Genomic DNA, 69,401 nt, shown 5'->3' on the forward strand with positions numbered 1-69,401 from the left:
TAACTAAATTGGCCGTGTGCGGTGATGGCGGGTTTAATGACGCATTCATATCCACGCAGTGTAACCTAAAGAAGAAAAAGACAACAACCTTTATTATGGATATTAGTCGCGAAAGCCTACTACTGTTAAACTGTAATGATCCATTTTTCGATTTAAAGCTTTCGTGACTGCAGAGATTCATCTTCTTGGTTCTTTCGGTAAAGTCGCGTAGAAGGGAAATAATAAAATAATAAAAATAAAACAAAATAATTCTCACGACGTTTCGGCCACAACGCAAGCAGCCGTCCTCAGGCGAAGAACAGGTCTGTCAGAGAATTGTATTTTGTCTGTCGGGGAGACATTCAGACGCTGTCTCCCCGACAGACCTGTTCTTCACCTGAGGACGGCTGCTTGCGTTGTGGCTGAAACGTCGTGAGAATTATTTTATCATGTTTTATTTTTTATTATTGTATTACTTCCCTTCTACGTGACTTTACCGAAAGAATCAAGAAGCTGTAATGATCCATGTCAGTAATAAGAATAATCGATGATCGATGATTATTTTCTGCCGATGCTGCCGTGGTCGTCGACAAATCTTGTTTCAAAAACGGGGCCCATGCTGCCACGTGCGCATCGCGTTCTCATTGGCTGCGCGCGGAGGTGTCACGTGGTCGTCAATGGGGGGGAGGGGGGGGAGGGGGGGGAGGGGGGGACCTCCCTAGCCCCCACCCCTCACCCCCTTCCAGCTTCCCACCAAAGGATTTGTCCAACATGGGTGGTGCTGTTCGTAGGTCGCGTGGAACTACGCACGGTGGCAATACACCGGACACTTTTGCAGCCTTCGACCCCTTGACAGGTGAACCGCCGCGGAGTCGTCTTGTGCAACGAGAAAGGGACGTTGCCCGGAACGTCGCCTCTTATAGAACAGCTGTTATTGGCCCAGTCGCGTCGGAAGTGGTTTTTTTGTTGTACAATCGTCAAAATTAAGTCAAACGCGTCGTCTTCTAAGTTGACTCGCTATCGTATTTTACAACGACAAAAGAGTTGAACGTGTGTGTGCGTGCGTTTCACCGGCTGTAGTTCGCAACGATGTCTGGACAGGCTTCATCCAGCAGTAGATTGACCATGTCCGCCGCTGATGCCGATGGGAGGAGTTGTTTACGCGGCTCGCTTGTCGTGGTGGTAACGCGAAACGTCGGTCATGTAAATAGTGACGGTAATTCTGTTTAACTTCTCCCAGCCGCAGCAATAGTTGTGCTTAATGGGTCACGATTGCGAAGTAAGAGACGGGAGCGACAGGCAGAGGTCCCAAACGGGTTTTGATTCCTTACCTGTACCCGGCCGCACCATGGTCGCAAATCGGTACCCGTACCCGTACCCGGCCAGGTACGGGTTCCCGCTCCCTACCCGTACCCTACCCGAAATGAGTGACAAACGGTGACTCACCAGTGACTCACGGCCTACCCGTACCCGTACCCGGCCGCACCATGGTCGCAAATGCGTACCCGTACCCGTACCCGGCCAGGTACGGGTTCCCGTTCCCTACCCGTACCCTACCCGAAATGAGTGACAAACGGTGACTCACCAGTGACTCACGGCCTACCCGTACCGTACCCGGCCGCACCAGGGTCGCAAACGGCTACCCGTACCCGGCCAGGTACGGGTAGCCGGGTATCGGGTAGGGTACGGGTATCGGGTACCTGGTTGCGACCTCTGGCGACAGGGAAGAATACGGGAAGAGTTTTAATCGCTTGAATTATACCTCTCTTCGATTGCACTTACAATTGTATATGAAGGCTGGATACATATATACGGTACTGCTGATGAATACAAATACATCGGTGGGATAGGGAAGACGCGCGCATTTGTATTCAGATATTGCGTCGAGTCTTGGGGAAGAACACCTGGCTCAGACAACGAAACTCCATGGACATGTTTTGTTTGCATCAAGTCTTGATTTGTAAAACGTACATCGACCACCCACCCCTTCCGTCAGATGGCCAAACGAACAATTGACAGAGTGGCAGTCACAAGTCACCGGGAATTGCCCCAACGATGGCATCCGTGGAGAGATGGAGCGATGATTTGAAAGCATCTTCGCTGCGTGCAAGCTGCTGTTTGCTTCGGGGCTGGCAATCTGGTTTGGGTGGATGAAGCACCTTTCTTTCATCCAGTAGTAGACTGATCACGACTGATGCCATCACAGCTACAGTCATCTGTGTATGATTAGGAATGCTGCTACTGCAGGAGAGATTCGAGATTGTAATCGATTGTGGACGTTTAATCGGCACTCGCAAGGTATCTGTTGCGCCTGTTGGCGACTTCTGTAATTCGGGGAAAGTTAAAATGCACTTTGGTTCGAAACCCACGCATCGGCCTTTGTTCGTCTTAGTTGCTGAACAGAATCACTTTGTTATGTTTTAACGCGGAACATGAAGTGCACACGAATGTTGTTGTCATATCCTCCAACCGGGTGAGAACGTCTCGATCGGTATGAGGCCGGCTTCGTGTCATACTCCCTGGCCAGGTCACTACAAAACGCTCACCGACTCACCCACACACTCACCTCATTCACCCACACACTCACCTCACTCGCCTCACTCACCCACACACTCGCCTCCTCACTCACACACTCGCCTCCTCACTCACACACTCACCTCACTCACCCACACACTCACCCACACACTCACCTCACTCACACTCACCTCATTCACCCACTCACCCAAACACTCAACTCACTTACCCACACACCTCACTCGCCTCCTCACCCACACACTCACCCACACACTCCCCTCACTCACCCACACACTCACCTCACTCACACTCACCTCATTCACCCACTCACCCAAACACTCACCTCACTCACCCACACACTCACCTCACTCACCTCACTCGCCCACTCATCCACACACTTACCTCACTCACCCATTGCAATGCAGGTAACAACAAAACACTCACCGGCTCACCCACACACTAACTTCATTCACTCACTCACCCACACTCACCTCACTCACCTCACTCACCTCACTCACACACAGCAGGTAACAACAAGACACTCACCTCACTCACTCACTGCAGGTAACAACAAGACACTCACCTCACTCACCCACTGCAGGTAACAACAAGACACTCACCTCACTCACTCACTGCAGGTAACAACAAGACACTCACCTCACTCACTCACTACAGGTAACAACAAGACACTCACCTCACTCACCCACTCACTGCAGGTAACAACAAGACACTCACCTCACTCACTCACTGCAGGTAACAACAAGACACTCACCTCACTCACTCACTGCAGGTAACAACAAGACACTCACCTCACTCACTCACTGCAGGTGACAACAAGACACTCACCTCACTCACTCACTCACTGCAGGTAACAACAAGACACTCACCTCACTCACTCACTCACTGCAGGTAACAACAAGACACTCACCTCACTCACTCACTCACTGCAGGTAACAACAAGACACTCACCTCACTCACTCACTGCAGGTAACCACAAGACACTCACCTCACTCACTCACTCGCTGCAGGTAACAACAAGACACTCACCTCACTCACTCACTGCAGGTAACCACAAGACACTCACCTCACTCACTCACTCGCTGCAGGTAACAACAAGACACTCACCTCACTCACTCACTGCAGGTAACAACAAGACACTCACCTCACTCACTCACTCACTGCAGGTAACAACAAGACACTCACCTCACTCACTCACTGCAGGTAACCACAAGACACTCACCTCACTCACTCACTGCAAGTAACAACAAGACACTCACCTCACTCACTCACTCACTGCAGGTAACAACAAGACACTCACCTCACTCACTCACTCACTGCAGGTAACAACAAGACACTCACCTCACTCACTCACTGCAGGTAACAACAAGACACTCACCTCACTCACTCACTGCAGGTAACAACAAGACACTCACCTCACTCACTCACTCACTGCAGGTAACAACAAGACACTCACCTCACTCACTCACTGCAGGTAACCACAAGACACTCACCTCACTCACTCACTGCAGGTAACAACAAGACACTCACCTCACTCACTCACTCACTGCAGGTAACAACAAGACACTCACCTCACTCACTCACTGCAGGTAACAACAAGACACTCACCTCACTCACTTACTGCAGGTAACAACAAGACACCTCACTCACTCACTCACTGCAGGTAACAACAAGACACTCACCTCACTCACTCACTGCAGGTAACAACAAGACACTCACCTCACTCACTCACTGCAGGTAACAACAAGACACTCACCTCACTCACTCACTGCAGGTAACAACAAGACACCTCACTCACTCACTCACTACACGTAACAACAAGACACTCACCACACTCACTCACTCACTGCAGGTAACAACAAGACACTCACCTCACTCACTCACTGCAGGTAACAACAAGACACTCACCTCACTCACTCACTGCAGGTAACAACAAGACACTCACCTCACTCACTCACTGCAGGTAACAACAAGACACTCACCTCACTCACTCACTGCAGGTGACAACAAGACACTCACCTCACTCACTCACTGCAGGTAACAACAAGACACTCACCTCACTCACTCACTGCAGGTGACAACAAGACACTCACCTCACTCACTCACTCACTGCAGGTAACAACAAGACACTCACCTCACTCACTCACTGCAGGTAACAACAAGAAACTCACCTCACTCACTCACTCACTGCAGCTAACAACAAGACACTCACCTCACTCACTCACTCACTGCAGGTAACAACAAGACACTCACCTCACTCACTCACTCACTGCAGGTAACAACAAGACACTCACCTCACTCACTCACTCACTGCAGGTAACAACAAGACACTCACCTCACTCACTCACCGCACTGCAGGTAACAACAAGACACTCACCTCACTCACTCACTGCAGGTAACAACAAGACACTCACCACACTCACTCACTCACTGCAGGTAACAACAAGACACTCACCTCACTCACTCACTCACTGCAGGTAACAACAAGACACTCACCTCACTCACTCACTCACTGCAGGTAACAACAAGACACTCACCTCACTCACTCACTGCAGGTAACAACAAGACACTCACCTCACTCACTCACTGCAGGTAACAACAAGACACTCACCTCACTCACTCACTGCAGGTAAACAACAAGACACTCACCTCACTCACTCACTGCAGGTAACAACAAGACACTCACCTCACTCACTCACTGCAGGTAACAACAAGACACTCACCACACTCACACACTCACTGCAGGTAACAACAAGACACTCACCTCACTCACTCACTGCAGGTAACAACAAGACACTCACCTCACTCACTCACTGCAGGTGACAACAAGACACTCACCACACTCACTCACTCACTGCAGGTAACAACAAGACACTCACCTCACTCACACACTCACTGCAGGTAACAACAAGACACTCACCTCACTCACTCACTGCAGGTAACAACAAGACACTCACCTCACTCACTCACTGCAGGTAACAACAAGACACTCACCACACTCACTCACTCACTGCAGGTAACAACAAGACACTCACTCACTCACTGCAGGTAACAACAAGACACTCACCTCACTCACTCACTGCAGGTAACAACAAGACACTCACCAAACTCACTCACTGCAGGTAACAACAAGACACTCACCTCACTCACTCACTGCAGGTAACAACAAGACACTCACCTCACTCACTCACTGCAGGTAACAACAAGACACTCACCTCACTCACTCACTGCAGGTAACAACAAGACACTCACCTCACTCACACACTCACTGCAGGTAACAACAAGACACTCACCTCACTCACTCACTCACTGCAGGTAACAACAAGACACTCACCTCACTCACTCACTGCAGGTAACAACAAGACACTCACCACACTCACACACTCACTGCAGGTAACAACAAGACACTCACCTCACTCACTCACTGCAGGTAACAACAAGACACTCACCTCACTCACTCACTCACTGCAGGTAACAACAAGACACTCACCACACTCACTCACTGCAGGTAACAACAAGACACTCACCTCACTCACTCACTGCAGGTAACAACAAGGACACTCACCTCACTCACTCACTCACTGCAGGTAACAACAAGACACTCACCTCACTCACTCACTGCAGGTAACAACAAGACACTCACCTCACTCACTCACTGCAGGTAACAACAAGACACTCACCTCACTCACTCACTCACTGCAGGTAACAACAAGACACTCACCTCACTCACTCACTGCAGGTAACAACAAGACACTCACCTCACTCACTCACTCACTGCAGGTAACAACAAGACACTCACCTCACTCACTCACTCACTGCAGGTAACAACAAGACACTCACCTCACTCACTCACTGCAGGTAACAACAAGACACTCACCTCACTCACTCACTCACTGCAGGTAACAACAAGACACTCACCTCACTCACTCACTGCAGGTAACAACAAGACACTCACCTCACTCACTCACTGCAGGTAACAACAAGACACTCACCTCACTCACTCACTGCAGGTAACAACAAGACACTCACCTCACTCACTCACTGCAGGTAACAACAAGAAACTCACCTCACTCACACAAATTGCTCACCCATCCACAACTCTATTACAACCTCTTAACAGTGCAGATGTTATTTATTTTCTAACTGTTCCATGCATTGGCGATTTTGCCATTATTAATTACGATAACTTGGCCGGGCGTTCTACCTTAAGTTAGTCCTTAAATGTTGGTTACTTTATTTTAATTCTAGATTTGAAGCTTTCGTGACTGCAAGGATTCATACTCTTAGGTTTTTTTCGGTAAAGTCACGTAGGTACTTTAATAAATAATACTTTATTTTAATGGCCACATCATTTGCCTGTTCTAGTTACGTGAAGTTGAACATTCCAACTACACGTGCTTTAAATGTGATTTATTATTGGACCAATTTCTATTCATATTACCGTATGCCTCAGAGAATGAAACGCACTAACACCTGTGTCTGAATACGTGGGGGTGGGTGGGTAGCAATGCGCTTTGTATCTGAACCATACGGTATTCCCGTAGCGCGATGACGTCACCTACATCAATAAGAACACCGCCGCAACCGTGTTGGCGTGATGACGTCATCGCGCAAATTCTGCACTCCCGACCGGAGCATCGCTCACTTCGCGCGATGACGTCACGCAAACTGCAGTGCACGAGTTCCGCATGAAAGTGCATGACGTCACCATCCCCCCAGCCCCCCCCCTATCGACGCGATGACGTCACTCCCATCTGACTTCTGAACTGCAATGGAGAAGCCTCACAAGGCTAAATATATGCAACGTTTCGGGCAATGGTCCATATAGATATGAAAATGAAAAGCTCTTATTGACGAATCTATCGAGTGTTCTTGTGCACCACTGTCAACGCTGCATCACAAATAACCGGGGAAAAAGCAAATGCAACTTTCAACGTCTGCACAATATTAAAAAAAACATTTTAAGCCATATTCTTGATTCTTTCGGCAAAGTCACGTAGAAGGGAAATAATAAAATAATAAAAATGAAACAATAAAATTCTCACGACGTTTCGATTGCAACACAAGCAATCATCATCAGGTGTGAAAACCACAGCAAGAATTTTTTAAAAAAAGTGGCGAAACGTGGTGAGAATTTTATTGTTTCATTTTTATCATTTTATTATTTCCCTTCTACGTTGACTTTACCGAAAGAACCAAGAATATGAATCCCCACAGTCACGAAAGCTTTAATTCGAAACATTTTAATCCATCGACCTTTTTGACCTTGGAGACCATCAGTGTCCAACAGCATTTAAGCAACACATCTATCGAGCGATAAATATGATTATTGAATTTTTACCCTTTTATCTGGCAACAAAACTGACACCTTTTTTTACAAGGAGTCATGTTTGCATTGACCATAATACCTGCGGTTGGAACACAAACAAAAAACACAACTCTGATAATGTATGCATTGTCAGGTGTCAGTTTTGTTGCCAGATAAAAGGATAAAAAACCATTATCATATTTTGCTACAGGAAAAGGATCTATCGAGCGTATTCTTAGGTTTTTTCGGTAAAGTCACGTAGGTAAATATTTAAAATTAATAAAAGTAAAATAAAATACAAATAAAAATCACGACGTTTCGGAGGCAACACAAGACGGAAGCTTGTGTTGCCTCCGAAACGTCGTGATTTTTATTTTACTTTTATTTATTTAATTTTTTACCTACGTGACTTTACCGAAAAAACCTAAGAATATGAATCCTTGCAGTCACGAAAGCTTCAAATCTAGAATCTATCGAGCGGTTTCAACATGCTGGGTCTCATCAGAGCGTCGGGCTTGCCAAAGACGCTGCGTGTTGGTGTATTCGCTGGAACACCTCATCTCGACGATGCAGCCCCTTTCTAAAGCAACAAAAAATTAACCCGTAAAAACAAAGTTTTTTACTATAAATCCTTTATATGCGTGGCGGCTAGAGTCCTCTCGTCCTCTGGCTTGAGATGGCTGCCACCTATGGGTCAGATGATTGCATGCCAGCATTAAGCAATTAGTAATTAAATATAATATTTTTGTCCTAAAAAGTGTAAAATTTTGGAAAAAAATTTTCACGAACATTAATTGTCACGCACAACGAGTCTGTGTGGAAAATGTCAGCTCGATTGGATCACGGGAAGTGGGTTAAAAAACGACCGAATAATTTGCACGGTCGTAAGCAAGCAAGCAAGCGCGCAAGTGAACTTAATATAAAGGATTTAAAAAAGCAATTTAATGTGCCAATAGCGCATTCAATAAAGTAGACATCATTGCACATATTCTCGGTTCTTTCGGTAAAGTCACGTAGAAGGGAAATAATAAAATAATAAAAATAAAACAACATTCTCACGACTTTTGATTGCAACACAAGCAATCATCATCAGGTGGTTTTCACACCTACCGAAAGAACCAAGAAGATGAATCCCTGCAGTCACGAAAGCTTTAAATCGAAAAAAATAATAATTGCACTTAAAAAATCTGCTATTGCTAAAATTATGTAAAGTTATGTGTCCACACATAAACATTTCTAGTCCATCGGCCTATTGGCTTTTCAGACCAATACAGTAATCTGTTCTGTTGCTTATATTCTCTGCAACGATGCTATACAATTATTGTGTTATGTATTACACTAAATAGACTTATCAGAATATGTATACTGGATGAAATCCGATCAGCTATCAAGCTATTTTTTTCATAGATGCCCCGCAGACACATTTGGCTAGTATTGTTACAAACGAGCCTGACTGCTGAAGGGACACCGTATGTCGAAACCGGCCCAGAGTTTTGCTTGTAGTTAACAAAATAAACCCAGATTTGAAGCTTTCGTGACTGCAAGGATTCATATTCTTAGGTGACTTTACCGAAAAAACCTAAGAATATAAAAATAAACCCAATCATGCTGCTGCTGCTGATGGCATTTGGCAATATTTATTTACACACTTCTAGATTTGAAGCTTTCGTGACTGCAAGGATTTCTATTCTTAGGTAAAGTCACGTAGGTAAAAAATAAAAATTCATAAAAGTACAATTTTAATTTTTACCTACGTGACTTTACCGAAAAAACCTAAGAATATTTACGCGTGTGGGGCAGAGAAATATTGCAAGGAAGCGGTTACTACGACTTAATTTTATATATAAACACAATTTAATTTTCTTTTGTTTCCACAACGGCTTTTAATGATCATCGTTACGCTTTTTGAACAATAGAGATAGGGGGGGTGGGGGAATAGGGGGAGGGGGTTTAGGGGGGAAGTTGGGGGGCGGGGCCACTTGACGCATGCGCAGTGCGCGCCGTCTTGTCGCCATGATGGAGTGGATCCCGTGAGAGAGGAGAAACGGCGAGATTTTTAGCGGCGCCCGGCGCAGTTTCAACTCCCTCGCGTCTCTCGCTCTCGCTCGGCGAAGCGGAGCAGTTTGATCATATAATTTGTTTTCGTTCCCCTCTTTCCCCTCATCCCCTACCCCCACCATCATCACTCACAATCACCAACAAAACCAATCCCGCCTTCCCCCCCCTATCCAACACACCCCCAGACCCCCCCGGTTTTAATTGACATTTGGGACGGAAGAGACGCTTTAAACATGACTTCCAATTTGGGGAAACCGGGTTCCACCAAAAAGGATACGAAAATGAGAATACGCGCCTTTCCCGTGAGTTTACATCGTTGTTTTTCGTCGGAAGTTTTGACAATCCCCCCCCCCCCCCCCCCCGGCGTTGGGCCTAGTTTGACAAGCGAGCCTCGGTCTTGCCTGAGACTCCTGCCGGGAACCCTCCTTTGGGTTCGGCGTACTTGGCCGGGCGACCCCGATGCTTTGGCCTGTACCCCGTGAATGGCCTTCGGTGTATTTTAGACCTGCTGACGCTAACACAACAGTCGGTAATGTTTATCGAGATCCGTTTTTGTTGTTTTATGAACGATTTAATGACCGTTTAATCGGTCTGATTGCGATAGGGGTTTGTTTTTTGGTAATAGGAATATGCACATAGCATTGCACGGTTGTATAATGTATTATGTGCATAGTAGAGCATGTTATTGTTATATAAAGATGGTACACAATCTAATATTCTAATCATTTAGTGATCTTCAGCTTCCATAGCGAGGGTAATTGTACATTTAACTGTGCTCTTCGTGGCGGTTATCTACAACAGTACAGTGTCCAGTACATATAATCAACTGCATAAGAACATAGCAATGTACACCAATACGTGATCGTAGTCGTACGATACAAGACGTTACTGTACACAGTAGTAGTGATCATAATTGTACATGTGACATGACTAATCAGTGTTAAAACGATGCAATTGAGATAGTGTGTATTGTACTGTGCTTATGTCACCGCAGTATACTTTATAGCTACGTGGGGCAGTACGTGTTTTCAAGACAGTATATATAACATTGTATAATGAATATGATATAAACATTTATTATGAAATGTACATTTCGGGTCTAGATAAATAACAATTGCTATATTTCCACATGACAAGACACGTGTAATGTCTTATTGTTAATTAAATTCAATTTCGATAGTAATTTCACAACACACATTTGCAGCGTTAAGATATTATTATGCAGTATATTAATAATCGTACACACGTGTGTATTAATAGTTGAGACATTTACACGGGAAAGGGCGTGTGCAATTATTGTTTAATCATGTTTAATTGTCTTGTCATCGTTTGGCAGATGCACGTGGCATTACATCGTGTAGAATACCAAGTGATTTCGTACAACGCATATTTAACGGTCGTTAATTGTGCTAATGGTTGTGACAATGCACCTACGTTCCTACTGTACATTACGCACTATACAGTCGTGTATAAGTGCACGGTGGTTGTTGATGTGTGTGTGTGCACACATGCACGCTGTACGATACGTGTTTATGCGTTGACGGAATACAATGCTCGCATGTTTGTAGCGTCTACCTGGGAGCCTTGACCGGTAGTCATTCACGATACGTTACCCACGCAGGCATTGCAGTTGCCATCTCTTTGATACTTAAACCTGAAACGCGTTTGCACAAGTGGACGGGTGGCGTCTCCCTTGCAAGAAGGGGGGGGGGTGGGGGACCCTTTCAGCTTGTTGCTTGAGACCAGGGGTGGGGAACGTCCGGCCCACGGGCCGTATATGGCCCGTGAAATCATTTGGGTCTGGCCCTGCCAAGGCAACCGCAGGCGGGACTCGAAATTCAATAAATCTAGGTGCAAACCTGGAAAAGCAGTTGCGAGTAGCAGCAACATCATCAATACCAGCTAACATCATCACACGCCTTACCAATGAGAAGCAGGTTCCAGCCCATGACATTAGGGGTGAGTTAATTCAATGTTTGACCAAATATATAACAGGCTAATGTTTAAGCTGATCATTTTGTATGGCCCGCGAATGATGTTATAAATATTCAAATGGCCCTTGGCCGGAAAAAAAGGTTTCCCACCCCTTGCTTTAGATCAAGAGACGACCCCGTTCTGTTGTGGAAGGATGAGGAGGAGGAGGCGACGGCGGTGCACGATATCAAAACACAGCAGTAACACAATGGGTCTTCGGCTCACCACTGCAGCGGAGATGTGTTAACCCCCCCGTGACCATTCGTCGAGATGAAAAGTGCACAAAACCAGAGCGCACCACCACCTCCTTCTCCCTATCGCCACTGCGCACCTGGTATTACCGTAGTCATCACCAGCCATCTTTGCGGCAGATATATAAAAAAAACCGAGGTGACGGTGTCCCGTTTCTGAACGGCAAAGTCTGTGTCAAGCGTTCTCGCGAGAGCCCACGACGTTTCCTTTGCTGCGTTTTGCTGAAGTCGAAGTCTGGCTCGGGGGTTTGTGCTCGTTGTCATGTCGTCCTGTGTGTGTGTGCGTCTGCATATTTTGTCAGAATGTGTATACCGCAGGAATCGGATGAGCTATGAAGCTCTGTTTCACAGATGTCCTGTGTGTGTGTGACTGTGAGAGAGAGTGTACGGGGAGCGGTAGTGTAGCGTTTTTTGCGCTGCTTGACGAACCCGGCGACACGAGTTTCCGCTCACGGCTACCACCAATACCAGTGACGATTATCTGAACCGGTGTTGGGCCTCCCCTAGGTCGACTCGGCATCAAACGAGTACTGGGTGCGTTGTGTAATCATCGCTGCTAGGGAGACAACGGCGGTCGGGCCTGGTGCGCCGTGCCGGCCTTAATAGGTGCTCGCTAAAAGCACTTTCCCCAACAGCTCTGTTAGGGCTACACGTGATTTCTTTGTATGGATGTGTTCTCAACGTGTGTGCATCTACGTACCCCACATCTCTGATTAGCACGGCTGGATACATCAAGTACAACATGGCTCTACATACGTGGTCATGTTATCATGAAGTGACTTGTAGGAGAAGCCTTTGTTAGTAGCACTGTGATCGGTGCACGTTTGTGGCTGGGCGATTTTTTTTCAAAGCAAAGACTGGAGTTGGATTCCCTGCTGCCTGTGCCCGGTTAATATTTGTGGGCAATTTCACCAACAGCGCCTGTTGTTGAACGTTAACGTGTATATCGTGACATCGTGACATGAGTAATGGTGATCGGACTGTGTAAGTTAGTGACGAGTCATAATGTGATAGATATCAGTAAAAACAACAACTGCAAGTTGTTTTACGGGAGTTGTATGGTGACTTGAGAGAAAGTGAGAGAGTGTGTTAAACAGCAGGTTTTTTTCCAGAGAGAACTAACCACGAAGTAGTTTGGGTCTCGTGGGTGTTTAATATGCAGTGTCAAGTCATTAGAAAGCAGTTGTGCGCGCTTCAATCTGGCGTGTGTTTAAAAGTATGTGTAAACATAGTTTTGTAGCTCAGACAAGTCCGCACGTGCTGAACCACACTGAACCACTGCTTATGTTTAAATGTGTGGAGTTTTGAGCACAGAAAAGCAGTTTGCAAACTCCTAAAGCACGTCATAATCTAATGGATTAGCGTGGCACCACGAGACTCATTTCATGTAATTTATGTCCTGAAGGGCTCCGTCTAAAGTAATTTTATTAAAGGAAATTGTTCGTATGCAAATGTGTGTTTTGAAGTTCATGAGCATCCCATAAGGGTCTTCAATTTATTACAGATTTAGGACAATAAGCTGTAGTCATACCAAGTCTGGCAAGTGTTGCTGTTGGTATTGCAGATCATTTTCGTTCTATAAGTTTCACGTATGCTTGTGTTGCTGCAATATTAAGCTCAGCAGATCTATCGGCGTGCTTACATTTGCAAGCACAACGTGCAGGCACATGCACGATGTTCTCAGTAAGAGAAAGGGAAACGCGTACTGCAAGTAGAAACTCATGTCAGAAAAATAGGAAAAACACGTGAACTGGGTCAGGGGCCACCAGCAGATGAGCATACCCCCTCCCCCCACATTGCTCACTTGAATCGAGACACATTGACACTACAGATAATCTACACTGAGCGTCAAGCCATTTACTCTCACTTTGAGTGATTTGTGTGTGAGAAGAGAAAATCTACGAATATGAGATCACATAGTCACAATGCAGCTTTGTTGGTAAAACCACCTGACCTTGAGTTGTGGATTAACATTCGAGTTAAGATTAAATTAACCCCATCTTTTACTTGCCTTAAGACGCACAATGATGCAGTATGTCGCATGTTAAAGAGGAGCTACGAGAGGAGTGACAGAATTAAGATGCATGAAGTGACGCTAAAAGACTCATGGAGTGGCAATTAGAGTGTGCACGGGCGTGGGATGATCGTATTTGCACAGTGCTCGAGGCAGTGACAATATGGGGAATGCCTCCATCTGGCTGTGGATGGAAAATGACTGAGAGAGCGTGATAATTGAAGATTATCATTTTCTGTTGTGCCATTGGTCTGCTGCCCATCTTGGGGTTGGAGTGACCCTGCCTACACTCCACTTATATAAACACAATTCCATGCAGCAAGAGCACCTGTTTCGTCTAGCGGCAATGTCAATTGTGTCACCTCGTATTTATGAATGTGGTTTTCACGGTCATTCTTAAACGCCACTTTTCTGGCCTCCCTTTCGACGATTCACCGGTGGTTTTTTGTTACGTTCAAATGTAAAGTTAACGTCCTTTGTTACATTGGGGTCACTGCATAATTCCTTGTGACCTGATATGGCTACTTCGGCTCTATTCTCATCCAGGGCACACTGGCTTTATGCCACTGGATTTCCATTCACTTCTGCATGTGCCACAAACTAACCACTCGGCTGGGTGATGCTGTGCTCACAATCAACTCGGTCAAAAGTGTTACAGTTTAAATTCTTAGTCAAAGGTTGACTCGGCAACTCATCTTCCCGGCGTCAGTAAAATAAGTAGGTCCATTTTGTGGGAAGACAAAAATAACTAAAAAGATTAAACTATTTTTTATTTTACCAAGTTAGGCCCCTCTGAGCTATGTAGCTCTTTTTCATAAGCGACCTGGCCACAAATGATAAGCTCAACGAAGTGGCTTATCACATGGACATTTACAGCAGCCACATTCTCTAAACGCACGTTGATTCTAAACGTGGATTGAAAATCCAGAGGTCCTGGAGAAAAACCCACGCGACCACGGGGAGGACACGCAAACTCAAAATCTACAGGCGTCATGGTTGGGATCGAACCCACAACCTCCTGTATACCAGGCGAGGTAGTTAACATCTTGATACCATGGCGCTGTAGGCCAAAATGATTGTCATATGCTTCCACAATAGGAATCTGTAATTTCCGTCAATAGCTCAGGGCGACACGGATGAGTGCCCCCCCCCCCCTGTTACCTCTGCTGCGTAAGTTGTTACGAACGAAGAGACAATTAGAATTATTTCTATGTGTAGCCTCACTGAGTCTGAAGAGTGTTTTTCAAGAGTGTCCTGCGGTAGGACGTTTGAACAAGCGCCTTTTGAGTGCTTTCTACGTGGCATTAAATAAAACCAACACCTGCAAGGCAATCCACGTAACTTATTTGTAGCTCAGTTGGTACAGAATTGGACTCTCACTAATTTGAGATATTTAAACAGGGTCATACTTAACACCTCATCGTCACTATTACCATCGTATTTATGGTCATCATTCGTACAGGGATTGGAAATGAGCACTACTTGGTGGGGTTGCATTACTAAGTGCAAGAAAGTGAACTGCACTGTTGAGCAGAAACTGGGCAGTGCCATATAAATATATGTACGTTGAACTTCTTTTGCACAGTACGTAGCCAACCGTGCTATTCTGTGGTGCGGGGGAAAGACAACAAACTAAACACAAAAATCAGTTAATAAAGAAATGAGTTTTTAATCTAGATTTAAAAGTGCATAGCTCCAGTGACTTTCAAATAATGGAAGGGAGAGCATTCCAGACGGCCACAGAAGCGCATCTGAAAGCACGTGACACAGTGATCGTCTTTAAATGTCGAGTTTTACCAGTGGTTTAACACATTCCTGCGGAGGGAGCTGGTAGGAACGTTGGGTTGCTCGGTCAATGGCCAGGGTCAACGGCGGCGTGGTGTATTTCGCAAATATGGCTGACTGTGAGGGCGGGCACAAGCTGGCGTGAGTAGGTTAAACATTGAGTTTTATAAGGGCACCACGGAGTGACCAGCCCCTCCCCACCCACCCCCCACCCAGCCCCACCCTCCCCACCCTGCCCCTCCCCACCCTCCCCTCCCCACCCAGCCCCACCCTCCCCCACCCTCCCCACCCAGCCCTTTCCCACCCTCCCCTCCCCACCCAGCCCCACCCTCCCCACCCAGCCCCTCTCCACCCTCCGCTCCCCACCCAGCCCCATCCTTCCCACCCAGCCCCTCCCCACCCTCCGCTCCCCACCCACCCAGCCCCTCCCTCCCCACCCAGCCCCTCCCTGCACGACGGACGGACACAATAATCCCCTGTGGGCTGGTGGAACCAGTGGGTTCCTACCAATAATATAGTCGGTGCATCTGAGCACTGCTATGTCGGTGTGGACGGTGGCTCATGCTGTGATGGTCACGTGTGTGAATTGCCTACCTGCGGGGCTAGGAGGAGAAGAACTGTATATTAGGCAGTGCTGCAATTAGGGTGTTGGCCTGTTGATGTTTATTACAAAAGTGTTTCCCACTTGCTCCTCTGGTTCTTTTACACGCTTCAGAATACTTTATACATTGGAGGTGGCTCAGAGGACTAATACCAGGACAGAGCACCCACCTGGCACCTGTAGAAACCTGGGTTTGAATCTAGGCTTCATCAACCCGTGATTGAACAGAATTCTAAAAGTGGACAATCGATTGGTATCTGCTGCACGACAAAAAGCTACGTAATATGTAGATTTTCTCTCTGTACATTTTATTCCCCTTGTGAGAAATGGAAGATTTAAATGTCATTGGCATGCAATTATCACTCTTTTTGAGCGCTCGTAAAAAAAACTTTGTCCCTGTTGTGAATATCGAGGCCATTTGGGGTGATTTATAAAAAAACTAAATCTGTGATGCCGTTTTTCATGGGGTGTTTTTTCCGACACGATGGTTGCTCTGCTTGCTGTCCCAAGAGTTAGTTCCCAGTGGACATTTCTTCATCTCTTTGAAATTAGGACAATCGCTCATTGCCAATGTAATTGGGAGAGGTGGCTCTAGAAAAAGTTGATTTGAGTAGGTTTTGAAACACAGCTGATATTTTTTATTCCTTTTACCACATGCATATGAGTCTGGTACTGACTTTAATTGGCTGCCCTGAGCCTGTGGTGGAAAGTCCACATTACTATGGCAGGGTCCAGTCTCGTTTGCTGATCAAAGGACACTTCAACATGTGGATATTGGCCATGCAGTCTGTTCTCCTATAACGAGGTAGCAGTTGCTTTCCTGAAGAACACTGCGTTATGAAAACATTGCGTTATAATGAATAATATGTAATATAGGTTAAAGCACAGTCCGCGAAAACGCGTGAGATGCGTACACTGGCCGAACAAAGATTGATGTGCGTGGGTAGCGTCTATAAGCATCCAGCAGCATCCCGCCTTGTGCACAGCTATGCCGAGGCAGCCGTACAACCGCTTATTCCTATTCGCACGACGTAGTTCCGTTCACTCAATCGCGTTATATCCAATTGGCATCCGCGTTATAAAAAATGTTCATCGCGTTATAGCCATTTCGCATCATGAAAACACGCGTTATAGGAGAACAGGCTCTAATTATTTTCTGCTTTCTATTTTTAACTCGCGTTCATTGTTGTGATCTGACTGTATCATGTCTGCAAATAGTGTGATGCCGACAAGTTGTATTTTATAAAGTGTCACAAGGCTTCAGGATCTCAAGCCGCTGTGCAGGAGTGGGGAGAATGAGCTGTGAGAAAAGCCGAATGAAAGGCTGGGTAGGGAGATTTGTGATACGGATGAAGGAAGTCAGGGCTGTGATGTGATGCTGTCAGAATGGTAAGAGAAGTGCGTTGGCACAGAGAGCACAGCATAGCTGGAGAATAGAGAATAGGGTCTTGAACTCGGACTTGGGTAAAGGTAAAGTCAGCAGTTTTTGACAGCAGGGGCGAGCCATTGCAAACTTTTACGAGCTGCTGCGGAGGAAAAGTAGTGACGTCCGACAGAGTAGAGGTTTACCCGTGGTGTTGACAGGAAGCCAAAGTTACTGTAGCAGAGGGTTATGGACAGGGGGTTGGGGGTAGAGGGAAATGAAGAGAGTGCCAGGCTTGGTGTTCCTATTTAGGCACATGCCTATGATATGTGTACGTACATATATTCTTAGGTTTTTTCGGTAAAGTCACGTAGGTAAAAAATGTAAATTAATGAAAGTAAAAATAAAATAAAAATCACGACGTTTCGGAGGCAACACAAGCTTCCGTCTTCAGGTGGAACCGTCACAGCACGGTAGCTGTATCTCTCACTTGTGATACAGCTATCGTGCTGTGACGGTTCCACCTGTACGTACATATGTTGAACTTCTATCGCACCGTACGTAGCCAAACGTGCTCAGTGGAGGTGTGGGTGATTTTTGTACAGGCCTTTGTCAATCCATTGTTAATGGGCTCCATCACACAGGGTTAGTTTCCCCATTTTAAAATTTGTGGTCGAATGCTTTATTCTGGTTGTTATTGGTTCCAAAGTTTGATGTGAAATTTTATATTGGTTTCTAGTTTGTTGTTTGAATGCAGTGATTTGTGTCTGCAAGGGTTTATTGATCACTTATGTTTGTGAATGTCTCAAACCTGCGAGCTTGCAGGGTGGTCAGGTTGCAGATAGTACAGTAGTAAGTGGGTTAGCGATGCGATCTGATCAGATCTTGTATAAGTGTTAGCCCTTCGTAATGCGTGGTGATATTTCTCCAGGTTCTCTGGGTGTTTTTTTATGTCACGCTTTTTATTAACTCTGTTGTTGTATCCTCAAATCTTGTAACTCAATGTTTACCCACTTCCCAATGTGGTATCGACTGCAAACTTGGTATACTTATGTCATACTGATGACAATACTTTATTCTATCATTCAAAATTAAAAAATATATATTTTTAAACATTTTTTTTATTTGTTATGTTTCGGCTTGGGTCTAAGTGTCCACGCTCAATTGACGTTGGCTGTAAATCATCACGCTCCCTTACGTTATGGCAAGCTTCAGGGCCACTTCCTGGAAACGTGGAGTTCTTCCATTACTAGTATGGTACATTTCATTAATGTGTGTTTAAAAAATACTAATTCATATTATTTCTACATGCAAAGCACTTGATAAGGATCTGGCCACACAACCCTGTGCGGGAAATGTTTTTACTTGACAGATAAGTTACGTAAGTTCAGGAAATGTAGGGATCTTTTTAAACTGATCCATGAATAATTCCTTTGGGGTTATTCGGCATCGACTTGGTCAGATATACCTTTGTATTTTGACACTGCCATATAAAAGCAAATTGCATGGTGAACATTATTGAACTGACAGTTGTGGAAAATGCACTGATGGTGCCAGGACTGGCACTGGAAAAACCAGTGCCCCTGATGAGCCTCGTGGAATTTAGAGAGACGCTGGCAAAGGCAACGTGCAGCACGTGTAGGCATCTGTCAGCTGTGTGTGTGTGTGTACGGACGTGGGGAGCGGTAGTGTAGCGATTGGCGCACTGCGCAAAGAACCCAGCCACCCGAGTTCGACTTCGGCTGACGCACCTCCGATTAGCATGGTTGGTTACGTGCGGTGCGAAAGAAGTTCTATATGCATAAGTTACACCAACGCCAGGTATGATTCTAGATTTGAAGCTTTCGTGACTGCAAGTATTCATATTCTTAGGTTTTTTCGGTAAAGTCACGTAGGTAAAAAAATTAAAATTAATAAAAGTAAAATAAAAATAAAATAAAAATCACGACGTTTCGGAGGCAACACGGAAGCTTGTGTTGCCTCCGGAACGTCGTGATTTTTATTTTATTTTGTATTACTTTTTTTAATTTTAATGTTTTACCTACGTGACTTTACCAAAAAAACCTAAGAATATGAATACCAGGTATGATAATGATCTAAAGCAGTCCTGGGCCACCCCTAGGTCGATTTAGCTTCAAAATCAATACCTGGTATGGTGTGTAAAAACATCACAACTGGGGAGACAAAGGCGGCCGGCGTGGTGCTGGCCACTCCACCCCCCTCATGTACCGTACCAGACTTTATAGGATTCTTGCTAAACAGCACCTCGCCCCTAAAGTCTGTTAAGGTTATACGGGGGATCTTTCTTCGTCTTGTACGAACGTGACTCGAACGGCAGACCCTCACTGCACGTGTACCTGGCATCTTAGCCTCCGGGTGAGATAAGAAAAGAAAGATCAAGCGACGATGTGAAGTTTTATCGCGCGGAGACGATAGTGTAATGCATTGCTATTACCTTGTGCACTTGAGGTGAGCCCTGCACACTGCGTTTGGGTTTCTGAGTTAATGCGATTGTTTTATGTTTTTAATGGACGTCTATTAAATGAGGATCATTTTACTCACGAGTCAAGGAAGCCAGTACGTTATTAAAGCAACTAGAAGAAGAAAAAACACCAGGCCTTCGAATGAAAGTGCATCCAAAGGATTAAGTCAGTTCATAGGCTAAAGATAATGTATCAGTATTCTTGAGTCTTTCCGTAAAGTCACGTAGAAGGGAAATAATAAAATAATACAAATACATTTTATAATGCAAATATATTTTATTATTTTATCTTCTACGTGACTTTACCGAAAGAACCAAGAATATGAATCCCTGCAGTCACGAAAGCTTTAAATCAAAATATAATGTATGCACGTAATATTGGATATGATTTGTACAAATAAGGTATTTGCACGGTTGTCTAAGTACGGTATGAAAGAATTTCAACATGCATTATATTATACTAATGGGGGAATAAGGCACGGTAGCAAGATGTGAACTACCTCGCCTGGCATAACAGGAGGTCGTGGGTTCAATCCCAACCCTGACGCCTGTATACAGGTAGTCCTCTACTTATGATGGAGATCCGTTACGACGACCCCATCGTAAGTCGAAAATATCGTAAGTCGAAGATGGCCTAGCCTACCCAGGAGTCTTAAAGAATGGAGATTATATAAACTATATAGTGTGTGTATTTATTAATTACAATACTGTATTGCACAGTAAAATGTAAAGGAAAAAAAAGGTAAATTCTGAGCCTACCTATATGAACTGCAATTTAACAGAAAGTTTTTTCAGGAAACAATCCTATCTGCTATAAAAACTTTTAGCATGCATTGAACGTATCGTATCGTGGTAACCTTAAAATGTAATCGCTAAAGCTACGTATCACACATGCATTGAACGTATCGTAACGTATCATATTGTACTGTACTCACCAAGATTCTGTCCGTCGTCTGCATACTTGAACGATGTTCGGTTGTTGATGGCAATTTTGTCGTATCGCCATCGTAAGATCGAAATATCGCAGGTCGGACCATCGTAACTCGGGGACTACCTGTGTTTGGAGTTTGCATGTTCTCCCCGTGGTCATGTGGATTTTTCTCCGGGTCCTCTAGCTTTTCTTCCACATTTTTAAACATGCATTTTAGAGTTTGTGGCTGATCAAATTTCCACGTGATATCTCACTTCGTTGAGCGATCATTTGTGGCCAGGTCGCCTATGAAAAAAGAGGTGTACAGTAAAAGCTTGGATTGCGAGTAACTTGGTGTTGCGAGTGTTTTGCAAGACGAGCAAAAAATATAAATAAATATTAATTTGATAAACGAGCGAGGTCTTGCAATACGAGTAGTACGTGTACACGCTTTGTCTGCCGAGCGTCACGTGATCACAACTGATACACGAGTGCTTTGGGTTACAAACACGTTTCCGGAACGAATTATGCTCGCAATCCAAGGTTTTACTGCATAGCTCAGTGGGCCTTTCCTGGTAAAATAAAAAAATATTTTTTAGGTCATTGAAATAAAGATAATGCAAACTCTATAAAAAACATGTTTTAATGTAATGCGTGTGACCCAGGAAGAGGGAAGTTTGTGATGGGTGGGACACATGTGCGAGATTGAGGAGGGCAGGTTGCAGAGGCAGGTGGCATTGGAGTGGCACTCAGAGCTCAGCGACCTAGGGTGGGGGGGGGGGGTACCTTGAGGCCAAACGGTGGTGAAAATGAGCTTCTAAGAGTGGTCCTTCCGGCACACTTGTGAACAGCGTAACATGAGGAAGACCTCAATCCGGACGGTATTGGTGATGGGACTGTGAGAGCTAGCCTCGGAGGTTGGGTGTCTTACTGTCCAACAGCTGCAGGATCTAGCAGAAGGAAGGAAGCGATGGCAAGGCGTTTTGGTATCGGTGTCTTTGACCGTGATGACCCCATTGACCTCTGGCCTTTATTTACATTGGACGGTGGTACGGTTATGTTACAATGTTGGCTTTGAGACGCTGCCTGACTTGTACCACATAACTGCCGGGTAAGAGCATTCAAGGGACAAAATTGAAAATGCCACATTCCCGTGATGGGGCCAGTCCTGCTCACAGCACATTGTGTTCACCTCGAAGAGATGGTTTTCCCTGACACACGAGTTTGGATGTTACGTCACAACTAGTCGGATCAAGTGCTTTGAGTGTAGACCTATTAGGGCTTGCAATACACGCAAGAAAGTGGTGTGGCCAGCACCATGCTCTCTGTCATCTTTGTTTCCCCACCATTGATATCGGCCCACTCACACTAGATAATCATTTGAGGCAAAATTGTCTTACAGGAGGCCCACTCCTCCTCTGTGTGGCCTGGGATTGAACCCAGGTTGCTGGGGGTTGTAGTGTCGTGTGTGAACCACTGTAACACAGCATTTTTTTTTGTGCACATGAGTACATGTGCTGAAAAATATACAAATCCCAGTTTATTCTTACGGACCTTTAGGGGCAGTAGCTGTTGGTTGACTACCTAAGGGTACTTTAGTGTTTCAATCTTAATTTTGGAGCTTTCATGACTGCAGGAATTACTCCTTGGTTCTTTCGGTAAAGTCACGTATAAAGATGGTTAGAATTTTTGTTGCTATTTCATTTATACCTGATGATGATTGCTTGTGTTCCAATCGAAACGTCGTATGCTATTATTGAATTTATTATTTTATCTTTATACGTGACTTTACTGAAAGAACCAAGAGTAATTTAGTGTTGGTCGTGCTGTCATACGAGTGCTCAAATGGCAATTGACAGGTTCTGAGTTTCTACTACGGGTTGAGGTTGATTCGGCTAATTGCCATTCAGGTTTAATAACGTGAGAATCAGTTTGTGGAAATGTAACTGTTTGGGACTGGCCCTTGCAGTAGAAATGTGGAATTTCCACTACTGGCTTCCAACTGCCAACAGACATAAGCTTGTCCGCATGCTTGTTTGAGCTGTGAGCCACTTTAACTGTAACATTTCACAAAGTGTTTATGCCATCAGCAATTCTTGCCACTCACATTTGTCCCACGTTGCCGACAAACGTTCAAGCATAATTTCAGGCTGAGCAAACCCAGGGGAGGCATCCAGTCGGCACAAAATACCAATTCTCAATGATGTGTGCATATTTCGATTTAAAGCTTTCGTGACTGCAGGGATTCATCTTCTTGGTTCTTTCGGTAAAGTCACGTAGAAGGGAAGTAATAAAATAATAAAAATAAAACATAATAAAATAATTCTCACGACGTTTCGGCCAGACGCTGTCTCTCCGACAAACCTGGTCTTCACCTGAGGACGGCTGCTTGCGTTGTGGCCGAAACGTCGTGAGATTTATTTTATTATGTTTTATTTTTATTATTTTATTACTTCCCTTCTACGTGACTTTACCGAAAGAACCAAAAAGATGCGTGCATAGCTTGGAATCGAACCCACGTTTGCATCGGTTTTAAGGCAAGATTATACAAAACGACAAATAACTACCCCATTGCTCTAAATACGAATACCTTGAACAGCCATGCACACACACATACGTGTTTGCAGGCAAGAACAGACACAGGAAGTCGTGTGGGGGAAGCCACGACGGAAACGGACAAAGCCTGCGTCTGGCAGTAAAACGAATATTTCGCCTGGTATATAGGAGGTCGTGGGTTCGATCCCAACCCTGCGATGCATTTGGAGTTTGCATGTCTCTCTCCCCATGGTGGTCACGTGGATTTTTTCCGTGTCCTCGGTTTTTCCCTCCATGTTTAGAATCAACATGCGTTGAGCGTGTTTTGGCTGCTATAAATTATCACGTTATGATAAGCCACTTTGTTGAGCTATCATTTGTGGCCAGATCACTCCAGAACAAGAGCTATATAGCTCTGTGGGCCTTACCTTGTAAACAAAACAAAAAACCCCTCTGTTTCATTCAGTGATGTGCACAACTTATGTGGCCATTCCAGCTTTGTTTTATCATTCAAAAAATTGCAGTTGGCATTGCCATGCTTTCCTTTGGCTTCAGTGAGTGACATTATTTCAGAATGTGCTCGATACAAAAAGGAGATCCTAAATATGTTGTGTCACGTTTGGCTTCGCCTTCATGGAAAGTCTTCGGAAGCAAACGATATTGTTGGGCTATGTTGAAAAGCAGAAATGTTAAACTACATTTTCATGAGCCTATGTTGAAAAAAGGAAAAGGTTTACATGAAAAATGTAAACCCTCAATTTTGGAGTGTCTAACATTTATTTGTCGTGATTTTTCTGATTATGAGCACAGTTTTGACTGCTGTGTTTTTTAATATCAGCTTTTCTCACCCAAGAATTTGTATCATTCATGACTGGGTGTGTAAGATAACAAAGCATTGTGCAAAAATAGCCACCTTTTTATCTCTGTGCATTTTATCTCCGGGATTCCTTTGGTAGTATTCATGGGTGTTCGTTTGCTGTTTAAAATCTTTTGTACCTCTATTTTTTCATCTTTATCTCTTTTTTCATCTTTGGATTTGTTTGTATAATGTTGTGATGGGTACCCCCTTGAGTGGGGGATGATATTACATTTCAAATAAACCTCTTTAAACCTTTAAACTTTCTCAAACAGCTGAGAGGTGTCGCAATAACATTCCGAGTGATGTTTGCCGGTACTCTCATATTACAGTTTTGCCTTCGTATTCAAACCACGTCCAAGCCCAAGCGATGCTGCGGTCGGAGGACTTGTGACCGATATTATTATTCGAATGTCACGATTTCATATCTCGGTTGGTTGCTGACTGGACCCTCCAAATGAAGCTCTCTGGAAGACTTGCTCCTCTTGCCATAGAGAAGTGGAATTTCCACCACTGGCTCAGGATTTCTCATGAGAGCAGAGGGGACCTTTAAACAACTTCTCTGATACTATGAGACCTCATTTACCAGTGGCAAAATATAGTAATACGTTTTTACCCTTTCAACGTTTTGTACCAGTTGAAAGGGTAAACACCTATTACTATATTTTGCCACTGGTAAATGAGGTCTCATAGTGTAAATGCTTACCCCCGAGCTCCCAATACTCTGATAGTGCACTGTTTTTGAGTTGTGCGCCTTTTGGCATCATCTGGTCCAACACCAATGGAGACTAGGCTCTAAAAAAAGCTGTCTCGGGTGTGGACCAATCAACTTCAAGGACAGTGCATATTATTATCATTATCAGAGTTGTTTCTTTTTGTTTGCATTTTGACTGCTTGTGTTGTGGTTATTGCAAACATGATGCCTTGTATAAAGGTGTCAGTTTTGTACCAGTTGAAAGGGTAAAAACCTATTACTATAACTTCTCTGATAGTCTCGGTTTGACATTTTCTTAGTTTTATTTGCTTGAATAGTGCAGGTTTGATTCAAATGTGTTTTTTAGAGATCGATAGGATATGTACATCTGTTAAAAATGTATTTCCGTAAAAAAAAGAGCATTTGGGACTCTTGCGAATGAGATGATATTCAGCGTACGCACGTGCCCCAGTAGGAGCGTTTTTAGTTAGTGCTCTGCCATGGATCAGAAATGGAACCAAAGCGGAAAAGTGTCACAAGAAGCCTTTTGAAAGGTGCACGCTGGGAACTACAGTACATTGAGAGAGAGAGAGAGAAATAAAGAGGAACCATCAGTGATTGGAGACCAGTCACATGTCTGCTCCAGTCTACCAACAACCCCAAAAATATTCGCTCAAAAACGAAGCGCAGAGCGTGAGAGTTCAATTCCTTGTCATTTAATCGGTATTTCTTTTTGTCACATACCTAGAATGTTTCAATTATAGGCAAGTATTGTTAGGTTTTTTCCGGTAAAGTCATGTAGGTAAAAACATTAAAAAGTAAAATAAAATGAAAATTAAATAAAAATCACGACGTTTCGGAGGCAACACAAGCTTCCGTCTTCAGGTGGTACCGTCACAGCCACGACGGCTGTATCAAGTAAATGAGAGATTGTAGGAGCTACCACTCCGTTTATATAATGGTTGAAGATGGTGGTGGGGCAAGGGCCGCATACTTTTATTAATATGGTAAGGTGAGGCTTAAGACTAAGAATAGACTGCATAATAATGGTTGAGCCCACCGAGTTGTAGCACAGGCTGAGCCTTTGTTATGAATCATTGCAGTCACGAAAGCTTCAAATCTAGAAGTGTACGTATGTTCAACTTTGTTCAACCAAGCGTGCTAATCGGAGGTGCGAAACTTGCTTGTGCGTGTACGTGGTGGCACGCTCCTCCAGATGACGATGGACGAAAAGTACGTGGCGAACATCTGGAACCTGCTCAAGAACGCCATCCAGGAGATCCAGAAGAAGAACAACAGCGGTCTGAGCTTCGAGGAGCTGTACCGCAACGCGTACACGATGGTGCTGCACAAGCACGGCGAAAAGCTCTACACGGGCCTGCGCGAGGTCGTCACGGAACACCTCATCAATAAGGCACGAGGCCCCGCATGGCGTCCATCAGCAATAACGCCTCCCTCCCTCCCTCACTCCTTTTTTTTTCTTTTTTTTCTTTTTATTTTTTTAAACGATCAGACGAGAAAGATGCTCAGTCTTTCGGCACTTTACTTCGTTCATCATGTCGTTTGTTTGTATTCTTTTTTTTACTTATGTGCTCCCTTTTTTTTAATCAAAGATATAACGCGGGCTTCCCGTGTAACATTAGTCCCATTGTGTGTTACTGTGTTCATAGACACCAACAAGAAACACAAATCACCCCCAAAAACCCATCACCAGATCCCCTGCTACTGCGCTTCCAGCACCATAGCGGCGAAGGCACCTGCCTGACCTCCCTCCCTCCCTCCCTCCCTCCCTGCCTCCCTCCCTCCCTCCCTCCCTCCCTCCCTCCCTCCCTCCCTCCCTCCCTCCCTCCCTCCCTCCCTCCCTCCCTCCCTCCCTCCCTCCCTCCCTCCCTCCCTCCCTCCCTCTTGTCTTTCGCAATTGATGGTTGGGACACACAGGCTTTTAACTTTGGGTGCCATAGCGGCGAGATGTTAACTCCCTCACCTGGTATACAGGAGGTCATGGGTTCGATCCCGACCCCGATACCTGTATATTTGGAGTTTGCACGTTCTCTCTCCCCATGGTCCTGTTGAATTTTCTCCGGGTCCTCCATTTTTTTCCCTCCGCATTCATAATCAGCATCACGTGTGGAGGGTATTTGGCCGCTATAAATGTCGACGTGACGATAAGCCACTTTGTTGAGCTATCAATTGTGAATGCCAAGTCGCCGCTGAACAAGAGCTATATAGCTCTGTGGGCCTTACGCGGTGAAATAAAAATTGTTTCTTATTTATAGTTTTAGACTTGGAATGAATGATTCACTCCTCCCATCCCCCCCTGGTCAAGCGATTTAATGTATTATTACGATTCAGAGGTCACGGTTTAATTCTAGAATGGTATCTTTTTAATGCTTTCCGAATCAGGTTGCATTGTGTTGGTCCTCTTTGTCTGTCTGTATGTATGTCACAGGGAAGATGGCAGGGGAATTATAGCTCTTGGAATGATGATTCAATCTGAATGTAATGTTAGTAGGAAGTTGTTTTTCTGTTAGGAGAATACTTTGTTATAACCGGCTAAACCAATTTAAAGGGCTACCCAAAACTTTTAGTTACAAGCCAGAACAAAAATGACTTATATGCGTATATATAAATGCATTTTGTCCTGACACCTACCCATTTGTTTCCTTACTGCTAATTAATTAGCACGTTGAATAAAAATGCATGTTGGAAAGTGATGGTTTGCACAAACCATCATGCAAACTCCGGTTATACTTGCAGCGGCTTTTGGCTGGCCATCGAACAAAGACGGTCAACGCATTGCGCGCTTTTTCAGATGTGCTAAGGCGGCCATCTGGAACACTTTTCTTTCCTGTATTAGGAAGCCACTGGAGCCATGCTGGTTTAAATCATGTAGATTAAAAGCCTAATTTCTTTAGAACTGCTTTTTGCGTTTAGTTGTCCTTCCATCGCACCTCCGACGTTCACGGTTGCCTACGTGCGGTGCGAAAGTTCAAGTTTATTTATTAGGTATATCCCTGTGAGCCATTCGGCTCTTGAATCGGGTGCAACCGCAACAAACAAAAAAGATGAACAAATAACCGGAGAAAAAGAAATGCAACTTTCAACGTCTGCACAATATTTAAAAACACATTTTAATCCATATTCTTGGTTCTTTCGGCAAAGTCACGTAGAAGGGAAAACATAAAATAATGAAAATAAAACAATACAATTCTCACGACGTTTCCATTGCAACACAAGCAATCATCATCAGGTGTGAAAACCACAGCAAGAAAATTTGAAAAAAGCGGTTTTCACACCTGATGACGATTGCTTGTGTTGCAATCGAAACGTCGTGAGAATTTTATTGTTTTGTATTTTTAGTATTCTATTGTTTCCCTTCTACGTGACTTTACCGAAAGAACCAAGACTATACATGCTATCTAGTTGCTGACACCTGCCATAGAAATTTGGAGTTTCCTACCGCTGGCTCAGGGCTGCTGGATTGTAACGAGGAGACTTGAAATAACAGTGGAATGTCTCAGGCCCGGCTGGGTAAAGGTTTTTAATCATCTCAGCGTTGTCTTTTTACACTGCCATCAAATGCCGATGGCTGTCGGCACCTGTTTGTTTGCTTCCATAATTTCTCCTGCAATTTGTGTCGGGTCGTGTTGCATTTTTTTAATCGTTAATATTCCGCAGAATCCCCGAGCAGGTATAAAAATCGATCGGACGAGGATTGCAGTATGGATGTTTAATATCGCGTTGCAAATGGCGCACTAATTCGCTCCTCCGCCGTTTAGAGACGTGCCCCCAGTGGCTTTTCTTTGACCCTGAATCCAACTTCCTCCTGATGGTTTTGGGCACTTGCATTTGTGAACTTGACCCGTGTATCTTCACCCAGATAATACATTCCAGCCGATTTGCTATAGAATTTAAAGGGTTTTTTTTGCTTCTTTCATTTACCGTTTTGACAGATAATCGTAGCAAATTAGCAGCGGTTGTCCAAGGCAACCGGTTTTTTGATTTATAAACTTTTATGAAGAATATTTGGAGGTGACAAGTTGGCTAACGCTGGTCCTGGCTTGTAATCAAGGTTTCAGCCACTTGTGATTAAATTGGGTTCTCAAGTTCAAGTTCATTTATTTGGTATAGCCCTGTGAGCCATTCGGCTCTTGAATCGGGTGCAACTGCAACAGACAAAAAACTAAAACATGAACAAGAAAACATCTTAAAGTGACTATGTGCAAACATAAAATCCAAGATAAAACAGCTAAATATTGCAGAAAAAGCACCGTACACCAACGCTCTGTGCAAAAATCCCAGTGTGATGCAAGTCAAACAACAACAACAACCACAAGACAACTTAGATTAAGGCCATCAGTCTAACTCCGTACTACAACAAACAAACATGGCCAAACCAAAAAACTTTTCGAAATCACCAAAATAAAGCCATGAAAGCAATGAAACACTAACCCATTCCTGCGGAGGGAGCTGGTAGGAATTTTGGGTTGCTTGGTCAGTGGCCAGGGTCAACGGTGGCGTGGTGTATTCCGCAAATATGCCTGACTGTGAGGGCGGGCACAAGCCGGCGTGAGTAGGTTGAACGGTGAGTTTTATAAGGGCACCACGGAGTGACCAGCCCCTCCCCACCCAGCCCCTCCCCACATTCCCCACCCAGCCCCTCTCCACCCTCCTTACCCAGCCCCTCCCCACCCTCCCCTCTCCAGCCAGCCCCACCCCTCCCATTTTTGGATGCACGACGGACGGACGGACACAATAATCCTCTGTGGGCTGATGTAACCAGGTGGTTCCTACCAATATTAACAGTTTTGTCGCTTTATTTGACATTCCAGCTCTCTTTTCAATCAAGACAACAGTTTGATTGCCGCGTGACAAACAGCTCGTTAGCAGGGCATTTGTGAAGGTGCATAGGAGGTATTTGAAAGCACCTTGGAAGTTTATATTTTTCAACGGTTTTACTTAACTTGAAAGCTGTGTCGTGGCCAAATCTTGTAATCAAAAGTTAGTCTACTTCCTGTTGTTGTCCAATCAATTCAAAAATTTGCACACGTACTCAGATCCAGTGACAATGCATGCCTGTATTAAAATCGCCATCAATTCATCAATTGCCTCCTTTCAAGCATATTCATTTTATATTTTGTGTAGGTGAAAAACGCAGCGGTCTCTAAACTGTGGAATCGGCTCGCACAAAAAGCAGTCGCCGCGTGTCTCTTGTGATCAAGATGTCGTCCACTTGCCGTTGTCCAATCGAGTTATTGACTTTTTAGTGCACTTTTAAATGTTTAAAAAAACTTTTTTTAAAGGAGTTTTTTACGTAATATTCCACAGGCTAACGTCTTAACATGGGAGCGTTGTCACTCTGCCTTTTGTGAGAGTTCCAATTGTACGCGACCTCATTTCGTGACGGAACATTTTGGGGGCATGCGTTGTACACAGCCAGCGGCGGCGAATACATCCGTGCACTGAATTATCGTGACGGCAAGTTTTGGCACAAAGCCGAGGCTTTGCGACTGCAGAAAAACTTCTCGCGGTCATCGGCCAGAAATTCCCCCCACGGTGGCGATTGGCTGAAGTAGTCGGCAAAGCTCTGCACTGTCATTTCACACCGCTGTGTGTATATCCTCCCCCATCCCCAACCCTGAGCCCTGGAAATTGCTAATTCGCACGCATTCCTTGTACACTTTAATGCTGTGGGTTCGAAGGCCAGATTGGAAATAGAGCTGTGTGTTTGTTTAGATTGTTGTCCTTCCCTGCCACTGCACCTCCGATTACATACCTGTCAACCCCTGATCAGTGCCGACCTTATTACAGACCAATTCAAACCTTACTGGTCACCCCGTGCCCCTTTTAAGTCTCAACGTTCATCCTGCAAAGTCCCATCACAAGGGAGAAACACAAACAAATAGACACTTTTTTTTACATTTTTTTGCCTGTATTGAAACGGCTGTGTGCCATATGGCCCTGAACTCAATTTCCTTGTACAAGAATCTGGGTAAACTGTATGAGTTGACAGGTATGCGATTAGTAAGGTGCGAAAGAAGTTCAACATACAAACATACAGAGACTCGCACAGAGCCCCACAGACTCGCAGAGACACCTGTAGATTGTTGTCCTTCCCCCGCACCTCCGATTATCACGGTTGCCTACGTACGATGCGAAAGAAGTTCAACATACGTATATGCGTATATAAACTCGCGCAGAGCCACCATAGTTTGTTGTGCTTCCCAAGCAGAACTGTCTATTTAGTTCCCCCTGCCCTTGATGGTGTCCGTGCCTGCTTGAGCTTTTTTTGCGATGATGAGTGGGATTTAAGATTCATGGTGACTACGGTCTTTTTGCAGGAGACAAAAAACACCTGTCCTTTTTAAATTAAAGGCTAATGTGCCTCAACTTGTTGTCACGAATATCATGAAAGGCAAGAATCGTACTCTGTCTTTCAATGATGTCTCATTTTTAAATCCTTTATATTAAGTTCGCTTGCTTGCTTAGGACCGTGCAAATCTTTCGGTCGTTTTTTATAACCCACTTCCCGTGATCCAATCGAGCTGACATTTTGCACACAGACTCGTTGTGCGTGACAATTAATGTTCGTGAAATTTTTTTCTCCAAAATTTTACACTTTTTAGGACAAAAATATATTTAATTACCAATTGCTTAATGGTGCAATGCAATCATCTGACCCATAGGTGGCAGCCATCTCAAGCCAGAGGACGAGAGGACTCTAGCCGCCACGCATATAAAGGATTTATAGTGAAAAACTTTGTTTTTACGGGTTATACTTATTCTCTTTCATGCCAGAGGCACTGAGATTTTGGGGATGTCTGTAGGTGTAAATGATTATCATGGTTGGCTGCATATGGTGTGGCAAGTTCAGCATACTATGTTGGGAGTCGTAGTGAATTAGTTAATTTACTGCTGTGTAACCGAGTTCGATTCCTGGCCATGGCCAATATTACTTGCACTTATCTGAACCGATTAAATTCGATTTAAAGCTTTCGTGACTGCAGGGATTCATCTTCTTGGTTCTTTCGGTAAAGTCACGTAGAAGGGAAGTAATAAAATAATAAAAAAAACATAATAAAACAATTCTCACGACGTTTCGGCCACAACGCAAGCAGCCGTCCTCAGGTGAAAACCAGGTCTGTCGAGGCGACAGCGTCTAAATGAAACAGCACACGTGCTTGGAGCATGTATATAAGCTGGTTTGGAAGGCGGGAAAAAGGGCGCCTTGACAAAAGAATATGCATATCAAGAGGAATTTAGCATATTTATGGGAAATGCAGGTATGTGATTAGTACTACTCATGCCCGTGCATTATGCAGAATTAGCAGCCGGTTCCGGGCCTCCCCTTGGTTAACGGAGCCTCAACTGAGTACTTGGTGTGGTGTACAAACATCAGTACATTGGAGGCAAAGGCGGCCAGGTGTGATGCTGGTCACTCAACCTCTTCGCGCACCCCATTTAACCGCTGCTCGCCAACGGCGTTTGAAAGATGAACGTGGGTGGTCTTTGCCTCTCTCTCTCTTGGCGAGCAGGTGCGGACAGATGTGCTCAATTCACTGAACAACAACTTCCTGCAGACGCTAAACCAGGCGTGGAACGACCACCAGACTTCTATGGTGATGATCCGGGACATCCTCATGTACATGGTGCGTTGGCGTGCTCACACGCTCACGCGCTCACGCTCACGCTCGCGCGCAGTCACTTGCTCCCCCGTATCCGCGCAACACGCAAATTCACGTTGCCTTGTTCAACGAAGTTAGGGTGCCACGGTGGCTAGGATATGTTAACACCTAGCCTGGTGTGCAGGAGGTCGTCGGTTCGATTCCGACCCTGACGCCTGCTGTATATTTGGAGTTTGCATGTCTCTCTCCCTGTGGTCGTGTGGATTTTAGCCCGGGCCCTCCAATTTTTTCACCTTCACATTTAGAATCAAAATGTGTGGTCGGGTGGATTTTTCTGCAGGTCCTCTGGTTTTTCCCTCATTTATAAACACTCGTTTAGAGTTTGTGGCTGCTGCTCTAAATTTCCTCGCGATAAGCCATTTCGTTGAGCTATCATTTGTGGCCAGGTCGCTTCTGAAAAAGAGCTACATATCTCAGTGGGCCTTGCCTGATAAAAATAAAAACAGTTACGTTTTTAGCTTACATGTTCGTGCACGCTCACACACGTTGGAAAGCTCGCACGCGCTTACACAAAGACGCACGCACACACACACACGCTCGCACACTTGCTGGTATGTTCACACACACATGCCGGCACGTTTGCCCCGCACTCGCACACACCGGAGGCTCACGCGCGTGTACGCGCGGCGCTGCGCAGGACCGTGTCTACGTGCTGCAGAACAACGTGGAGAACGTCTACAACCTGGGCCTCATCATTTTCCGCGACCAGGTGGTGCGCTACGGCAACATCCGAGACCACCTACGGCAAACGCTGCTCGACATGATCGCGCGTGAACGCCGCGGGGAAGTCGTCGACAGGTGGGGGCGGCGGTGACGGTCGCGACGCCCTCGTCCGAGCCCAGGGGTCAGAGAGGGAGGAGGCGAGGCAGGAGATGTAATTGCTTCAGATTGAACAAGACAATGTCAAAGGGTTTTTAATTGGTGTAAAGGTTCAACCAGTCAATGTCTGTTTGAAAAGCACGGGCCAAATAAATATGACCATCAGAACTAGCAGGCTTATTGCAAATTGTATTTTTGTAATTAGTAATATGTATTTCCTATTTTTAAGTTTTCTTTTTGTAATAACTGCCATTAGTAAGCTCGTCATACTGAAAAACATGGTTAACCCTGTACCTCGGTTGATGGCCATTGCTTGAAAGCTTTGCTCATTCTTTCACCGAGTTGACGGTAATGTGTTTTTTTGTTGGGGTCTCATTGTTCCTGTACATTGTCACTGGCAACAAAGACAACTTTCAAACAAAAAAAAGAGAGGGAGGAGAAGAGGGAGGTTTGAGAGGCTTGGGAGGGAGGAGAGAGAGTGAGGAGTGAGAGGGAAGGGGAGGGAGGAGAGAGGGGAGAGAGGGGAGAGAGCAGGAGGAGGAGGAATGTTGGGCCGGTGCAAGCGTGTGGGTGCTTACGGAAAGGCTCTGATCAATAAAGACACAGCCAGCAAAGCTCGTGTGAAATACGCGATAAAAACTCACATCGTTGATCAACGTGGAAATCCTGAGAAGGGTGGGTAAACACCGTTAAAGACTGCAAGTTGCGCGTCGATAATCTGCTCATGCTACAGTCGGGCTCGCGGAGCGATCAAAATGACACAGACGAAACAAAAAAACCAGCAGGGATACAAACAAGATGATACTAAAAAAAGGCAAATAGAATCAATTGTTGAGCGGAATCGTGTGACGGTGGTTCGTTGGAATTGCGACGGTGCACGGGCTGTCTGTAGGAGTGTTGTGAGTGGTTGTGCGGTCGGGGGGAGGGGGCGGTCCGGCAGCGCGTTCACCAATGGTTATTACCGAAGTAAACGGTTCAAATCCAACGGCCGCCCTGGTTAATACTGCCGGTGTATTAACCATTAACAAAAAAATGTAACTTCGTCTGCTTCGTGGTGGACGTTACAGATCCCACGACGTCATTCGCAAAAGTGGGCCATTGTGTGCCAGCGTCATCATGGTCCACATTTTCCAAAGTTAATAAAATAAATTGCCTGCAAATGATTCAACTGGGGATTGTATATGGGTAAGTATACCCCCACTGCCTCCTGGCAGACCTGCAGAGCTTGGGCAATTGTTGGCACCTGTGTTTGTGGCTGCCTTCCAGCTTGTATGTGATTTTCTGTCCCCAGACAACTGAATGTGTCCGCCCCCCTACCCCATAGCACGTTAACAACCTTAGGGATGTCCTGCTGTATTCCGCACGTGGTGATGGATGTTATGTGTGTGTGTCTCCGTGTGTGTGCCTGCCCGTGCGTGTGTCTCCCCGTGCGTGTGTCTCCCCGTGTGTCTGCCCGTGCGTGTGTCTTCGTGTGCGTCTCCCCGTGTGCGTCTGCCCGTGTGCGTCTCCCCGTGTGCGTGTCTCTGTGCGTGTCTCTGTGCGTGTCTCTGTGCGTGTCTCTGTGCGTGTCTCTCCGCGTGTCTCCGTGCGTGTCTCCGTGCGTGTCTCCGTGCGTGTCTCTGTGCGTGTCTCCGTGCGTGTCTCCGTGCGTGTCTCCGTGCGTGTCTCCGTGCGTGTCTCCGTGCGTGTCTCCGTGCGTGTCTCCGTGCGTGTCTCTGTGCGTGTCTCTGTGCGTGTCTCCGTGCGTGTCTCCGTGCGTGTCTCCGTGCGTGTCTCCGTGCGTGTCTCCGTGCGTGTCTCTGTGCGTGTCTCTGTGCGTGTCTCTGTGCGTGTCTCCCCGTGTGCGTCACCCCGTGTGCGTCTCCGTGACGCATCGGCAGGGGAGCGATCCGGAACGCGTGCCAGATGCTGCTCATGCTCGGCATCGAGAGCCGCACCGTGTACGAGGAGGACTTCGAGATCCCCTTCCTGCGGATGTCGGCAGAGTTCTTCCAGGTCAGCTTCGACTCTTACCTCTTGCGGCAATGTCATTTGATAAAAAAAGAGAAAAGTTTGTAATGTGCAACGTGGCCAATTTTAAGTTAATTCAATTGCATGTTCCCCCCCACCCTGCGGGACCCTCCGATCAGCATGTTTGGCGACGTGCGGAGCGAAAGAAGTTTAATATACATGCATACAAAGTAACATCGGCCCGCCGCTGGGAGGCTTTATGTCCGCTTGCAGGCTGTTGCTGCGTTCGTTGAGCTTGCACCCACACAGGGACAGCTGTCGCTGGGGGTCCCCTCCAGCAGGGCATCTAAAGCTGGACCGCGTGGGCTGGGGGGGGCACGGTATCATTATTAAGCGGTGATAATTACTATTTAGAACTACTATTTTTTTGACTGGGTAAGACCCTTTGAGCTATGTAGCTCTTTTTCAGCAGCGACCTGGCCACAAATGATAGCCCAGCGAAGTGGCTCATCGCTTGGAAATTTCCTGCAGCAGCTACATAATCTAAACGCGTGATGTTGATTCTAAATGTGGAGGGAGAACCTGGAGAAAAATCCACGCGACCACGGGGAGACAGAAACACACCAACTCCAAATATACAGCAGGCGTCACGGGGTCGGGATCGAACCCGCGACCTCCTGTATACCCATGGCGAGGTAGTCACCGTCTCACCACCGTGGCGCTTGCCGCAACGCCGTTTCTCCCTCCGCCCGCAGATGGAAAGCCAGAAGTTCCTGGCCGAGAACAGCGCGTCGGTCTACATCAAGAAGGTGGAGGCGCGCATCACGGAGGAGACGGAACGTGCCGTGCACTACCTGGACAAGTCGACCGAGGAGCCGATTGTGCACGTTGTGGAGGAGGAGCTCATCTCCAAGCACATGAAGACCATCGTGGAGATGGAGAACTCGGGCCTCGTGCACATGCTGAAGAACGGCAAGACCGAAGGTGAGCTCAGCGGAGGGTGGTGGAGTGGGGGTAGGGCGCCACGGTGGCTAGGAGATGTCAACTACCTCGCCTGGTATGCAGGAGGTCGTTGGTTTCATTCCGACCCTGACAATACCTGCTGTATATTTGGAGTTTGCGTGTCTCTCTCTCATCATCATCACGGTGGCTAGGAGATGTCAACTACCTCGCCTGGTATGCAGGAGGTCGTGGGTTTGATCCAGACCCTGACGCCTGCTGCTGCATATTCGAAGTTTGCGTGTCTCTCTCTCTCTCTCATCATCATCATTACAGTGGCTAGGAGATGTTAACTACCTCGCCTGGTATGCAGGAGGTCGTTGGTTTCATTCCGACCCTGAAGCCTGCTGCTGTATATTTGGAGTTTGCAGTGTCTCTCCCCGCCCGCCGCCCCGTGATGGCGTGGATTTTCTCTGGGTGTTATTTTGTACAATAATAATCTCACACACTCTTATTTATACATTTACACTCATACGTATACAGTAATAGGGTTGTTGTTGTGTTTTTTACATTAATCTTAATTCGTTTTTTAGCTAACTGGACTAGGGATCGCCCCCGTATCAGTCTGTCTAGCTGAGGTAGGTTTTACCGGATAAACGAGGAGACGTAGGTGGACAAAGTTAACAAATCAAGGCTTTGGGGCGTACATTGCTACGCTCGTTAACTTGTCAGCTTGTGTGAGTCATTAGGGTGTGTGTTTGTCGCTTACGGGTATGATTTATCGAACTCATCTTTGGTGTGGTGGTTGCATCATTTGAGACGCAGCTTTGTAAACAATTCCGTTGTAATTGCAGTAGTAGAATTGCAGGTACACTGGTGGGAATTGCACATGCCGAGTGAGCATTTTGGTTGCACCTCAGTCACTTCTTTTAAGTGACCTCTTGTCAGTTTACAGTAAAGCGCAGCGTAAATCGCTCTCCTGCGGAGGTGTAGGGATATACACAAAGTTACCTATGAATTGTACTCGCACTTGCAGTGTTGCAAGGGGAGATTCAATTGTCCACGGCCAAAATACAAATATCCCCCGTACAGCCTTTAGCAGGCTGTTGGGGTTGTTAACGAGCAGCGCCTATGAAGACCGGCACAGCACACAAGGGTGGGCGGTGGTCAACACCACGGCCGGTCGCCTTTGTCTCCCCAGTGCTGATGGTTTTTTTTAACACACCACACCAGGTGGTCTTTGTTCAGGCTGAGTCGACCTCGGGGGAGTTTCATATATTCCAGGGGATGGATGACCAACAACCTCGACCAGAAGCCTTTGTCTCCCCACTACTCATTTGATGCTGAGTCTACCTTGGCGAGGCCCAGGACTGGTTCAGATGATCGCCAGCGGTGTTGCCCGTGAGCGGTAATCGGACTCAGGTGGCCTGGTTTCGTAGTGCAATGTGCCAAACGCTACACCACCGCTCCCCACGCTGACCAACCAGCACCCAACCGGCATTCGCCATTAAGTAGCGGTGATGTCACCACGGGCGCTTGTACCAGGCTAGGTGCACTTCAAGGCCACGTGAAGTGTCGGAAGGCCCCCTTGCAGGTCACGGGAAAGACCCGCGTGCCATGGGGTTGACTGACTGAGATGACTGGCAATGCACACGTACCGAGAGCGTCCGCCTGCCGACGCATCTTTATTCAGTGCTCGCTAACGGCGCCTCCTCTGTGGACTCCTAAGGCTGAGCGCGCTGGCGTGGGTGGGTGTATGTTTGTGTTCTCTCTCGTCCCCGCAGACTTGGCGTGTATGTACAAGCTGTTTGGTCGCGTGCCCAATGGTCTGAAGACCATGTGCGAGTGCATGAGCGGCTACTTACGTGAGCAAGGCAAGGCGCTCGTCACGGAAGAGGGGGAGGGCAAGAATCCCGTCGACTACATCCAGGTACGTGCGTGTGTGTGTTGAACTTGTTTCGCACCGTACGTAGCCAACCGTGCTAATCGGACGTGCAGGGAAGGACAGCAAACTATATATGTCTCTGTGCGAGTCTGTGTCTCTGTGTGAGTCTATTGGTCTCTGCGAGTCTGTGTTATGTATGTTGAACTTCTTTCGCACCGTACTCTAATCGGAGGTGCGTTAGAAGGACAACAAACTAAACACAAAAAGCAGTTCTAAAAAAATTTAGTTTTTAAATCAGATTTAAAAGCGCACATCTCCCTCCAGTGGCGCGCGAACAGATGGGAAACGCCTGTAAATCCAGTGCAATCCAATGCTTTGGAGGCAAGGGGGTTGGTAGATGTCGTGGGTTAGATGTCGACACGTATCGGGGATTGTCATTTCGATTGTCATTTTGAGTGCCCTTTTTGGTGATAGGTCACTCTTGCAAGTCGGACAATCCTGGTCTGTTAACTTAATGTGACCAGCATATGGGACTTGCAGTGAGTGGATTGGTGAATCTAACTGTGTCGGCCAGAGTCCTGCCACTTTGAAATGGCCCCAAACGATGTTTATTCATAACTGCAATTGTACATCAGAAAGGTAATTTGTATCCAACGCTGCTAGCATCTTGGCAGCATTATAGTAATAGGGTTTTTCCCCTTTTTTCTGGCAACAAAACTGAAACCTTTTACAAGGAATTATGTGTGCATTAACCACAATGCTTGTGGTCAAAATGCAAAAAAACACACTCTGATAATATATGCATTGTCCTTGAAACTGATTGGTCCACACCAAAGAAATCCCTCCCTGGTGTGGACCAATCCGTTTCAAGGACAATGCATATATTATCATATTGTTTTTTTTTGCATTTGACCACAAGTATTGTGGTTAATGCAGTTTTGTTGCCAGAAAAAAGGGGAAAACCGCTATTATTATATTTTGGTACTGGCAAAGGAGGTCTTATGATGTTGGCAGCATTAATTGGCCAATAGAAGGGAATATTTTCACCACGGAAACACTTTCCAACCGTAGCATGTGCAGTCGTGTCTATGACTGCAAGGACGTCTTGCAGTCACAAATGTTTATTTGGTCCTTTAGTCTTTAATGTTTAAAGGAGGATGTTTGTGTGTTGTGGTTAGCACGCTGCGCTGTGAAGCCCCTCGACCCGAATTCAATTCCCGCTCACGGCCAACACCAGTGGTGATTATCTTAACTGGTCCTGAGCCTCTGCCAGGTCGACTCGGTCTCAAATGAGTACCTCGTGCAATATGTAAACATCGCCACTGGGGAGACCAAGGCGGCCAGGCGTGGTGCTGGCTGCTCACCCGCTCGCATGCCGTGCCAGCCTTGGTAGGAGCTCATATTCTTAGGTTTTTTTGGTAAAGTCACGTAAGTCAAAAATTTAAATTAATAAAAGTAAAAAAAATACAGCAAACGCACCTTTACATCAGCCGCACCTTAACAACTCTTGGAACCTCCCTTTTCAACCAGTCTACACAACAAAGGCTCATTCCTTGCAGCGTGCTTCAGCCGCTCCGAACCTCACAATGGCTCCTCCCACCCTCAACCAGTATATATACAAGGAGTGTTTTCTTGGAATTTCTCTTACTTGATGCAGCAGTCATGCTGTGACGGTTCCACCTGAAGACGGAAGCTTGTGTTGCCTCCGAAACGTCGTGATTTTTATTTTATTTTACTTTTATTAATTTTAATTAAGAATTTTTACCTACGTGACTTTACAGAAAAAACCTAAGAATATGAATCCTTGCAGTCACGAAAGCTTCAAATCTAGAATTGGTAGGAGCTACTCGCTAGTAACACTTGCACCAACAGTCTGTGAATCTGTGTCTGTGATTCTCACTTCCCGTAGGGTCTTCTGGACCTCAAAGACCGCTTCGATCACTTCCTCCAGCAGTCATTTGGCAATGACCGCCTGTTCAAGCAGACCATCTCGAGCGACTTCGAGTATTTCCTGAACCTCAACCCGCGCTCGCCAGAATACCTCTCCCTGTTCATCGACGACAAACTCAAGAAGGGAGTGAAGGGGGTAAGAACGAGCAACACACTCGCGCTTGCTCGCTCACTTGCCAACAACGGCCGCCATTCACTGCTGGTGGTGACATCACCACAGCGCTTGTGCCAAGCTAGGTGCACTTTGAGGCAGAGGTCGCAAACGGGTTTTGATTCCTTACCCGTACCCGTACCCGGCCGCACCAGGGTCGAAAACGGGTACCCGTACCCTACTCGGTACCCGGCCGGGTATCGGGTAGGGTTCGGGTATGGGTACCCGATTGCGACCTCTGGGATGAAGCAATGTTGCAGGCGCGGGTGGGTTGATTCTAGGAACTTGAATTGTGAGAAGAGACAAGACGTTGGGAAATGAGTGACAAACGGTGACTCACCAGTGACTCACGGCCTACCCGTACCTGACCGCACCAGGGTCGCAAACGGGTACTCGTACCCGTACCCGGCCGGGTACGGGTAGCCGGGTATCGGGTAGGGTACGGGTATCGGGTACCCGGTTGCGAACTCTGCTTTGAGGTCAAGTGAAGCGTTGGAATGCTCGCTGACAGGATGTCACGGAACAGAGCCAGGTATTATGGGTTGAGATAACTGTCGGGTAACACCACCTGTGCTACCTGCTGTGCAAACTTAACGCGCACGCAATGTGGTGTACACAAATGCACAGGCTCTCGTACAGACATCAACGCTCGCAAACACACACGCATTCGCACGCTACCACATAATCGTACACATTCTCACGTGTACATACACACACACTACAGGGCTCTTCAAAAATATGTTAACACTTCTAAGAATTTGCAACAATACCACGATAAATGTGCCTCCGGGCTCTGGAGACCACCAGACACGTGTTGACAATAATGGCGAACGAGTGGAGGAGACACCGACTTTTTGAAGCTATTAACATACATTTGTTATCATGTTACGGAGTATTATCCATTCTTTTTCCATTAAAAATGATCAAATAAGTGCTAACATTTTTTGTAGCACCCTGTGTTATACACTTAATCGCACGTACAGTGATTCATGCACGGAAACACAGACGGGCATTCACGTATTCGCGCTCTGATATGATGTGTGATAGGTAGCAGTGACACAGTGGTACCCGCGCTCCTAGCCACCGCTTACATCGGTGACTTGGTATCAGAACCCGTCCCGGGCCCTCCCCTCAGTCTTAAATGAGCACCTGATGCGGTGTGCACACCATCAGCATTGTGTACTGGCTGCAATCACCCCCCTCGTTCGCTTTGCCACGGTGGCGAGATGTTAGCTATCTCACCCTGTATACAAGAGGTCGTGGGTTCGGTCCCGACCCTGACGCCTGTATATTTGGAGTTTGCATGATCTCCCCGTGGTCCCGTCGATTTTTTTCCCTTTTCTTTCGGTTTTTCCCTGCACATTTAGAATCGACGTGCGTTTTAGAGTGTTTGGCTGCTATATATTTCCACGTGATAAGCCGCTTCGTTGAGCCAGGTCGCTCAGTGGTCCTTAACTGGTAAAATATAAATAGTTTTTGGTTCTTTGAAACAGAGATAATGCAAACTCTATTAAAAACCAATATATAATGTAATGTGTGTTACCCAGGAAGAGAGGAGGTTTTGTGATGGGTGGGACACGTGTGCGAGATTGTTGAGGGCAGGTTGCGGTTGCAGAGGCAGATGGCATTGGAGTGGCATAGCTCAGTGGGCCTTACCTAGTAGAATAATAAGTATAACCCGTAAAAACAAAGTTTTTCACTATAAATCCTTTATATGCGTGGCGGCTAGAGTCCTCTCGTCCTCTGGCTTGAGATGGCTGCCACATATGGGTCAGATGATTGCATGGCAGCATTAAGCAATTGGTAATTAAATATAATATTTTTGTCCTAAAAAGTGTAAAATTTTGGAAAAAAATTTTCACGAACATTAATTGTCTCGCATAACGAGTCTGTGTGCAAAATGTCAGCTCGATTGGATCACGGGAAGTGGGTTAAAAAACGACCGAAAGATTTGCACGGTCCTAAGCAGTTTTGTTTTTAGTTTAGTTAATAGGCGGGGGGAGGGGGATCTTTGTCTTGTGTGTGTTTGCGTGTGTGTGCTCGCGTTCACAGCTGTCAGAGCAGGAGGTGGAGGCGATTCTGGACAAGGCGATGATCCTCTTCCGCTTCCTGCAAGAGAAGGACGTGTTTGAGCGCTACTACAAGCAGCACCTTGCACGCCGACTGCTCACCAACAAGAGCGTGTCGGACGACTCGGAGAAAAACATGATCTCCAAGCTCAAGGTGAACGCGACCTTCCGATCCCCGTGGCCACGTCTCCCCCGCGCACCCCTTGCAGGCCTCTCTATGTATGTGTGCGTGTATGTTGAACTTCTTTGGCGCCGTACGTAGCCAGCCGTGTTAATGGGACGTGTGGGGGGAGGACAAACGCATTGGGCGTTTGTCCTAGTCCAAGTTTGCGAGAGTTTTGTACGCCGACAGATCGGCAGGGTTGGCTCCGTACGGCGCGAAAGACGTTCAGCATAGATAAAGTATCCCGTGAAAACCCACACACAAGGGATAATACATAAATGATGGACTAAAAAAAACCTCTTTATCAAAATCCTTAACATGAATTAGAAAGGCAAACCACCACCCTGTGCTGTATGTGTGTATGTTGAACTTTTTTCACACCGTACATAGGCAGCTGTGCCAATCGGAGGTGCGGGGGAAGGACGACAAACTAAACACAGCAAGCAATTTTCAAGACGTTAGTTTTCGATTGAAAAGCGCGTAGCTCCCAGTCGCTTCCTAATACCCGAATGACGAGCGCTCTAGACGGCCACAGAAGTACGTCTGAAAGAGCCCGAAGCGGTGACCGTCTTTGTTCGATGGCTAGCCAGGGTGGAGCGAGTCCACAATAGGAAGGAGACATCGTACGACGATTGTCAGGCTTGACCACTGGGTGGGAAATTGTAGTTGCTGCTCTGCATCTACATCAGCCGTACAAATGAAGAAGACGGAGTCCCGACAAAAGACATTTTTACACGCTTTTTATTTAACTCGCTTCATCTGTTGTATCCTCAAAAAATAAATCTTGTAACTCAATTTTTACACACTTCCCAATGTGCTATCGACTGCAAACTTCGTGTAGCTATGTCATACTGATGACAATACTATATTCTATCATAAAAAAATCCAAAACATATATTTTTTAAACATTTTACACGCTTTTATTTAACTTACTGTATGTGTTGTCGTATCCAAAAATCTTGTAACTGAATTTCAACCGTATTCCCAATGTCGTATCGACTGCAAACTTGGTATAGGTGTGTAATACTGATGACAATAATATATTCTATCATTGGAAATTAAAAATAAATATTTTTAAACAATCTTTTTAACGGCTTAATTATCCACGCTCAACTCACGTTGGCTGTAGATCACCACGGTCCCTTACGTCACGGCAAGCCTCGGGGAGCTAAGCCCAGGGGCGGGGGGTGTGGAGGGAGGGGCTATGGGGCGATAGGGGAAGGGGGCAGGGGCAGCTCGGGCAGTACATTTCATTAAAGCGTGTTTTTTAAAAAAGTATTTTAAAATATTTCTTTGAGCCAGCTCTTGGATTGACCAGATGCCACGGGCGCTGAGCTTGGCACTGCTACGATCCTGGGATTTGAATCCAGACATCCCATCTGTGTAATTAACCGGGTTCTCAAGTGTAGTGAGTTGATGGTCTCGGCACTGTCGCCGATGACTGCACAAAAAAAAATGAATTTCAATTCACTTGGTGAACGCGCTCTGGCTCTGACAATTCAGTGCCTGTTTGGATGCCGTGCGACAAACTTTGCTCTGTGGCATTACGTGTTACTCTGTTGTAGCACGCTAAACAACTCGGGATGAGGTTCTCTGGGCTCTAGGCTAGTTTTGAAATGGGATTGGCGACGGTGCCTTCCTACTGGACATCTGTGGGAAAAAAAAAGCTTTACAACTCATCGGATTCGTCCAGTAATAAATATTCTGACTCTTCTTCCCCTCGCCCTGTCGCTCCAACCAACCCCCCCCCGCCCCCCCACGTCATTTTCGCAGACGGAATGCGGCTGCCAGTTCACGTCCAAGCTGGAGGGCATGTTCAAGGACATGAGCATCTCCAACACCACCATGGAGGAATTCCGGACTCACTTGCACACCACGGGGGTACGGCATGCAGCGCGGGAGCAGGAGCCCGTGACTTCTCCTCGCTCGTCGGTGACGTAGACGACATTCGGTGACAACCGTTGGGTAGAAACGGCCTCTGGGTAGAAATGCACGGCCAGTGAGAGCTTCCCTCCCTCCGTTGTCTTTTGACAATGGGATCGAACGTTTAATCTCGCGGCGGCGAGATGTTAACTACCTCGCCTAGTATACAGGAGGTTGTGGGTTCGATCCTGACCCTGATGCCTGCTGTATATTTGGAGTTTGCGTGTCTCTCTCATCATCATCACGGTGGTGAGGAGATGTTAACTACCTCGCCTGGTATACAGGAGGTCGTGGGTTCGATCCTGACCCTGATGCCTGCTGTATATTTGGAGTTTGCATGTCTCTCTCATCATCATCACGATGACGAGGAGATGTTAACTACCTCGCGTGGTATACAGGAGGTCGTGGGTTCGATCCTGACCCTGATGCCTGCTGTATATTTGGAGTTTGCATGTCTCTCTCTCTCATCATCATCACGGTGGCTAGGAGATGTTAACTACCTCGCCTGGTATACAGGAGGTTGTGGGTTCGATCCTGACCCTGATGCCTGCTGTATATTTGGAGTTTGCGTGTCTCTCTCTCATCATTATCACGGTGGCTAGGAGATGTTAACTACCTCGCCTGGTATACAGGAGGTTGTGGGTTCGGTCCTGACCCTGATGCCTGCTGTATATTTGGAGTTTGCGTGTCTCTCTCATCATCATCACGGTGGCGAGGAGATGTTAACTACCTCGCCTGGTATACAGGAGGTTGTGGGTTCGATCCTGACCCTGATGCCTGCTGTATATTTGGAGTTTGCGCGTCTCTCTCTCTTATCATCATCACGGTGGCTAGGAGATGTTAACTACCTCGCCTGGTATACAGGAGGTCGTGGGTTCGATCCTGACCCTGATGTCTGCTGTATATTTGGAGTTTGCATGTCTCTCTCTCTCATCATCATCACGGTGGCTAGGAGATGTTAACTACCTCGCCTGGTATACATGAGGTCGTGGGTTCGATCCTGACCCTGATGCCTGCTGTATTTTTGGAGTTTTCATGTCTCCCTCTCTGTGGTTGCTTGGATTTTTCTCCAGGTCCTCCGGTTTTCCCCTCCACATTTAGAATGAACATGCATTTAGAGTATTTGGTTGCTATACATTTCCACGTGATAAGCCACTTCCTTGAGGTATCATTTGTGGCCAGGTCACTCCTGAAAAAGCGTTTTATAGCTGAAATGGGCCTTACCTGGTAACATAAAACTAGTTTATAGTTTTGTTTTCACGAGACTGAGGGCGATCACTGATGTTTTTTTTACAATAGACTAGCGGACTCATCTGATAAGCACGTTAAATGATAAGATGGGTAAGCAGACGATAAAGGTCTCGTATATCCTTCTCCACGCTTAAAAAAAAATAACAGTTTCCTCCACAACCTACAGGCCTCACTGCCTTCTGGGAGTGAGTAATTTCAACGGCATTGATATTCGGTACAAGCGAACTCTGCACCAGTTTCGACATTCAGTGTACCCTTGCCGATGAAACAAACACACGTTTACCCGTGCTAAAATATGTCTCCATGCCAATAGAAAGTCAAAGAAACCCCATATAGTGTTAATAGACTGTTTGGGCAAGTGCTTTTAACGAGCATCAATGAATGCCGGCACGGCACACGAGGGGGTGCGTAGCCAACACCACGCCGGGCCGTCTTTGTCTCCCGAGTGACGATGTTTACACACCGCACCAGGTACTCATTTGAGGCTGAGTCGACCTAGAGGAGGCCCAGAACCGGTTCAGACAATTGACCGCGAGCGTAAGTCGAATTAGGGTCATCAGGTTCGTAGCTCAACACGCTAACCGTTACGCACGCACGCACTCGTGCCCGCCGACGCTCACCTCGCACACGCATGTCGCCGCCACCCCCCCCCACCCCACCACCCACCATCCTCAGACGTCGCTGCACGGCGTGGACTTGACGGTGCGCGTGCTCACCACGGGTTACTGGCCCACGCAGGCGGCCACGCCAAAGTGCAACATCCCCCCCGCGCCGCGCCACGCCTTCGAAGTCTTCCGCAGGTATTGCTCCGCTCCCCGCCCGCCCACCCCAGCAGTCCCAGTTCCCCAGGAATCCCGACGGTGGATGTCGCTGGTCTTCGGCATAGGAACGTGGAGTTTTTCTTCCATTGGCCGAAAGCCGTCAAAAGGGGGGTGAGCGGCGCGCGCTCGTTTTAGTAAGGGCACGGCTTTGGCTTGACTTTTAAAAGTTGGCGTGTGACGATCGCATCGCTTAAATCGTACCCGTGGTCGTGCGTGCCGTGGGATCTGCGCGTGTGTGAGGGTCGATTTTTGTCGATTCATGGCAGTTTTACCACAATTTGTACTTTGCCCAATCGTCCTGGAACGAATGAGTTTGGTAAAAATGAGACGGTGCAAAATGAGGCAGTGCGGGATGGTACAGAGAAGGCACAGATTAGTGAATTGAGGATGGATTTTTTCTCGATTTAATGCTTTCGTGACTGCAGGGATTCATCTTCTTGGTTCTTTCGGTAAAGTCACGTAGAATGGAAATAATAAAATAATAATAAAACATACAAAAAGAAATTATTTTATTTTATTATTTCCATTCTACGTGACTTTACCGAAAGAAGCAAGAAAATTGAGGATGGGTTCGATAAATTGTTAGGTGTCGATCTCAAAAATTATTGGCGTCAGCGCTTACATTTTTCATGAGCTACAAGTAGACATTGTCTGCTTGGTATATGTGTGTATATGTGCGTGCGCGAATATTACCCTGTGTGTGTGTCACTCTGTGTACGTGTGTCACTGCGTGTACGTGGGCCTGTCTCTTCTATCGGTTGCAGTGACTCTGTGATTCATGCCACTGCGCTGCTACCCCATCCACACCTTGGTTCAATTCCCCGGCCACGCTGCAGATCGGTGGCACATTGGATGCTAACCTGTCCTGTTCCTCCCCTAGGTCAGCCCGGCCTCAAATGAGTGCCCTGGCGCGGTGTGTAAACATCAGCACTCTGGGAACACAAAGGCGGCCGGGCGTGGTGCTGGCCACACCACCCCGTCATGCGCCTTGCCGGCCTTCATAGGTGCTCGCTAACAGCACTTGCCTTAACAGTCTCAAAGGCTAAGGCTTGATTGGGAGCGTCTTTGTCTTATCTTGCGTTGTGCGTGCGTGCGCGTGTTATTTGTTGTGCCTTGTAGGTTTTACCTTGCCAAGCACAGTGGGCGCCAGCTCACGCTTCAACACCACATGGGCTCAGCCGACCTCAACGCCACCTTCTACGGTCCCATCAGACGGGTACGGTGGAATCGGAATATTCGTTTATTGCTGGAGGAATCCGATGCGCTATCAAGCTATTTTTTGTCTCTCACAGATGTCCAGTTGGGGCACGGGGTCAGAATGTTACAGCAAAGAAACAATATAAAAACACGATAGGAGTGCAAAGTATGGGAACGGTAAGCAAATCGCTAGCAAGATTAATACATCTAAACAATTTTATTTTACCCAGAAAAGCCCACTGAGCTATTAGCTTCTTTTCCAGAAGCAACCTGGCCACAAATGATAGCTCAACGAAGCGGGTTATCATGAGGAAATTCATAGCAGCCAAATCATCTAAATAACCTAAACGTACGTTTCTAAATGTGGAGGAGGGAAACAAGCCGGAGGAACCGGAGAAAAAATATTCCTCCGGCCACGGGGAAAACATGCAAACTCCAAATATACAGCAGGTGTCAGGGCCGGGATCGAACCCTCTGACCCCCTGCATACCAGGCGAGGGAGTTAATATCTCCTAGCCACCATGGAATCATTCACTGGACCCCCTCCTCCCCCCTTTCATCAGAGAACATGCAAACTCCAAATATACAGCAGGTGTCAGGGCCGGGATCGAACCCTCTGACCCCCTGCATACCAGGCGAGGGAGTTAACATCTCCTAGCCACCATGGAATTATTCACTGCCCCCCCCCCCCCCTTTCATCAGAGAACATGCAAACTCCAAATATACAGCAGGTGTCAGTGCCGATGTCGAAACCTCTGACCCCCTGCATACCAGGCGAGGGAGGTAACATCTCCTAGCCACCATGGAATCATTCACTCAGAGAACATGCAAACTCCAAATATACAGCAGGTGTCAGGGCCGGGATCGAACCCTCTGACCCCCTGCATACCAGGCGAGGGAGTTAACATCTCCTAGCCACCATGGAATCATTCACTCAGAGAACATGCAAACTCCAAATATACAGCAGGTGTCAGGGCTGGGATCGATCCCTCTGACCCCCTGCATACCAGGCGAGGGAGCTAACATCTCCTCGCCACCATGGAATCATTCACTGGCCCCCTCCCCCCTTTCATCAGTGGTTCCCGCCCTTGCGCGCGGAATACGCATCTTGGGACGTGGCGGCGACTATTTGGCACGAGATTTGATTGTGGGGAAAAAAAAAAACTTTAAATATTTGCGTGGATACTGAGAAATTACTTTGCGGTTACCAAAATGTACTCGATGAACAAAAGCCTCGCGCGACAAGGGGCTCTTGAGAGAAATCAAGTGATCGACGGACAGCGTTGCAGAAGGGCAATTATTGGAGGCAGATTGGTTTTAAAATGATGACATGCAGAACCAAGCAACAGCTGGATGGAGTGCTTAGTTTAAGGACGGTGAGCAGCGGCACACAAACGCTCCCGAATAAGTGAGACGTCACACTGATGGTTGATAAGAAGAATTGCGTTTGGGCAGGGGCAGGTCGCGGGCAGCGTGGATGATCGCCAATGTGTAAGACGAGCAATGGAACGGTAGCCAAAGGAATTGAATGATGCGCGAGATTATTGGAATCCGATTGTTGGAATCCGCTCCACGTGTTGCTCCTTGCGGGAGACCACCACCCCCCCCTCTGCTCCCCCCCCTCAAACTTACTCCCCTTTACTAAACCGGAAGACCCGGAGACAAATCCACTTGACCACGGAGGATAGCAACATGCAAACGCCACGTATACAGGTCGTCCCCGACTTACGGTGGTCCGACTTACGATATTTCGATCTTACGATGGCGATAGCGATACGACAAAATTGTTAAATATTTTACATTTCGCGCGGCAGGCCAACGCAGCAGCGTACTGTACGTTGGGACGCTGCCGGGATGTACTGTACGCATCTCCCGCCTTGTGTGGTGATGCCTCTCACTCTCACCAGCGGTTGACAGAGTTAAGTTATCTCGGTGTTCAATGCATGTTAAAAGTTTTTATAGCAGATAGGAATGTTTCCTGAAAAAAATTTCTATGAAATTGCATTTCATATAGGTAGGCTAAGAATTTACCTTGATTTTGACTTTAAATTTCACTGTGCAATACAGTATTGTAATTAATAAATACATACAGTATATAGTTTATACAGTACGGTACTGTAAATTGCTCTGTTTTGCTAAATTATCACCATTCTTTAAGACTCCTGGGTAGGCTAGGCCATCTTCGACTTACGATATTTTCGACTTGCGATGATGGGGTCGTCGTAACGCATCTCCATCGTAAGTCGGTGACTACCTATACAGGCGTCACGACGGTCGGCATCGAACCCACAACCTCCTGCATACCCCCTCCCCTCCCCCGCCACCCTTACTTAGACGGGAATGTGAACACCCACAATCTTTCCTATGGCTGCTGATGTAGATGCAGGAGCAGCGACGACAAATTCACATTCGGGCGGTCGAGCCAGACAACCGTGTCACGAGCAGCCGATTAGTGCACCGCTGTGTGATGGTCTATTTGTGCCCGTCCACAGATAGGATGACGGCACGGGATGAGGGGAGAGCGTGAGCGCGCATTTATTTTATTTACGCTAGCGTAATGTCAACTGCCGCAGTGCTGCAGTGGATCAATGTTTTTGCCGAGACGGTTAAAGTAAAGCAACGTCGGGTATTGCGTTTCTCCGCCAAGCGAAGGAATCCGCCCGCGTAGGTTTTTTGGCGGTCGTGCCTCGTGCAGCGTCGTCTTTGAGTCGCGCCGCGCCGAAACGCCTCCACAGCAGGGCTGGGGGCGAAACGTCGGACGCCGTGCCGAACAACGCGCGGAATTACCCGTGAGCGCACGCACGGGCGAGCTCCCTAAACTAAACTATTTAGATTTTCTCAGGGTAAGGCCCAATGTGCTGTTTAGCGTTCATGCAGAAGTCACCTGGCCACAAATGATAGCTCAACAAAGCGGATGTTCACGTTCAAATTTATAGCAGTAGCCAAATATTCTCAACGCGTGACGTTGATTCTAAATGTGGAGGGAATGAGTAATATTTTTAAAAAAAACTTTTTTAAAAACACGCTTTCATGAAATGTACCGTAACTCGTAATGGCAGAACTCCACGACTCCAGGAAGTGGCCCCGAGGCTTGCCGTAACTTAAGGGGCCGTGGTGATTTACAGCCAACGTCAGTTGAGCGTGGACAATTAGACCCAAGCCGAAACATAACATATAATTTACATTTTTTATGATAGAATATGGTATTGTCATCAGTATGACATAAGTATACCAAGTTTGCCGTCGATACCACATTGGGAAGTGGGTTAAAATTGAGTTACAAGATTTGAGGATACAACAACAACAACAGAGTTAATAAAAAACGTGTAAAAAACCAGAGGACCCGAAGAAAAATCCGTGCGACCACGGGGAAAAGAACATGCAAACTCCAAATATATAGCCGGCATCAGAGTCGTCAGGATCGACCCCACGACCTCCTGCATACCAGGCGAGGGAGTTAACGTGTCATAGCCACTGAGAGAATTGACACTTGCGTCCGCGCAAATTCGGCCCCTCTTAAGACTTTATGACCAGAACACTGCCCCTGTCTGAATTCACAGGCTTACGTTGGTCTGGGGCTGGGGTCGGCAACCAAAATCCCTCAATATTATTCAAGAGTCTCACTGCACTCCTTCAAGAGCCACGTTGCAGCTCCAGAGCCTGCAGGTTTGCCGACCCCTGGTCCGATGAGTTGGTTTATCTCCAGACAATCTGAATTGATTCAGACGCTGTCTCTTGAATAATATTGAGGGATTTTGGTTGCCGACCCCAGCACCAGACCAACGTAAGCCTGTGAATTCAGACAGGGGCAGTGTTCTGGTCATAAAGTCTTAAGAGGGGCCGAATTTGTGTGGACGCAAGTGTCAATTCTCTCAGTGGCTATGACACGTTAACTCCCTCGCCTGGTATGCAGGACAGACCTGGTCTTCACCTGAGGGGACGGCTGCTTGCGTTGTGGCCGAAACGTCGTGAGAATTATTTTATTATGTTTTATTTTTATTATTTTATTACTTCCCTTCTACGCGACTTTACCGAAAGAACCAAGAAGAACAATCTGAATTGATACTTCTACGAGCTCCTCTCGTTACTCCTACTCGGCAAATACCATTCTAGAGTCATTCTGTCCACGGGTGCGACTTCTCTCATGGTTTTTTTTCCTTTTGGCACGGTAGAGGTGTTGACGGCTATTCCGTGGTCCAATTGTGGTCTATCGGGTTTGGCTGCATTGCTAAAACATTTCTTCCCCCTCCGGCTTTGACCACGGGCAAGACCACGCTTGGACTCGCATTGATCTTATTGCCAGTGATAAGAGACTTTAAACTATTCACTCGCAGACTTGAGTTCTGCTGACTCGTCCGTTAACGGGCAAGATTTCTCGCATGTCTGGCACGCAGGTTTTCCTTTGCTTCCTAAACTTCTGAAGATGCCCGCAGTAACGCTTGGCAATAGCCGGGGAGATTAAATGCTCAACTCCGACGCTGTTGTATATTTGGAGTTTGCATTTCTCTCTCCCCGTGAAGTTTTCTCCAGGTCCTCCCATTTTTTTACCTCAATTTAGAATCAACATCACGCGTTTAGAGTATTTGAATGCAGCTATAAATTTCCACATGATTAATCCACTTCCGTTACGCTATCATTTGTGGCCAGATCGCTTCTGAGAAAGAGCTATCTTAAATAGCTTAGTGGACCTTACCTGGTAAAAATTTTTTTTTGTATTTTAGAGTCTTGCAGTCCCTAGGGCGTTATCACACCTCGCCCGCCCCCCCCCCCCATCTCCAGTCTCACGCCATCACCTAGTCAATCTCACACACACACACACCGTCCACCGACACCTGTGTCCACTTAATCATCATTTTTTCCCCTTCGCCAGCATCGCGGAGGGACAATAAACGGATGAGTGCGTTGCGAGCGAGCGATTGCCCACAAATGGCAGTGGCAGAAAGCGCTCCCCCCCCCCCCCTCCCAACCAATGCAGCCACCAACGCTAAGTTGCCAACGTTGCTGTGTCCGCGGTGTCCCCTACGTTTGTGGGCAGGAGGAAGGGGACTCGAGCATGGGTGGTGCGCAACTCACGGGGAGCAACACGCGCAAGCACATCCTGCAGGTCTCCACGTTTCAGATGACCATCCTCATCCTCTTCAACAACAGGGACAGCTACACCTTTGAGGTGAGCGGTGGCGGCGGCGACTGGGGCGAAGCGACATCCTCCTCTGACGGGTGCCAGGTGGGGGGGGTAGGTGGATTGCGTCAGGACTGGCGCCGTCAAGCGCTCCGAGCACCGATAACGAGCGAGCATCGGGACGCCGCGTGAGGCCAAGCGTATCGCAGTTCCGTTTCCGGCTCGGCGTAGCTCCAGTGGAAAACCAACACTCGTACCGTGAGCGTCTAGCGCTGGCGTGGCTTTGGATGCGCCAGTGGAAAACCAACACTCGTACCGTGAGCGACTAGGACTGGCGTGGTTTTGGATGTGCCAGTGGAAAACCAACACTCGTACCGTGAGCGACTAGCACTGGCGTGGCTCCGGACGTGCCAGTGGAAAACCAACACCCGTACCGTGAGTGTCTAGCGCTAGCATGGCTTTGGATGTGCCAGTGGAAAACCAACACTCGAACTGTGAGTGGCTGGCATGGCTTGGCTTTGGATGTGCCAGTGGAAAACCAACACTCGTACCGTGAGCGACTAGCGCTGGCTCGGCTCGCATGTGCCAATGGAAAAAGGGGTATTGCAGACTCGTGGGTTGTCTGACCCAATGCTGCTGCCCTTCCCACCCCCTCACCCCCCTCTGCAGGAGATCCAGCAGGAGACGGACATCCCCGAGAAGGAGCTGGTGCGAGCGTTGCAGTCGCTGGCGTGCGGGAAGCCCACGCAGCGCGTCCTCACCAAGGAGCCCAAGACCAAGGAGATGGAGCCCAGCCACATTTTCACCGTCAATGACCAGTTCACCTCCAAGCTGCACCGCGTCAAGATACAGACAGGTGCCCGGCACAAGGCGGTGTGCGCGTTGGGCTCGGTGGGGTAGGTGGTTGGTGGTGGTTGGGTTTGGGTGGGTGGGCGGGTGAGTGAACGAGTGATTTTGAAGGGTGGGCGGAAAGGACACGGCGAGTGAGGGGAATGCTGGGTGGGTAGAAGGCCGGGTGGGTGGGTGAGTTGAGTGGGTAGGACGGATGTTGGTTAGTTGCGGAGTGAGTATGTGGGTGGCCGTGTAAATGAGAGGATGCGTGAGTTGTGGGTGGGTAGTTGGGTGAGTGAGTGATTTTGAAGGGTGGGTGGAAATGTGAGTGAGTAGAAAGGCACGGTGTGTGAGGGGGTACGCTGGGTCGGGGTGGGAGGGGGTGGAAAGCGCTGGGTAGGTGGGTGGGTGAGAGGGTGGATCTGGTTAGTGTATGTTTGTTGAACTTTTTTCGTTACCGTACGTAGCCAACCATGCTAATTACTGAGTCAGTATGTGGGTGGCTGTATAATCCATAGGATGTGTGTGTGTGGGTGGATGGTTGAGTGAGCTGGCGGGTGGTGGGTTACCGGATGGGCGAGAGGATTGGATGGGGTTATTGGGTCATTGGTCGGATGGGTGGTGAGTGGTGTGGATGGGTGAGTAGGTGGGTCGAGTGAGTGGATGGATGAGAGGGTGATTTTGACGAGTGAGCAAGTCGGGCGATGGGTTGAGGTGGATCAAGGAGCGTGGTGCTGGCCACCCACCCCTCTCGTGCGCCGTGTCGGCCTTCATAGGGCCCCACGGTGGCTTGGAGACGTTAACTACCTCACCTGGTACGCGGGAAGTCGTGGGTTCGATCCCGACCCTGACGCCTGCTGTTTATTTGGAGTTTGCGTGTTTCTCGCTCTCTCCCTGTGGTCGCGTGGATTATTGTTCCTCCTGCGCACCTCCGATTAACACGGTTGGCTATGTTCGGTGCAAACGAAGTTCAGCATACCTACAGTGGCGATTATCTCCACTGGTCTTGGACCTCCCCTAGGTCGACTCAGCCTCAATTGAAAAGTACTTGGTGCGGTGTGTAAACAACATCACCACTGGGGAGACAAAGGCGGCAGTGTGTGGTGCTGGCCACCCACCCCCTCATGTGCCATCCAGCCTTCGCTAACAGGACTCGCCCCAACAGTGTGTTGAAAGGGGTAAGCATTTACACCATTGGTACCTCATTTGCCAGTAAAAAATATGATAATTGGTTAAACCAATTATCATTTGCCAGTAAAAAATATGATAATTGGTTAACCCAAATTATCATATTTTTTACTGGCAAATGAGTACCAATGGTGTAAATGCTTACCCCGAGCTCTCATACTCTGATGGTGCATTGTCTTTGAGTTGTGCGCCTTTTGGCGTCATCTGGTCCAACACCATGTGAGACTAGGCTCTAAGGAAAGCTGTCTCGGGTGTGGACCAATCAACTTCAAGGACAATGCATACATTATCAGAGTTGTGTTTTTTGTTTGCATTATGACTGCAGGTATTGTGGTCTATGCAAACATGACTCCTTGTAAAAAAGGTGTCAGTTTTGTTGCCAGATAAAAGGGTAAAAAACTAATTATCAGTAGAGATGATGCGATTTCAGCCGCATCATCTCTACATAACAAAAAGGCTCAGTCCCTTTTACACGCCCCGTTACATCAGCCGCACCTAGTTTACACAACAAAGGCTCATTCCTAACAGCGTGCTTCAGCCGCACCGAACCTCACAAAAATAATATCCAGGGCCTACCTTGGCTCCTCCCACCCTCAACCAGTATATATACAAAGACTGTTTCTTGGAATTTCTCTCACTTGATACAGCTATCGTGCTGTGACGGTTCCACCTGAAGACGGAAGCTTGTGTTGCCTCCGAAACGTCGTGATTTTTATTTTATTTTTATTTTACTTTTATTAATTTACATTTTTTACCTACGTGACTTTACCGAAAAAAACGAAGAATATAATTATCAGTGTGTTAAAAGTTATACGTGGCGGGGGGTGGCGGCGGGGCATCTTTATTTCTTTGGCAGTGGCAGCCAAGCAGGGCGAGACGGATCCCGAGCGCAAGGAGACGCGGCAGAAGGTGGACGACGATCGCAAACACGAGATCGAGGCGGCCATCGTGCGCATCATGAAGTCACGCAAGAAGATGCAGCACAATGTCCTCGTGGCAGAGGTAGGTGGGGAGCCCTTCCCGTGCCGCGCTAATCCCATGTCCCCTGGGGGACAGGCGCCGGGCGGTGGTGGGGGCGGTGAGGGGTGTTGCTCTCTGAGGTGTCTGAGGCTACTCGACGGTGCTGGGCGGATGCCATGTGGGAGCGTCTGGCTCGTGATTGGATAGTCGCGAGTTGAACTGCCCCCCCCCTTCCCGTTATCCAAGCACCCTAAACTAAAACTAAGAAACTTTTTATTTCGATTTAAAGCTTTCGTGACTGCAGGGATTCATCTTCTTGGTTCTTTCGGTAAAGTCACGTAGAAGGGAAATAATAAAATAATAAAAATAATATAACATAATATAATTCTCACGACGTTTCGGCCACAACGCAAGCAGCCGTCCTTCAGACGCTGTCTCCCCGACAGACCTGTTCTTCACCTGAGGGACGGCTGCTTGCGTTGTGGCCGAAACGTCGTGAGAATTATGTTATTATGTTTTATTTTTATTATTTTATTACTTCCCTTCTACGTGACTTTACCGAAAGAACCAAGATGATGAAACGTTTTATTTTACCAGGTAAGGCCCGTCGTTGCCGTCGTTCGTGTTTACGCTGGAGTTGACGAGTGGCGTGCTTCCACTTTCGCGCGAAGTGAACCGCGGTGGTGGTCCTCTAGTGGGGAGTGCTCCTCCATTTCGCGGGTTGCATCGGCCACCACGGCATCAGCCACCGCTTACGCTCTTGTGTGCGAGCGCTTGGAGATTCGCATCGCCACATTTGCTGCCAGTGCCATCTTTCTTAACTCCACGCCCCCCGTCCACTCTCACCCGCTTGCTATTTCGCCCGCTCGTTCATTCTAAACTGTCTCCTCTCCATCCATCCGTGCCGCTTTCTTACTCCGAATCCCTCCTGCCTAATTCTTGCCATCACTCGAGATTTTACCGACCTCGCCTGGTATACAGGACGGTCGTGGGTTCGATCCCGACCCTGACGCCTGCTGTATATGTGGACTGTGCATGTTGTCCCCGGGGTCGTGTTATTGTTTTATTCTCCGGGTCCTGCGGTTTTCCCCTCATTGACAATCAATATTTGGATACTGCTGTAAATTTCCATGTGATGAGGCACTTGGGTGAGCTCTATCTTTTGTGACCAGGTCGCTTCCGAAAAAAATCCGTGCAGCTCAGTGGACCTTCCCTGCTCACATAAAAATAGCTTCTAGTTTATGATAATTGTTTTTTTACCCTTCTCTCTGGCAACAAAACTGACACCTTTTTTACAAGGAGTCATGTTTACATAGACCTACAATAGCTGCAGTCATAATGCAAACAAAATACATAACTCTGATAATGTGCACTGTCCTTGAAGTTGATTGGTCCACACCCGAGACAGCTTTCCTTAGAGCCTAGTCTCACATGGGTTGGACCAGATGACGCCAAAAGGCGCACATTATCAGAGTTATGTTTTTTGTTTGCATTATGACTGCAGGTATTGTGGTCTATGTAAAATGACTCCTTGTAAAAAAGGTGTCAGTTTTGTTGCCAGATAGAAGGGTAAAAAACCAATTATCATATTTTTACTGGCAAATGAGGTTCCAAAGGAGCTTCTAGTTTAGTTTTAGAATTTCTACTTTTCTCTGCACGCCTTCCTCTCCCGTACACCTCGCTCACCATCCCCCCCTCCCCCTTCTTCCTCCGACCCCGGCAGGTCACGCAGCAGCTCAAGGCTCGCTTCCTGCCGAGTCCCATCGTCATCAAGAAACGCATCGAGGGTCTGATCGAGCGCGAGTACCTGGCGCGGACACCGGAGGACCGCAAGGTGTACACCTACGTGGCATGAGGAGGAGGAGGTGGTGGTGGTGGTGGTGGCGGAACAGGAGGAGGGGGGCAGCCACACTTTGAATCGCTCGCTCGCTCGCTCGCCCGCTCACTCGCCCACCCCCGACCGCCGCACGCCCCCACGCGCGCCAACAGCCGGACTAAACGCGTGGGGTCGGAGCGCCGTTAGCGAGCGCCCGTTAAGGCCGTCGCACCGTCACTCACGCTGCTGTGGGGGGGGGGGGGGGCGATGGGCGTTGGGCGGTGGGGGGGGACCGGGGACACACACACACACACGGACACGCGCACCTACCCGCCTCACCCATCTTACACTAATTGTATAAGTGCATGCACGCGCACGCGCGCCACGCACACATTACGCTCGCCCCGGTCATGTTCGCGGTGTGGCGTGCGTCCCGGACTGCGTGCGCTCCCGTTACTGGGGGGGGAAAAAAGAAAGGAAAAGAGAAAAAAAAAACCCCTCGGATAACTTAACACGAGAAGGGGTGAGGAGGAGAAACAAAAAAACAACCGTTAAATAAGTGGTGTAATTGAAAGACGAAGATTATATATGTATAAAAAAAAAGGATGGTAATAATAAAATACACGCGTTCAAACGCTTTTCACGTTTTTTTCTTTTGCTCGCCCGGGCTTTTGTGAAGCCCGTCTGTCCGAAGGGTTGAGGATCTTGTCGCGAAGGTCAAGGTCACCTTTTCTCATCGCAACCCCACCCACCCCCTCAACTACTCAGCCCCCTGACCCTGCGATCCGCATTTTAAGGCTGTATTTTACGCTGTTGAGTATTAAAAAAAAAAACTTGGCGGAAGTTGGCCTATCAGAATCTCGGGGCCCCCCCTCCCCCCCCCCGCCCCATCAAGCTGAGCTGAAACGCTAACGTCTGTTTTTCGGTTTGTTTTTGCCCTTCGGTCTGATTTTCATTTTGTTGTCGTTTTCTCATTTTGCGGCATCTCGCTCATTTCGTCTCGTCTGGGGAAGTTGTAACCCCGCTCCCCCCCCCTCCGGGTGAGCCAGGCGGGACAGGGGAAGGGGCGGCTCTTATCGTACGCGCGCGTTGTGTCACGCACGCCGTTGCCAAGCGCCCCGTTTTGACCGCCGCCGCGCTACCCGCCGTGTAAAATTTATTCCGTCGGAAGCGTCGGCGCTTTCGACGGGGAGTTTGGGAGGAACGCAGGAAAGGAGGAGGAAAAAACAAAGATAATAACAGGAGCAACACAAACCAAAAAAGAAATTAACAGTTAAAAAAAAATGCGGCGCTTCATGCCCATTGTTTTTTTTATGGAACCTGTTCATCACCCCACCCCCCCCCTCTACACGGTATTAAGCGGCACGACTTAAAACGCTTGATTGCGCGTGTGACCATTTCGGCAAGTGATGTGCAGTGCTTGTGTGTGTGTACGCACGGCGTGTGTCGTTCGGCTGTCCGCGTCACCCCGACAAACTTTACACGTATGACCGCCACCCACCCACCCACCTTGCCCTTGGTCGCAGCGTTGCCAGATCGGCGAGAGGACACGTCGCCGCCGCCACGTTTGAACCACGGCGTTTCGGCGTCTTTTAAAAAAATTCTCCGTGGTGGTGGTTACAAACAAAAGCACCCCGGTTTCCTTGGCCACAGTCTGTGCGGCGGCGGTGGGAAAAAGTGTCCCAAACGCCTCCTTAAGGCGCTTAAAGTCAGGCGCTTAAGTCTCAAACGAGCATTGAAAACGAATACGTGATGCACTTATGAGTTACGATCACTTAAATCGTCGTTCTTCGTGACCCCACCACATCCCACCCCTCCTGGCCACCGCGCATATGAAGAGCATTTGGGGCTTCAGCCATCTATTGGTACCGCTGAGTGAGCGGTGGGAATTAAATCCCCCCCCCCCGTTCTAAAGAGGTAGAATCATCTGAAACGACAAATCTCGCACCCTTCTGCCCAGCTCTTAGCGGCGCCCCCCGTCAAAGTTGAGTCTTTGAGATACGGCGAGGCTTTCCCCCGACCTACGTAGTTCTATAAACAGCTTGTCAGTGAAATCCTGTGTCCAACTAAAACTCGTGTTTTAAAAAAAATAGATTTTGCAGACGTGCAAGACTTCTGGTCTGGCAACGCTTCCACTAAATGAAATCTTTAGCATCGCTTACCCCAGCGGCTTCATCGACACAAACACACACACACGGTATGTTACTTAGTCATCCAGCCCTGGGAGAAAAGTTTTAATTTAATATAATTTAAATATCTTGAATATATTTAGCAACGCTGCATTTCTTTTTTTTTCTAGTTTTCATAAAGAGAATATATTTTTTTCCTTCTGTTTTATTATTTTTGGGCTCTCCCCCCCCCCCCCTTTCTTCCTCGTCCTTTGACTGCTGCCCACCCTTCTGTCTGGGTTTACTGGAAAAATGTATTGGTTTATTTTTTTTGGCGGTTTAACTGGCCCATTTCTTCCCGATCTTAAAGCGCCTCTTGAGAGATGTGTACGGAACGGTGCACGCAATGCGTCCTCTCTCCACCCCCTCTCTCTCCCCTCCGCGGCTCTCTCCCCTCGCAATCGATTCAAGAAATCCGCAATGTCCTGTAATTATATAGCGCGAGACGTAAAATGATAACGTTGAGGAGGAAAAAAAAAAAAACCTGTACATTGGAATCCGAACAGTTGTTGCGTTCAGTTTTTTGGTACATGGTTTGTATGTTTAGTATTAGTGGATGGGGTTCACCCTCCAAACCCGTGGGGTGCCCAGCGGTTTGCCTGCCGAATAATAAAGACGTTACGGTCAATAAGGACGCACGGCACGAGTGGTGTTTTGCGATGGCCTCCGGGGAAAGGTACAGCGGTGGGGGGGGGGGGACAATTCCGTCAAAGTCGACGGTGAAACGACCGCGTCTTTTGTGTATGTTGAACTTTGAACTTTCGCACCACCGGTTCGTAGCCAACCGCGCTAATCAGGGGTGTGCGCGCAGGGGGGGGGGGACATACTAAATACAAAAATAATTTCGATTTAAAGCTTTCGTGACTGCAGGGATTCATCTTCTTGGTTCTTTCGGTAAAGTCACGTAGAAAGAAAGAACCAAGAAGATACAAAAACATAGTTTTTAAGAAATTAGTTTTCAATCGAGATGATTTTAAAGGCATAGCTGCCCTGTGGGTTGCTAATATCGGAAGGAAGAGCATTCCAGACGGCCGCAGAAACGCGCCCGAAAGCGCGCGATGCTTTTGGGGGTGAGGGGGGGTCCCCCTCCCTTCCCCTCCTCTCCATTGCTTGCCAATTATGACTACGCCATGGCTATAGTGTGCAAAAACTCGTTACGTGCCGTGGAAATATAATGACGACGGCAATCTCAACGACTCTGAAGCGCGAGAGGAAGCCAAGTGATGATCTGGCCTCAACTGTTGTCCCAAGCTCTGCGGTCCTCAACGTTTTGCAGTGAAGTCAGACGTGTAACGAGTGGTTTTACTTGTGCGAGGAGATCGGATGAAACCCACCTCGTGCGAGGGAGAAACGTGCTATTCCTTGCATATGGAACAGGTGGAGTCCACATTTTTTTCTCTAGACGGACTTCTCAACTTCAACCTACGAACTTTCAGAGATACGAACAAACCTGTCCTTATGGCCTGTTCGGACCGAGAGTCGTAAATTCAACCGCCGTGCAATAGATGGCGGTGGTGGCATCTACATCTGCAGAACGTGAAGAACCAGTGGCATCTACATCTGCAGAACGTGAAGAACCAGTGGCATCTACATCTGCAGAACGTGAAGAACTAGTGGCATCTACATATGCAGAACGTGAAGAACCAGTGGCATCTACATCTACAGAACGTGAAGAACCAGTGGCATCTACATATGCAGAACGTGAAGAACCAGTGGCATCTACATCTGCAGAACGTGAAGAACCAGTGGCATCTACATCTGCAGAACGTGAAGAACCAGTGGCATCTACACCTGTAGAACGTGAAGAACCAGTGGCATCTACACCTGCAGAACGTGAAGAACCAATGGCGTCTACATCTGTAGAACGTGAAGAACCAGTGGCATCTACATCTGCAGAACGTGAAGAACCAGTGGCATCTACATCTGCAGAACTTGAAGAACCAGTGGCGTTTACATCTGCAGAACGTGAAGAACCAGTGGCATCTACATCTGCAGAACATCAAGAACCAGTGGCATCTACATCCACAGATGATACAACTTTTAAAGCCATTCCCCGTGTTTAGTGTACACGCCGTGCAACGTGTTTGTAATCGACGGGGAGTAAAGTTGGTTTTATGAACAAATCGACTTACGAACCTAACTGGTTCGTAAGTAGAGTTCCTGTACCACCTCCCTTGCCCACGGGAAGGAAATGTGTCAACATTTGCACGGCAATCCACAAACCCTCCTCTGCCAATGCTGCATTAGGTTTTGCGTAATAAAACATAACACAAAATACATTCAAACGGACGAATGTGATTTACACAAACGTGTGAATGGTACAACACCAAGTGGAATTGTTGTCCTGTCAGCCAACGGAGCCTTCTGGATTGAAGCAGCATGCCAGCAACGATTCTTCTGTACAATAATTGAATTAAAAGTATATATAACGGAGACATTTCTCATTAGTTAATTTGCTTTTTATTCCACACACGACGGGTGATCCATTATTTGTGCAATTATCATTTGACATCCTTAACGCAAAACACTTGACACGTCAAACAGTCGAGACTGGTAGGCACGGTTTCTTACTGGACATCGGATTCCTCTCCATTCTCAAGAAAGATTCTTGTCAACGCGTTAAAGGTATTGCGCCAATACTTTCAAGGGCCCCATGTCGAGATTCCGAAACCAATGTCCAGATTGGCAATCGAACAGACAGACGGGCGACATAGTTTTTAACATTTTTAAATCCTTTATATTAAGTTCACTTGCTTGCTTACGACCGTGCAAATCTTTCGGTCGTTTTTTAACCCACTTCCCGTGATCCAATTGAGCTGACATTTTCCAGACAGACTCGTTGTGCGTGACAATTAATGTTCGTGAAATTTTTTTCCCAAAATTTTACACTTTTTAGGACAAAAATTATATTTAATTACCAATTGCTTAATGGTGCAATGCAATCATCTGACCCATAGGTGGCAGCCATCTCAAGCCAGAGGACGAGAGGACTCTAACCGCCACGCATATAAAGGATTTAGAGTGAAAAACTTTGTTTTTACGGGTTAAACTTGTTTTAAACGAGCTGTTGAGTGCGCGCGATTTTGCGTAACACAGAAGCTGGCGCAGGAGGGGGGGGGTGCAGCGAGCCCACTGCTAACATACACAATACTACAAGAGGAGAATTGATTGCCGATTCATCGAATCGGTGGTGAGGTGGGGTGGATTGAGGAGGTAGGCATTTTTCGATTTAAAGCTTTCGTGACTGCAGGGATTCATCTTCTTGGTTCTTTCGGTAAAGTCACGTAGAATGGAAATAATAAAATAATAAAAATATAACATAAAATAATTCTCACGACGTTTCGGCCACAACGCAAGCAGCCGTCGAGAAGACAGACCTGTTATCTGACCTGTTCTTCACCTGATGACGGCTGCTTGCGTTGTGGCCGAAACAACGTGAGAATTATATAATGTTTTATTTTTATTATTTTATTATTTCCATTCTACGTGACTTTACCGAAAGAACCAAGAAGATGAGTTAGGCATTATTACACCTATTCACGACACTCGGTTTAAATGCCCATGTCCTGTGGCCGGGTGACTGGGGAGGTCACAACCGCTCAGTTCTGACCTCTGAATGCCACCGGATTAAACGGCTCGCAATTTGAAGTAAATCTAGAAGTGGTGGTGAGATCAGACTGCTCACTCGCTGGGATGCCACGCTGGCGAGATGTTAACTACCTCGCCCGGTATACAGGATGTCGTGTGATTCAAACCTCGAACCCGACGCCTGTTGTATATTTGGAGTTTGCGTGTGTCTCTCCCTGCCCGTGGTGGGCGCGTGGATATTTCTCCCTCCGACATTTAGAATCGACATCACGCGTTTAGAATTATTTGGCTGCGAGAAATTTGCACGCGGTAAGCCCCGCTTTGTTGAGATATCGTTTGTGGCCAGGTTGTTCCTGAAAAAAAAGATCCATATAGCTGTGAGCCTTGCCTGGTAAAACAAATCACAGTTTGAAATGACAAAAACAAGTTGCATCTTTTTGTAAGAGGCGTTTCAAACTATGGCGGCGTGGCGTCGTTCCATGAAACTTCAGCTGGTTTGTGTGTTTATGCGATTAACGTCGATTGCATTCAATAATTAATGATTTAAATTTCGATTTAAAGCTTTCGTGACTGCAGAGATTCATCTTATTGGTTCTTTCGGTAAAGTCACGTAGAAGGGAAATAATAAAATACAAAAAAATAAAACATACTAAAATAATTCTCACGACGTTTTGGCCACAACGCAAGCAGCCGTCCTCAGGTGAAGAACAGGTCTGTCGGAAAGACAGCGTCTGAATGATTAATGATTATTCACGTAATTAATTTCAGCAATTACATTGTTACAATCGACTTTGCCAATGGTCTTGACCTGACCGTGAGATTTCACGTAGAAAGAAAATAAATTAAATAATCGAGTACGACGTTTCGATTGCAGCACAAGCAACCATCATCAGGTAGAACTGCATTTGAGAGAGACAAAACACAGACACGGAGACACACAGACAGACACAAGCACAGGCCTGTGTGTCTATGTTGTGTGTCTCTCTCTGTGTCTGTGTTGTCTCTGCTTGTCTGTCTGTGTCTATGTTGTGTCTCTGTGTTTGTGTCTGCTTATCTGTCTGTGTGTCTATGTTGTGTGTCTCTGTATCTGTGTTGTGTCTCTGCTTGTCTGTCTGTGTGTCTATGTTGTGTGTCTCTCTCTGTGTCTGTGTTGTGTCTCTCTCTGCTTGTCTGTCTGTGTGTCTATGTTGTGTGTCTCTCTGTCTGTGTTGTGTCCTCTGCTTGTCTGTCTGTGTGTCTATGTTGTGTGTCTCTCTGTGTTGTCTCTCTCTGCTTGTGTGTCTGTGTGTCTCCGTGTCTGTGTTTTGTCTCGAAACGTCGTACTCGATTATTTAATTTATTTTCTTTCAACGTGACTTTACCAAAAGAACCAAAGAGTAGTACCTGCAGTCACGAAAGCTTCAAATCAAGTTCGTAAGATTTCACTTAAACTTTATAAACGCCCAATGTCATCACTCTCATTTTGGGTTACGACAAGTCCTCTATTCATCCGAACTTAAGCCATTTATCTCGGATGTCATAAGTTCGGGTTTGCTCCTTCTGCTACAGCCCACACCCAGACGGAGTCTCGGTACATCCCGAGGTCTATGAAGCACGTCGCGATCTCACTGAAATGAGCTTCAAAATAATTCCATCGGATCTCGGAACAAATGTGATTCCCCCGCCACCTGAACGCAGACGGGAATTGTGCGTGTGCGTGCGTACGTAGAGCATCTTTTGCGTCGCACGTACGCCAATCGTCATCATCGGAGGTACGGGGGGGGGGGGGGGAGGCAAAGGACAAACTGAAGACAAAAAATCAGGTGGACTCAACGGAAATTTGTTTTTCAATTCCCCGAACTCTCTCCCGACGCAAGCCTGGACAGGCTGGGTGACCTCGCGAGTCGATCCGATAGCCCAAATCTTCATCGCTGTGCCACGCGCCGTCGCGCGTGCGACACCTCTCCGTGGCTGTGGGGGTGGTGGGTGGGTGTGGGGGGTGGGTGTGGGGGGTGGTGGGTGGCTGTGGGGGGTGGTGGGTGGGGGTGTGGTGAGTGGGGGTGCGGGTGGGGGGTTGTGGGTGGGTGGGGGGTGGTGGGTGGGTGTGGTGGGTCAGTGTTTGGGGGGGTGGGTGGGGGTGGGGGGTTGGTGGGGTGGTGGGTGGGTGTTTGGGGGGGTGGTGGGTGGGTGTGGGGGGTGGTGAGTGGGTGTGGGAGGTGGTGGGTGGGGTGTGGGAGGTGGTGGGTGGGTGTGGGTGGGTGGGGTGGTGGTGGGGTGGGGTGGAAGGTGGTGGGTTGTTGGGTGGTGATGGGTTGGTTGGGTGGGGGGATGGGGGGTTGGTGGGTTGGGGGGAGGGGTGTGGGGGGGGCCGACCCCCACCCCCCCCACCCCCCCCACCCCCCCCCACCCCCCCCACCCCCCCTGCGTGACAGCGCCTCCTCAGAGCTGCCCTGGTTGTAGCACAGCAGCGTGAAGTCGAGCTTGCGGTCCCAGTGGGCGCAGCGCGAGCAGCAGCTGGCGCGCGGACGCCCGCAGCGCCGCCCCCGTGACCCCCGCGACCCCCGCGACCCCCGTGACCCCCGCGACCCCCGCGCCGTCACCACCACCGCGGCGCTCCTCCAGCCAGCGCTGCGCCTTGCCCGCCGCCAGCTCCCACTCGTGGAGGTGGCCGGCGCAGTGGCCCTCCAGCCAGGCCAGCGCCACCGCCGTGGCCCACGCGCGGCCCGCGTCGTCCCCCGTCGCCGGCCACACCGCCGGCCACACCGCCCTCGTCGCAGGGCCACGGCGGCGCGGCGGTCCCTTTTTTGTCATCGTCGGCGTCGCTGTCGTCGTCGTTACCGTCGTCGTAGTTATCGTTGTTACCGTCGTCGTCGTAGTTATCGTCGTCGTCGTCATCGTAGTCATCGTCGTTATCGTCGGCGAAGATGTTACCGCCGTCGTATTCGTCGTCGTCGTCGCCGGCGAACCGGTCGACATCGCCACCCACTCTCCTCCCGGACGCGCCCCCGGCTTCGCTCGCCGACGTCTCGTCGCCAGAGCTGCCCGCCGTCCCGACAGCGGCACCCTCGGCAACCCGGGCCTCGGCTTCCCGCGACGCTTCCACCGCGGCCTTCGGCCCGGCAGGAGCGGCGCATTCCCGTTGGCCCCGGTGCCGCGGGCCGCCGCGGCACCGGACATCGCGGATCGCCGACCGGACCGGCGGCGTCGGCGGCGTCGGCGTCGTCCTCGGCGGTCGGCGAAGCGGAACCGCGCGACTCCCTGGCGTCGGACGCGGCCCGCGAGAACGCGCTGGCGACCTGCTCCATCAGCTGGCGGTGGCGGGCGCCGGCGGGCTCGCTCGCCGGCTTGAATCCGGACAGTTCCGGCACGGACGGGTTCTGGTGAAAAGAGAGAGGCCCCCCCACACACACACCACCCAGCGGGGCGAGCCATTCAATCCGCGCGTCGCTCGCTTGCCGAAAGGCGTGAAGCCAATTGCGGTCGCGATCTCTTGTTGCCTAACCCCTGGACGTACGCGTGCAGGGATTGGCGTACGTCCATCGGTTTGTCTTTCAGCTTACGTCCCGATGACGTACGCGCGCCCGTACGTCACCGGGACGGAAGCTGGAACAAACATTTGCGTGAAATAACTTTGCAGGAGCCGGGGCTCCCAGGAGGCCGTGCTTGATGGCGTGTGGCCCTGTTTTGATGCCGGCTATCGCAGAGTGGCGGCGGTCATGGCTGTAGCCGCGTGGATGTAGCTGTCTGACTGTAGCCGTGTGGCTGTATCTGTCTGACTGTAGCTGTGTGGCTGTTTCCGTGTGGCTGTAGCTGTCTGGCTGTAGCTGTCTGACTAGCTGTCTGACTGTAGCCGCGTGGCTGTAGCTGTGTGACTGTAGCTGTGTGGATGCAGCCGCGTGGCTGTAGCTGTCTGACTGTAGCTGTCTGACTGTAGCTGTCTGACTAGCCGCGTGGCTGTAGCTGTGTGGATCTAGCCGCGTGACTGTAGCTGTGTGGCTGTAGCTGTCTGACTGTAGCTGTCTGACTGCAGCCGCGTGGCTGTAGCTGTCTGACTGTAGCCGTCTGACTGCAGCCGCGTGGATGTAGCTGTGTGCCTGTAGCTGTCTGTCTGTAGTCGTCTGACTGTAGCCGTCTGACTGTAGCCGTGTGGCTGTAGGTGTGTGTGTCCGCGCGCGGGCACCGGGTGGGAGAGGCTGGGGTGACGGGCGATCTGGCGGAGCGACGCGAAGGGCGAGGAGCGGGCGAGCTGCTCCAGGCCGACGCCAGTGGCCTCGGCGAACTCCGGCGACAGCGAGAAGGAGCCCTCGGCCTCCTGCAGGTCCAGCTGTGAGAGATGCACGTGCAGTCACAAAGACAAAGATGCCCCTAAACCCTGTATAGCCTCAACAGCGTGGGGGCAAGTGCCCTCGGCCTCCTGCAGGTCCAGCTGTGAGAGATGCACGTGCAGTCACAAAGACAAAGATGCCCCTAAACCCTGTATAGCCTCAACAGCGTGGGGGCAAGTGCCCTCGGCCTCCTGCAGGTCCAGCTGTGAGAGATGCACGTGCAGTCACAAAGACAAAGATGCCCCTAAACCCTGTATAGCCTCCACAGAGCGTGGGGGCAAGTGCCCTCGGCCTCCTGCAGGTCCAGCTGTGAGAGATGCACGTGCAGTCACAAAGACAAAGATCCCCCTAAACCCTGTATAGCCTCCACAGAGCGTGGGGGCAAGAGCCCTCGGCCTCCTGCAGGTCCAGCTGTCAAACACACGTGCAGTCACAAAGACAAAGATCCCTCGCCCCCCTATAGCCTCAACAGAGCGTGGGGGCAAGTGCCCTCGGCCTCTTGCAGGTCCAGCTGTGAGACACGCATGTGCAGTCACAAAGACAAAGATGCCCCGCCCCCGTATAGCCTCAACAGAGCGTGGGGCAAGTGCCCTCGGCCTCTTGCAGGTCCAGCTGTGAGACACGCATGTGCAGTCACAAAAACAAAGATCCCTCGCCCCCCGTATAGCCTCAACAGAGCGTGGGGGCAAGTGCCCTCGGCCTCTTGCAGGTCCAGCTGTGAGACACGCATGTGCAGTCACAAAGACAAAGATCCCTCGCCCCCCGTATAGCCTCAACAGAGCGTGGGGGCAAGTGCCCTCGGCCTCTTGCAGGTCCAGCTGTGAGACACGCATGTGCAGTCACAAAGACAAAGATCCCTCGCCCCCCGTATAGCCTCAATAGAGCGTGGGGACAAGTGCCCTCGGCCTCCTGCAGGTCCAGCTGTGAGAGACGCACGTGCAGTCACAAAGACAAAGATCCACTTCACCCGTATAGCCTCAACAGAGCGTGGGGGCAAGAGCCCTCGGCCTCATGCAGGTCCAGCTGTGAGAGACGCACGTGCAGTCACAAAGACAAAGATCCACTTCACCCGTATAGCCTCAACAGAGCGTGGGGACAAGAGCCCTCGGCCTCCTGCAGGTCCAGCTGTGAGAGACGCACGTGCAGTCACAAAGACAAAGATCCACTTCACCCGTATAGCCTCAACAGAGCGTGGGGGCAAGCGCCCTCGGCCTCCTGCAGGTCCAGCTGTGAGAGATGCACGCGCAGTCACAAAGACAAAGATGCCCCGCCCCCTGTATAG

At 48.0% G+C, this 69,401-nt stretch overlaps 1 protein-coding gene across 2 annotated transcripts; it reads left to right on the top strand.

Moving 5' to 3' along the window:
* Nucleotides 1-9,802: 9,802 nt before the first annotated feature.
* On the top strand, nucleotides 9,803-58,693 carry LOC133357488 (cullin-3-A). 2 transcript variants are annotated; one of them, XM_061575447.1, is made up of 16 exons: nucleotides 9,803-10,179; nucleotides 26,559-26,756; nucleotides 32,878-32,991; nucleotides 33,665-33,825; nucleotides 35,727-35,841; nucleotides 36,552-36,780; nucleotides 38,520-38,665; nucleotides 40,530-40,706; nucleotides 42,774-42,944; nucleotides 44,727-44,834; nucleotides 46,803-46,927; nucleotides 48,068-48,164; nucleotides 53,181-53,312; nucleotides 53,934-54,120; nucleotides 56,140-56,285; nucleotides 57,967-58,693. In XM_061575447.1, the coding sequence occupies exons 1-16, from the start codon at nucleotides 10,111-10,113 to the stop codon at nucleotides 58,096-58,098; spliced, it is 2,307 nt and encodes a 768-aa protein (XP_061431431.1). In that variant the 5' UTR covers nucleotides 9,803-10,110; the 3' UTR covers nucleotides 58,099-58,693. The 2 variants fall into 2 exon arrangements, with proteins under 2 accessions (XP_061431431.1, XP_061431432.1); XM_061575448.1 differs by having other exon boundaries at nucleotides 53,184-53,312.
* The last annotated feature ends 10,708 nt before the right edge of the window (nucleotides 58,694-69,401 follow it).

The sequence above is a fragment of the Lethenteron reissneri genome, chromosome 58, assembly GCF_015708825.2.
Source record: "Lethenteron reissneri isolate LAM-NWPU_2019-01 chromosome 58, ASM1570882v1, whole genome shotgun sequence".
NCBI classification, from domain to species: Eukaryota; Metazoa; Chordata; class Hyperoartia; order Petromyzontiformes; family Petromyzontidae; genus Lethenteron; species Lethenteron reissneri.

What these genes read in the sequence shown, in the direction of transcription:
- LOC133357488 (XM_061575447.1), top strand. Translation starts at nt 10,111, where the DNA reads ATGACTTCCAATTTGGGGAAACCGGGTTCCACCAAAAAGGATACGAAA. An exon ending in CGCGGGGAAGTCGTCGACAG is followed by an intron (nt 33,826 to 35,726) that starts GTGGGGGCGGCG and finishes ACGCATCGGCAG; the next exon opens with GGGAGCGATCCGGAACGCGT. An exon ending in GGGACAGCTACACCTTTGAG is followed by an intron (nt 53,313 to 53,933) that starts GTGAGCGGTGGC and finishes CCCCCTCTGCAG; the next exon opens with GAGATCCAGCAGGAGACGGA.